The following is a 72,089-nucleotide window of genomic DNA, read 5'->3' as shown; positions in this document are numbered from 1 at the left end:
TTTGAAATTTATTCTTAATAATTTTGAAACGTAAAACACACTTGTCTATTATATTCATCATGTTATAAAATAAGTTTGAAAATAAAAACTTATTTGTTTTAAGACTTTGTGTCTGTTAACTATTATTTCTCTATTTCAATGCTTCCTTATAGCCTTTAACAAAGGTTCTACTTTCTGCATCTATGGACTAAGTTGTTTTGTGTCTCCAGTATAAATAACAACATGTGATATTTGGTTGTTGCTCATTCTGTTTAGCACACTTTTCTGCAATTTTACCCATGTTAACATAGCTGGCAGCATTTCTTAAGGCCATTATGCATATACAGCATAGTTTCCCTCTTTGCTTATCTGTTGGTGGTGGTTGACTTTATATTTTGGCTATTTTAATGGGTCTTCAATGACTACAGCATGAGTGCAGATACCTTTAAAAAAAAACTTATTTCTAATCTTTAGGTATACAAAAGTGGGATTGCCACATCGTATGGCAATCATGTTTTAAGTCTTTTAGGAACTAACACAGAATTTTCCACAATGAATCAATAATTTACATCCTCACCAAAAGTGCGTTTTCCATTTTCTCCATATTCTTATCAAATGCTTATCTTTTGTCTTTAATAATATCCTCTATGATATGTAACAGATGATGTTACACTGTTTTTTTAATTCTCCTTTTTCTAGAAATATGTGCAATTCTCTTGTCAGTTTGCTACTTGGGCTATTTTTTGTGACTGTGTTGTTTCAGCTCTTAATATATTTCATATATTAGCTCTTCATATTGTAATTATGTATTTACAAAAAAGTATGTATGTATGTATCTATATATGTAACAACAGTTAATGAAAGAAGAGGCCATGGATTGGAAGAATCAAGGAGGGATATTTGGGAGGGTTTGGATGAAGGAAAGGGTAATGGGGAAAATTGTATAATTATATTATAATCTCAAAAAATAAAAAATAATTAAAAACAAAAATATGTTCAATCTTTACAGTGTTTTTATCCTTTTAATTTTTCCTTTGCATAAGCATTTTAATCTTATGTTAACCAGTTTGACTATTTTTGCTGTTAGAAGGTTAATTAAAAAAACCTAAGGAATGAAGACCATCTACAGGAACAAAAGGAAACTATTGAGTTTATAAAATTATATTACGAGATTTTCAAAGGGATAAAGTGAAAATAGGGACAGAATGCTTAATTAAATGATTGGTGAACTTCCCCAGGAGAAGAGATGATCTGATCCTCTGGATCTGGAGTTACAGAGTTGTCACCCTTCATGTAGGTGCTAGAAACTGAAACCAAGTCCTCTGGAAGAGCAGGTGGTGCTCTTAACTACGGAGCCATCTGTGCCTCCCCCAAAGGGTTTTAACTTTGAGCCTCTCTAAACTAACAGACACAACAAACCAAAGTTATATACCTCCAATAGACAATGATGCAGAGTAAATATTCCAATTCCAAATGAAGGGGGTATAGCAATGAGAAATTTGACTAAAGCCAGAAAACATGAAGCCTTATTGTTTCCTGTATACCATCTTGGGCTTGAGGTAACATGATCTATTCTTTAACTTGTTTGGGTAGCCCTCTCCTCCATCTTTATTGCTTGCAGTATACATACACGCTCTCTCTTGGGTTGGCTCTGTCAATGCCTGCACTTTTCCTTGGCGCGTATATCTCACATTCCTAGTCTCTCTCCTCTCTCTCTCTCTCTCTCTCTCTCTTACAATTCAGGCCTCCACTTCACAGCTGTATGCACAACCCACTCAAGAGCCCCATGAAACAAATGTGACCTTATGACATATTCCCTGACATCAGAAGCTTTTGAGATTCTTGGTAGAAGCATCTATAACTCCATATCCCTTGCATTCTAGCCAACTACAACAACAGCACTATGTGGGGTACCCCAGGTTCTACTGTTTGCTCCAGATTTTTCCCCAGATCCATTGTCTATGGGTATAATCATAAGTATTTAGAAGGTAGCTTGACAGTTTGATCATTAACAAAATGATAGCACACTCTCCCCTAGCGTCTATGATCTCCCTAGTTATGAAATTGTCTCTTATGGAGTAGGTCTTATATTCAATGCTAGTTACCCTACAATAGTCATGCCACTATTACAGCAGTTACACTATTACATCTTGCCTGGGAAACTGGAACTATAGCAAGTAGGTGCCTGTGTTGGGTAAGACATGTCATGTTTTATTTCCTGCTAGCATTCATAGTACCCTCTAGCATTATGAAAGTAGCTAGTACAGAGAAATTTCCTCATAAGTTTGAGAATGATTTCCCTTTGTCCCTCAGTCAAATTGTGAAGTATCTTCACCATGTAGTTATAATGGGTGACCAAGGGCAATGGCAAGAGTGTATGTTATTTTGGAATTCTTTGGAGTTTCCATGACCAGTAACTTGTAAGGATGTTTTCAGTCACTCTCTATATATACTGATTAGATTATTTGTTTGTTTACTTGACAGAAGCTGTAGTTATCTGGGAAGAGCAAACTTAATTGAGGAATTGTCTCCATTAGATTTGCCTGTAGGCAGGTAAGTGGGGCTATTTTCTCAATTAATGAGTGATGTGGGAGAACCCAGTCTACTGTGGGTGGTGCTATGCTGGTCCTGAGTTAGATAAGAAAGCAAGTTAAGAGAACCAGGGAGAAAAAGCCAATAAGCAATATTCCTCCTTAACCTTTAGCTCTTGCCTTCAGTTTACTGCCTGGAGTTCATGACTGGACTTCCCTCAAGGATGAACAGTAACATGGAAGTATAGGCAAATTAACCTTTCATCCCCAAATTGCTTTTGGTCACAGTCTTTAATCAAGGCAATAAAAATCAAACCAACACATTCCATATCCCTTTTATCAGAGAGTCTAATCTACTGAGAGTCAAGGTAAGTTCTGACAGGTAAGGACCGAGTGTTGCCCTGTTGAAACTGTTTACTGCTTGTTTCGCAGCCATAGTGATTCTTTCACTCTCTCCTGCTACCTCCCTGTGTGGTTTGATGGTTGTCTCTATTGGTAGATTTGAGTCATTTCTCTTTTTGTTTTGCCTTTTTGATATCGATGTTTTTTGTGGTTATCACGAGGCTTACATTTACTGCAACCACCGTCAATTGGTGATAAGATTCTTTTCACACAGCTCTTCTCCATTTATCACCCTCTTCTGTGTTTTTTTTTAAATGTGAGAATTTACCCAATTGTGTATATTTTACAATTTTACCTGCTGTTTTACTTGCATTTTAATTTCTATTGTAGAGATGAAACTACCCAATCATTACAGTCCTAACATAGTCTTTGCTTTGCACTGCCGATACCAATGGGTTTTGTTATTTAATATATAATAGTATATATTTAAGTGGCCTTTATTTCTCATAGAATTAGAGACAAAGGCAACTACACTGATACTATATCTTCAGCTATTGCAAATTTGAGTAACTCTTTGGCAGCTTAAATTTTACTAGAGCTTCTTGAATTTTACAAACCCGAATATAAGCATCCATTCTCAGATTAATGAAGCTTATATATTTTATTTAAATAAATCAGCATTAGGCCTCATTTATCTCTTTTCTCAAATTTCTATTATTGGAAATTTGAACCATGATCTGTAATTTATTTAAATAAAAACCAACAAAAAAACTTATTGGTTCACCAAGTTGGACTTTGGTGGTATCTGAACTTTGGTTCCTTATCTAGGATGAGATGTATTACCTCTCCTCAGGAAAATTATGTCACTCAACACCTGAGCTATAGGGAGATATTGTCTCAAAACAGTCAACCAACCACTAACCAATCAACAAACTTACCAGCCAACCAGCAAACCAGCCTGCTGGTGCTCCATTTGTCTTGTAAACTTTCTTCATTCTCTTCCATTATTTGACCTTTCTGCTAATCTCCTGCTTCAGCATCCTTTGTGCTAGACTTATAGATCATGGTTCAAATTTCCAATAATAGAAATTTGAGAAAAGAGATAAATGAGGCTTAATGCTGGGAGACTTGGACACACTGCACAGCCCATAGGCAGCTCAACAGTTTGGAGAGTGTGTAGCAGGCTTTCTTTTGGTCCATCAACCAACTCCCAAATAATAACGTGGAGACTTATTATTGTGAATGCTCGTCCTTTTCTTATGCTTGTCCCACTAGCTCTTATAACCTAAATTAACCTGTTTCTCTTCATCTATGTTTTGCCTCGCGGATTTTTGCCTTTCTTTCATTCTGTATGTTCTACTCTGTGACTGTCTTGTTGACCATTGGCTGGATGCTGCCTGGTTGACTGACCTTGGGTGGCTCTCTCTTTTTCTCCCTCATTCTCTTCCCTCTTTTCCTCTTTCTCCTTGAGTCTAGATTCCTTCTCCTACTTATTCTTTCTGCCTGACAGCCCCACCTTTCCCTCTATTGCTTAGCTATGGATCGTTCAGCTTTTTATTAGACCAATCAGCTGCCTAAGGCAGGCAAGGAGAAACAGCAACATGTCTTCACATAATTAAACAAATGTAACACATCTATGTATTCCTAAACAAATGCAGCATAAACAAATGTAACACATTTTTGCTTAGTTAAAGTAATGTTCCACTACAAGAGTGTACTTTCTAAACAGTTGAAAGCCCTTCAAGCAATAGGTAGGTTTTTGCTTTTATCCTGACTGCTTGTCTAGTCTTTGCTTTTTTTTTCCCCAGATTGACTTGTCTGAGAGTCTTCTTTACAACTTTTCTCCTCTAAAAGTGAACCTTAGCAGTCTTTATTATTTATTCTGAGGAGGGAGTGATCTATTGGATCCCGTCAGTTTTAGTGAATTTCTGAGGCTCTTTAGAGTTGTTTGATTTTTGTCTTAAGAACTTGGCTGCAGGATAGAATGTTTCAGTCTCAGAGGAAACTGTTACCCAACTCCTGGTCACAAGATGTATTCTTTTATGTTGGAATCATTGTTCATAGCTTCCACAAAGTATCGGAAAACCCATGTAAATAAGTGAGGATTTTTTTTGTCTCAGTGTTTCAGAGATTTCAGTAGATGATTGCTTGACTCTGTTGTTCCTGGGTCCCTGTGTGATGACGCAGAACATCGTGGTGGAAAGCACGTGTGGGAACAAACTGGCTGAGCTCATACTGATAGAGCCCAGAGACTGGGAGAGAGGAAAGGAAGGGTGAACTAACATAGACATAAACAAGTAGAAACAAATGTTTCCACTTCACCCTGGTATTCCCACCTGTGTTACCTCAGATCTTCGCAGGCAAGGAAACTGAAGTGGGAATTCTGGGAAAGATTTGAGATTCCTAAAAATCTGACTGACTTCTCTGTTTTCCTTTTCTCTATTTTGAAACTATGGTTTCTGGTACATTCTCTGTCTCACGTTGTATTTTCTGGGGGTTTGGGGAGGTAAGGGAGTAAAGCGCGTCCATTCTTCTGACCATTGTGATCTGGTTTCCATAAGGTTATCTAGACGAAATGGAGACATTAAGTCTTTGCAAAGGCTTTCTGGTCACCGAGAACTTACTGTCACTGGGAGAGAAAATAGAAGCAAAGACTTTCATTTCTGTCACGTGGCCTACATGTCTCATGACTGTTTTAAGTTGTATGACAGTAGAAAAGATTCGAATTTTCTCCTTCACTTGGCGACAAAAAGTATTAAAAAGAACAAAATCAACTTTCATGTCAATTATCTGTGTGGTGGGCTGGTTTTGTCGAGATAATTTAAAACCCAATGTTACGCCCAATGTTTCCTTCACATATACTTATAGAAATAATTCAGTTTTATGTTCAGGTTATGTGAAAGTATGTATATGTGTGATTACATAGGTATGTGTGAGAGTTGAGTGAGGATAAACCTAAATTGATTATCACAGTGATAACTGCGGGAAGCTGCCATTAGAAAGTGAGGATTTTATTTAAATGTGCCATTTCTTTTTTTCTGGGGAACTCAATTAAGTTAGCACTGACTCCATCATCAGTTAACTTTCAAAATGAATTTTAAATTTGGCATTATGTAAAGAACTGTGTCTAAAGGCTGGGGAAACTTTCTGCCTGTATCATGTCCATCCATCCCTTAACTCTGGCCTTTTCCATTTATATACTAGACAATTCGGTCAGCATGATGTGGTTTTTAAAAGCATTAAACATTGACTATTGGCATGACATCAGTAAAGACCTGCTTGTTTTTCTAAAGTAAGCTTATTTATGGTAGCTGGCACTTTTATATCTAATAATATATTAATGATATTGCTCTGAAAAGTAAACCCAGATTCATATATAATTAAAAAGAACGAAGCAAAAGGACCCACAGACTTGTATTCTTTTTTTGTTTTTTGCTTTTTACATTTAAAAGTCAAAATGCTAGTTTATTTTGTGGTTTTCTCTGTGAAATCTGGATTTTTATTTTGCAATGATTTCAGTTTCAAAGAACATATTTTGGTTTGAGTAAAAATAGAACTCTCCACATCAAGAAATTAAATAAGAAAACAAGAAAAAGTACTCATTTAGAGCAAGATAAAAGTTTAACTTTTGTTAAAGTCCCATATGCTGGAGCCCTCAGCACTCCTCTGTACTTAGAAAGAGGTTTTCAGGATTTGGGAGGTGGCTTTACTGGGTGAAGAGCTTGCCTAGCAAGTATGAGTACTTGAGACTGGATCCCAACTCATCAAAAATGCAAGTGCTGTCTGAAAAAATATCACTATTGTTTTGTTTGATTTATTTTGGAAGTGATACGTTCTATTTTTATTTTATTTTATTTGTTTGAGAGAGGGTGTTTGTAGTACAGGCTGGCCTTGAACTCACTATGTAACAGGGATAGTCATGAACTCCTGATTTTCCTGCCTCCACCTCTTAAGTATTAGGCATGTGCCACCTATGTTCTATGTTTTTTTTTTTTTTTTAGAGTTTTTTTCGTTGTTACAACTTTTAATAGAATTGATATGAATTATCCCTTCCAAAGCACCAAAAACATCTAAAGATTTCATAATTTCCCAGTGGTCAGAAGCATATCACTTAAGCATATGTATTTCTTTTTCTTATTATTAAGTTTCATACCCCAGACAAATGGCTGAGGTGTCTATTTTAGCATATGAAAGCAGATCCGGGCCTCTCAGTCAGGTTCTCCCAGCATCCCTCAGTTCCTACCTGTTACAGGGTGTGGCTCGAATATCCTGCCCCCCATTTTCTGAACTTTTCCACCTAGGATCTGGGCTGCCCTTCTCCCAGAGGCTCTTCCCTATATAATACAGACAATTTGGTAACTGCCTTTTTTGTACCTTTGGTCTCTTGCCTGCTGCACCTAGTTCCTCTCTCTCACCTCCCCACATGGTCCAGCTCAGCCTAGCCAAGTCCACTCTGGATTCTCCCAGATGTCCTGTCCCTGCCTCTACCCATGCTCTCCCTTTTATCTACAATAAACTTTTTCTTTGCCCGTACTTAGGAGCAGCCATGACCATTCCTTTCCACTTTTCTTTTTTTTCTATCCAATTCTCTCTCTCTCTCTCTCTTTCTCCTTCCTTCCTTCCTCCCTCCCTTCCTTCCTTCCTTTCCTCTCTCTCTCTCTCTCTCTCTCTCTCTCTCTCTCTCTCTCTCTCTCTCTCTCTCTCTCTCTCTCTCTCTGTTTCTTGTTTTGTTTTGTTTTGTTTTTTTAAACAGGGTTTCACAGTACAGTCAAATCTGGACTGGAATTCACTTTGTAAACTGAAGTTGGCCTCAAACTCATGGCAATATTCCTAATCCAGTTCTACTAGATCACATTTAATCCCCATAATGTAAATTCCTTCACTGTGTTGCTTTTTATCCTCACAGCCGTTAATAAGTTCATCATTCACAAGTCAAGATTACTCCCCTCTTTGGAACCAGAAAAAGAGGACCCACCCTCCAGGAGATCCTGCCTTCTAGGAGTTGTGAACCTACAGAAGATTTAAAAGACCTCATTAGACCATAGAGAAGTGATTCTGTTTCCTGGACATCTTCTATGACAAGCTAAGTGGCCTCCATTCATGGCCTCTGTCTGCTTCCTGAGCTGACAGTAAGAGACTACTTGCTTGCTCATAATGCTCACTGTGCCTGTGCTGTGCCAGGTCCCCTGGAAGCTAATCACCTGGTTACCCCAAAATAAATGAAACTGAAAATTTAACAGATCAGCCTAAGTGTTGAATATGCTCTCCAGGAAATAAGCTAGAAGATATTTGTCTTTTGGCTTCCTAGTCTCCCTTAAAACCACGGCTGAAAGAAATATATGATATTCAGGCTTGTCATGTGCTTTTCACAATTAAACTAAAAAATCAGGGGTTTGGAAAGACTAATGTCCCATGGCTTGTCAACTTCCCAGTCCATAACCAGTACTGAATGTATTGTTCTGGCTGCTACCGAGGTCAGCCTTTCTTTTTTTTTTTTATTTTTTATACAGAAGGGATCTCTGTCATCTAGTTTATTTGAGGACTCTATTATCTAACTCAGTCAATCAAATATGGGAACCTTATGATGACTGTGACCCATTTGACACCAACAGAGTGAGCCACAGCTTATGGAAGGGCAATAATAAAAACCAGACAACAAAACTTTGAGAAAACCTACACCCTTAATAACTTTCTTTCTCAAGACACTCTAGGAATAGGCCTGGAGAGTGGAGTACCATGCAACCTAATTGACAACTTTACTACTTTCTCTTAAACATTTCTTCAAACACAGTTTATATTCTGATGTCACAGATGCAAATTTCTCCAAACCCAGACTTTATTTCTGAGAAATTTTATTCCTTAATGAACTGATGGTTATTTTTTAGGTCCCTTTGCTCTTGCTCTTAAATTTTGGTGTGCCTGGGGCCATTCAATACTCATAAAGTTTAGTGATCTTCCCACTAGCCACACTTCTATGAGGGTACTGCTTGTAGATCTCATATCTATGGACTGTGTTGTAGGGGACTGCTTGTTTGTCCAGGCCACCCAGAACCAAAATAACAACAGAGAAACTGTACTAATTAAATCACTGCATGGTCAGTTAGCTCTTACTTCTTATTGGCTAAATCTTACATCTAAATTTAACCCATCTCCATTAATCTGTGCATCACCACAAGGTTGTGGCCGGCTAGCAAAATTTCAGCACGTCTGTCTCCAGCGGCGGTGGCTCCACGGCTTCTTTCCGCCTCTGCCTCCTTTCTCCCAGAATTCAGTTTAGTCTTCCCCTCCTAGCTCTGTTCTACCCTATCAAGTCAAGCCAGTTTCTTTATTCATTAAACAATGAAAGCAACACATAGACAGAAGGACCTTCCACACCAGGACTGAATGATGTTTATCAGGAGGGTGGAAGGTCTATCTAAACCTCACTGCTCAGGAAGACAAATACACAGTGGGAGTCATTTTCCCAGGGGCTTATGTTATTGACTTAATTGCTCACCCATCCTCAGAGACTCCTTGATCTGAATTCTTTCTTCAGTTGCACACTTATACATCAGAAATAGAGATTGTGTTAATACTTGCAAATTTCACAATCTTGACTATAGATAACCCAATTCCAGGTCATAGCTTCAATATAGGTTTCTGGAACACTTTTTTTTTTTTTTAATTTTGATGGTTTGCAGGAATCCCACTACTAAAACGCAATACCACAAACCTTTCCTTGTGCTGAGTGTGAATGTTTACCTATAATTCTAGCAGTCAGAAGGGTGAGGAAAGAGGAATACCTCAAGCTTGAGCCATGGATTTTATAGAAACTTAGCCTAGAAAAAAGACTCTGTCTAAAAACAAACAGACAAACAAACAAACAAAACAAACAAATGCCTCGATGACAGCAGACACCTAGAAGTTTACTGTAGCCTCAACAGTCAGTGGTAAGTACTGGATTCCTTGACATAGTGGGTCTGCATCTAGTGCTGCGTGCTGCTTCTTCATGAATACCTCTGGGGCAGGGTTGGGAAAAAATTGTGTTAGAATAAAACTTATATTCACTATACTGAATAGGTCTACAAAGTAAGGGGGGTCAGGATTGTTCCTGGATCAGCTTCCCTTTATATTTTTTTAACTGATTATGTCCGTGGTTGGCTCTCCTTTCGGTATTAGGACTTCCTCTTTGACCCTGTGTCTTTGGCCCCTGTGGATACTTTCCAACTAAACTTGTTTTTTCTTGCTTTCAGCCTATGAACTAGGTACATCTTTTTTTCATTGCTAAGAAAAGATAATTTCCAAAATACATTTAAAAGTGAGGAGGTTTGCTTTGGCAAAAAAAGTTTTAGGGCAGAGTGTCCATTATTGTGTGGAAGCCTTTTTGGTAGTTTCATTCACAGTAATGAAAGCTTGAGTTGGAAGTCTTTACATCCTGACATTTCAGGAAACAGAGAGTTTAAGCCAGAACCAAAAGTGAATATCATCTCAGACCCTACCCTGACCCAGGTAGGCAACTTTGATAGAAGTCACAGTCTTCTATAACTTCACATAACTTCCCAGAACTGCCACCTGCTGGGGACTAAGTGTTCAAACACACGAACCTGAGAGGAACATTCCACATTTAAACTACAGGAACTATCAAACATTATCTACTCTTACAATGTCCCCTGGCCAGTATACTGCCTTACTATTTTCAGCGTTAGAAGAAACCAGACAATATTTCCCAGGTTTTCATTCCTTGTCTTACCAAATAGTGCAAAGTAGCTTGTTCCTGTTTCCTTGATCCTGCCCTGGACACTGGAGGTAAAAGGAAGAAGAATTGATCTGTAGAACAAAATCACCATCTTGTGTTGTTATTGTTTCAGAGTCCTGACTTCTAGAGAAGGAGGTTTAGAGTAGGTAGAAAGGCAGACACCACCAGTAGGGTGCCATGCGGATCTGCCCTTTTTACAGTTATATACATCCTGGTGGGTTAGTTATGGAGTTACATATGAGGTAACTATGTCCCTGAGTGATTAGGATGCCTCTTTGTAGTTAGGCTTTCTTGAAAGTACAGTTAGAATGTTCCCACTGTATCATAAAGTAAGCTCTAGGACAACCTCCCAACAGCTCTACATGTGTAATTGATGAAAATCCCAACAAGTGGAAAAGGGAACCCACAAAAGTGTCTTCATCTTGGTGCATGTATAGTAGTGAAATGAAGGTGATACCAAGATGCGGAGCTTAGAGGCAACATCCTAGTGCAACAGAGACTGTAAGAGATTTCTTAGCACTCTACCGTGCAAATGGGAGGCTACTCTCTGCCTTGAGTCGGTCTACTTCAAGACTCTGGGGTATTCTGCCACATTGCTGAATAAACTTCTGCATAAATGCTCTGTGTCTTGTCTAAATTCTTTATCTGAACTCTTTCTGTAATAGCATGACACTGAAAATGGAGACATATATACCTCTGACCTCATGTATTTAATTAGAACAAATATTGTGTATAATTATCTTCAGCCTATGACTATAAGGTATATATGAAAAGATGAATTTAAAGCTTAGGTTTGAGTTTCATTCAATATATCTCATCATATGGATGTAAATACTAAAAACACTAAAATACAAAGTAAAATCTAGAAACCTAAACATTTTAGATATAAAATATACTGTATAAATTATGGTGTAAAAGCTATAGAAGTAGATTAGTGTTGGGTCCCTAAGGGACAGGCCGTCGCACCCCCACTTGATCTATTTTGCACTCTTGCGGTTGGTTGAAAACAGGAACAAAACCAGGAACGATCTGTTGTTTTCAGCAGTGTTTCTAAGGATGTTTACCCCTAAGCCATTGAGTTAAGGTGGTGAGCTTCCTGCTTCTGCTCGCTTGGCCTCCCCTGCTGAGGGTTATATATACTGTGAGAGAAAGTGGAATAAAGGCTTGTCTGCAGAACCTGAAGTTGTGTTTGTGTTAATCCAGACGTCCCTCTCTCAGAAGAACGATAGATGCTGTGCTGTCGTGGCAAAGTGGAGGTTTCTACAGAGATCTGAGAATGAAGGGGTAGCAGATGGGGTCGTCTTAGGCCGGTAAGGACAGATTGGGGTATAAAAATGGGATCGACAAGCAGTAAGAGAGATATCTAAATTGTTAGAGCAACAAGGAACTGCAGTTAAATAGAAAACTATAAGGATTTTCTTAAGAATATAGCCGCAGCAAGCCCATGGATTTTGACAAGTGGAGGTTTGAACATCTCTGATTGGAAACATTTAAAAAGAGATTTGCAGAAACGGCTGCAAAAGGAGGGTGCCGATAGCATCTCTATATCTACCTTTTCGCTATAGAGCCTGGTTTGCGATGTCCTACTTACTGAAAAAGTGAAAGTGAGATCGAGGTCATGAGGTTAAAGAAATACTTGAAGAAATACAAGAGGAGGAGACTCGCTGGTCCATAGGATTGGCAGAGTCACATAGGGACCAAAAAGAAATGTCAGAGGTACCAGGGGGAACTTTGGAATCTGGCACAGGACTAAGCCTAGTGCCAAAGTCTGCCCGCTTTTGGGAGCAAAACCAGATAGCAATAACCTCTGAGTCAGAAAATAGGGAACACAGCCTCAGCTCTAGTGCAGAGAATAGTTTATCTGATGAGGAAGCACAGCTAACGCAGGAAATTAAGGTACTTCAGAAAAGGCTGAAGTGCTGTAAGGTGAAGGATTCCTTATGTGTGCCTTCAGCCCCACCTGCTTATAATGAGGATTGGGGAAGGAGGGAGTCCCGTTGGGGACTGACAGATGACAGGGAGGCCGAAGAGGGCTCAAGAAGAAGAGGAGGTGTCTGTTTTCAGCCCCGGCACACAGTTGCTCCAGTTATAGAGGTACCTGATCCTAACAATCCAGGACAGATACTGAGACAACATGTGGCCTTGAGCTTTAAGGAGATGAAGCAACTGAAAGAGGCCGTGGCGGTATACGGTTCTCAGGCCCCCTTTACTCTTGCCATGGTAGAGTCTTTTGCGGCATTGAATATTTCACCTAGCAATTGGCAGCAGCTATGCTGTGCTGTACTATTGGGAGGAGATTACTTATTGTGGAGGGGAGAATATCAAGAAAATTGTTTACGAATGGCTAAGTTAAATGCACAAACGCGACAGGCACAGTGCAGTCTAGACATGCTAACTGGAGCAGGAGCTTATGCTGACTTGGCCAATCAAATTGTGCTCCATCCTTCCGTATATCTCCAGATGGTGGCTGCGGCTACCAAAGCTTGGAAAGCCCTGCCAAACAAGGCCGTGGGGGATCAGCTGTCAAAAGTTTTATGCGGGCCTTCAGAGCCATTTCAGGACTATGTGGATAGGATATTGCAGTTGGCAGGGAGATTGTTTGGTGATGTGACCAAAGCTATGCCCATAGTTAAGCAGCTGGCATTTGAGAATGCAGATAAATACTATAAGGAAGCCTTGCGGCCATATAAGGCAAAAAACTTAAATGAATACATCCGGATCTGCTGGCATTTCATTCAGGGCCAGGTGTTTGCTGCTGCCATCAGGCCTGGGTGAGGATCCTGGACAACTGGGGATAAAACCTGCTTTAACTGTGGTGCCCCTGGACATTTTAAAAAGGAATGTCCACAGCTCACTTGGGGAACCACTGCCAGACCAGGAAAGTGCCCACGATGTAAAAGGGGGGCCCATTGGCCAAATGATTGCAGATCTAAGACAGATACAGATGGAAGGCCTCTGCCCATCCAAGGCCAACAGCAGGGAAAGTGGTAAAGGGCCTTTCTCTAGGGCCCGAGAACCTCAGTATATGGAGCAATGACACCAGGAGTCAGGGGGCCCCATCCCAGCAGTGGCCATACCCAGTTTGTTCCAAAAGGTTTGTGTTGCGGACCTTGCCTGTGCCACCCCAGGAGGTGCAGGACTAGACCTCAGTACCTCTGCCTGAGCAGTCTTGACAGTCCAAATGGGGGGTTCAAGCTTTACCCACTAATGTTTCTGGGCTGCTCCCTAGGCTCCCTAGAGGGACTTTGGGGTTTATCTTAGGAAGAAGCAGTACCATCTTGAGGGGAATTCAAATTCATCCTGGGATTGTTGATGCAGATTATCAAGGAGAAATAAAAATTATGACATCAGTTATTCAAGGAGTTACAGTAATTCCTCAGGGGGATCATAATGCCCAATTGGTCTTGGTACCCTTAGTTAACACCTCCAAACCTGTGGCCAGGTCTAGTCAGGGTGCTAAGGGTTTTGGGTCATCTGGCACTGCAGCTTTTTGGGTAGCTCAAATGAAAGAAAGGCCACGATTGTAATTGATTATTGATGGGAAGACATTTAATGGGATTTTAGACTCTGGAGCTGACGTCTCTGTCCTGTCCTTAGAATTCTGGCCTAAGAAGTGGCCATTAAAAAGTAGTACTACCACCCTACAAGGAATAGGTCAAGCAAGTCCCAAGAAGAGTGCAAAAATATTAAAATGGCAGGATAATGAAAGCCATGAGGGTTACTTTCAACCATGTGTCCTCCCAGGACTATCTGTTAATCTCTAGGGAAGAGATGTCCTGAGTGAGATGGGAGCTGTCTTGACCACTCAGCCTACACCACCACCACCAGTATCCCAAATTATGCAGCAACTGGGATGGAGACCAGGACAGGGGCTGGGAAAAAATCAGCAGGGCCAGATAAACAAATTACCAGACTGCTGGAGTCTGAAACGGTCTAGGACATTTTTAGTTAGGGTCACTGTTCCCAAGTCTGCCCCAGTTCCTATAATTTGGAAATCTGATGATCCAGTTTGGGTGATGCAGTGGCCCTTGACTCAAGAGAAATTGCAGGCTGCTCATGCCTTGGTCTAAGATCAGCTGCAGGCTGGGCACATTGTCCCCTCTACTTCCCCTTGGAATACACCCATATTTATCATTAAAAAGAAATCTGGAAAATGGAGATTATTACAGGATCTTAGGGCTTTCAATGAGGTGATGTGGCCTATGGGTCCTCTTCAGCAGGGATTGCCCTTCCGTTCAGCCATACCCTGGGGTTGGCATATAATTATAGTAGATTTCAAGAATTGCTTTTTTACTATTCCTCTAGCCAAACAGGATTGCCCTCATTTTGATTTTAGCCTCCCTTCAGTTAATTTTAAGGATTCCATTGGATTATACTCCCACAAGACATGGCAAATAGTCCTACCATATGTCAGACTTATGTTGCTGCTGCCTTGGAGCCTGTCCGCTGTTAAGTTTCCACAGTTATATATTGTTCATTATATGGATGATTTATTAATAGCAGGACCTGATCAAGATCAACTGCTTAAGGCTTATACTCAAATGCAACAGGATTTAGAAAAGGCAGGGCTGATCATAACTCCTGAGAAGCTCCAAATGCAAGCCCCATATTCCTACCTTGGGTATCAATTGGCCATGGATGGAATTAAACCAAAAAAAATTAACTATTGACACCTCTCATCTTAAAACCTTACATGATTGGCAGTAGTTACTGGGAGACGTAGAGTGGATACGCCCCTCCCTAGCAATCAAAATAGGTGACTTAAGACCATTGTATGATATGTTCTTGGGAGATCCCTACCCAACCTCTTCCTGAATATTGATGCCTACGGCAGGCCTTAGCAGATTAATTATGATCAATTATTAAATTTTGTAGTTCCTGCTTCCAATTTTGCCCCTATGGGAGTCTTTTGGCAGGATGGACCTATTTTATGGGTACACATGCCTGCCTCTCCAGCGAGGGTAATCACCTCATACTATAAAACTACATTACAATTACTTTGGAAATCTAAGAAGGTTGATGCCCAGGTGTTTGGGAAGTACCCTGACAAGATTATAACACCTTATACTAAAGACCAGCTAGTACATTTACAGCAGCACCATGATGGGTGGACCCTTTTTCTCACCTCCTTTTCCAGAAGGTTTGATTCTCATTATCCTCAGCATCCATTAATGGTTCTATTCAAGAGTCATCCCGTTATATTCCCCCAAGTGATTAGAGAATTTCCCATACCTTCAGATCGTGCTGTCTTTACAGATGCTTCCCCTAAAGGTAATGAAGTAGTGGTTTCTGGAGGAAAAGTATGGAAACGTCCTGTGGGGGATGTATCAGCCCAAGCTGCAGAGGTAACAGCCTGCCTCATTGCACTCCAGCTCTTCCCTGGGCTAGAACCTGTAAATTTGTATACTGATAGTGTGTATATGGCCCGCATCTTTAGGCCATTGGAGACATCTGCATATTTATCACCTACCTCTAAGGTCCATCATTTGCTCAGCTGCATTCAGCATTTGATTTGGCAGCCGACTGAGCCTTCGTTGGACATATCCACAGTCATACCCGACTGCCTGGGACATTGTCAGTAAGTAATGATTTAGCTGATAAAAATACATGTGTTTGCTTTACTTCTGACCGCACCCAAGAAATACATGATAAATTTCACCTTAATGTGCTCTCCCTTCGGCATCATACTCGATGCACGTGAGAAGTAGCACGAGCCATTACATCATCTTGTCCTCAGTGTGCTCCTTTCCTAAGCAGCCCCAATTTAGGCGTTAACCCATGAGGGTTACGACCAAATCAGGTATGGTAGATGGATGTTACACACCTGCCTGCCGCAGGAAAACTTAAGTTTGTTCATGTATTAGTAGACACCTTTTTAGGAGTAATTTTTGTATCCTTGCATTCAGGAGAATGAGCAAAAGATGCCATTGTACACTGCCTATCTGCTTTTGCCTATATGGGCAAACCTCAGGTTATTAAGACAGATAATGTCCCAATATATATCAGCAATTTTTTTTATCCTTTTGTTCATTCTATGAAATTTCCCATAAAACAGACATCACTTATAACCCAAGGGATCAAGCAATTGTGGAAAGAGCCAACCAGACCCTCAAGCAATATTTTCAAAAAATAAAAAGGGGGAGTTCATATTCTCCTCAGCAACTCAATTATCCACCATTCTCTTTATTTTAAAGTTTTTGACTGTGGATGCTGAAGGGCACTCACCTATGGAGTGCCATACACAAGTTAGAGCTCAGAGCCTAGGAAAGATTTGCAAAGATTTGCAAACAGGAAGATGGATGGAACCAACCTGTTGGCAAAGGTGAGGGGGGCTGTATGTGTTTTTCTTCCAGGAGTTAATAAACCAATTTGTGTGCCAGAGCAATGCGTAAGGCCGGTGACCCAGGATGAAGACCGCGATGCTCCTTCTGCTTCATGTGATGACTCTGGTAACAGTAACATGAATGATGGGGAGTCTGGTGAGAAACCTCCCGCTTTTAATGCCAGTTAGTATTGCATAATACCTATGGTCCCAATCCTGCTCCTCAGTGTTGGGATGCTGTTAGAGACTTTAATCTCCACCCCACAGTTATGTGGGGAGGATGTATCACTCAGGAGCCTGATTTGTTATACTGCTGGATGCAATATGACTATTCGATTTTCTGCTTGTGTTCCTGCCCCATTTTTCTTTGTATTGTGGAATGGCATTTTGGAGACTGATATTCTTAATTGTTCTTCCAGGATCTGCAAGTTGAGTAATTGCTGGGACGGTTCTCATGGAGCTTCGATTGTTTGAGTGCCTGCTGTGATTCCTCTGCTGGTGCTGGTGTCTCAAGAACATCAGGAGATTGTCCTTTGTCAACAGCAGGTGAACAGCTGCAATTGTTGCTGTTATTGCTGTCACTGCCACTGCAGCTATAGTTGCTGGAGTTGCCATTTCGCAGACAGCTGTGACTATAGAGACTGTGGATCAGCTTTCTGGAAGGGTTAACGAGTCCCTGCCGACATGGAATACTCTGGACTCTCATATTGGACTTGGAATTTTAAATTTAAATCAACAAACTGTGCTTTTACAAGAACAGGTAGATTCCCCTTGACTCCTGCAACAAGTGTCTTGTACGTTACACCTGCTAATGTTGTAAATGCTTCTGATGTGGTTGAACAGTTGAATGCATGTTTGGATGGCCCTTGGAATTCCTCCTTTTTGAATTTCACCCTGCAGACAGTTCATCATATTGTTAGTATTAATAGTACGTGAGTCCCTGTTGTGTCTGGATCCAGTCAGTAGAATGCCATGGCCCAGCTGGGTCCAGCGATTGTCTGGAATGCTCACTTGTACTGATATTGCTATTGGGGTTACCTGTTTTTGGATTCTCTGCTGCTTTATGCCCCAATCTTTCATACAGCACACTGTCACTCGATAAGTGTTGCAAGGGGTATCTTTAAGTAATCAGGAAATGCCCCAAGTTTGGTTGCAGATGCTGCAGAAATCGTGAGGGATCCTTATGATGGGCAACTGTTCTGGTATAGCTTACCTAAGACAGGGATTAAGGCCTCTTGTAGACGTGTAAGAGTCTCTATCTGGGGGAGTCCTAAGACAGGGGCTCTCATGCTTTTAAAATAAAAAGGGGGGAATTGTTGGGTCCCTAGAGGACAGGCCTTCACACCCCTACTTGATCTGTTTTACACTCTTGTGGTTGGTTGAAAGCAGGAACAAAATCAGGAACAATCTGTTGTTTTCAGCAATGTTTCTAAGGATGTTTACCCCTAAGCCATTGAGTTACGGTGATGAGCTTCCTGCTTTACTGACTTGGCCTCCCCTGCTGAGGGCTATATATACTGTGTGAGAAAGTGGAATAAAGGCTTGTCTGTAGAACCTGAAGTTGTGTTGTGTGTTAATCCTGACGTCCCTCACTCAGAAGAAAGACAGCTGCCATGCTGGTGTGGCAGATTAGGAATTGGAGCAGTTGAAAAATAATTGCAATAAGATAGAAACATCAGAATCAGAAGGTAAGATTTAATGAACTGGGAACTAATGGATATTAGATATTGTCTTTGATGTTGGGAGTCTAAATTTGGTTGTACAGATTATGGCAAAAGTGATTTTTAAGGCAGAATATAGAGAAAAAAAACAAAATCTAAATTAAAGCAGGTAGAGAACCCCCAGTGTATACCAAAACACTTAAAGCAGAGAAGTAAAAACCAGGCCAAAGAAGGAAGAAGACAGAAGTTGAGAGGCTATGGATCAGCAAGAACCTAGGCAGAGCAGCAATAAGGTTTGGGTGTCAAAAATTTATGGGAAATCCACAGCATCATTTCTATGTGAGAAAGTAAGGCATTCGAGGTACTAGCTGCTTTAAATAGGCATAAGGCAATCTTTCTATCATTTCTTAAATTTTCTAGGTTTAGGAACATGGAAAGGGAAAACTCGAGAGGGGAAACAATCTCTGTTCCCTCTGTAATTATACTCTGTTGAGTCTCAGTGTTCATCAGAGCTACAATGGATTACAGATAATGACAATATCAGACACAGTTTCTTGGGCACAGCCTGGTTTCAGCCAAATATTTTGGTTCTGTTCCCTGGTTCCAGTCTTCACATCTCCATTTTTTCACATTCTGTCCTTCGACTCTTTCCAGATTCCTCTCCCTCAGAGTTTTAAGCTTTGTTCTAAAACTTGAAGCTAGCCAGAAACAGTTCATGTATCATTCAAGATGGTTCATTTGTTTGGAATTTTTATAGTCAAATTGCATGGCCCTACCTGTCTTAGAACTCACCTTGTAGACCAGACTGGCCTATGATTTGTAATCAGCCTCTTCCTCTGCTTCCCAAGTACTGGGATTATAGGTTTGTACCACCATGCCTGGCTCAAGCTCACACTTTTAAGATGGAACAGATCAAGTGAGGACCAACCTGTTTTGGCTCTGTTTGGCTTAGCTTCCTCACCTGAATCACTGACCTAAGCTTTTTAGGGATTCAGTATTGGAAGAGACATGATTCTGATATTTAGAGCCAAAGAATGAGACAGATTTGCTTGCCCTGGTAAAAAGTGGAAAGTTATCTATAGATTATGAATAACCCTTGTCTCTACTTTATGAGGTATAGAGTGTATTGCATGAATACTTGCCAAAATTGGGGAGAAAGTGTGAGAGAAACTTTAAAAAGCTTCTGATTACTCAATGAGGTCAGTCTTACGCTAAGGGCCTTTATCCTGTACCCTCATGGGTTTTGCATCATACAAATGTTTGGGCCATTCTAATTTTTCATTGACTTTATCTAAGAAAGTTATATAGGAAGACAATATTCAATCAATCATTGTGAGCCACAGTGATCAGAAGACAAAGAAAAATCCTTCGAAACTGAATGAAAGTTTTCTGTGAGTCAGGTCAAGTGTTCATCTGAATTTAAAGGCTCCTTTCTGGTTCTTCAGTCCCACTGAGATAAAGCATTAGCAAGTATGAATTCAGCTCTCCTCTTTACTCACCACAAATGGATGAGTTGAAATATGAAATATAACTTACTTGTACCAAGAGCCCTTGACCCTTGGAGCTACATGATCAGAACATGGCAAAATGAAAATTAGGAATTGAATCAGTAACTTTGTTGAAGTTATAAATTCAAAATGATCAGATGGTTTAAAGAAAGAGCATTATCCGGGAGTCTGACTAAATGGATATTTCTTATCTAGACTACCAACGTTAGTTGTCTTTTACCCCCAAGCAAAGTATGACGGTTATCATCTAAACAGAATGATTTCCGTCATCCACACACTATACAAGAAAGACTAATCAGTATAAAATGTCCTTTGTTGGTGGTTTTTTTGTTTATTTTTTTTTTTTTTTGTTTTTACATCCAGACCAATGTTGCCCCTCCTTTTTCTCCTCCCAATATTCTCCCACTTCTCCCCCATCCAAGGTCTTTCTAGCTGCAGTGAGACTAAGCACTCTTCTTCTATTAAGGCTGGAAGACACAACCCAGTAGGAGGAAAGGGTCCCCCAAACAGGCAACAGAATCATACACAGCCCTTGCTCCCACTGTTAGGAGTCTCAAGAGAAGACCAGGTTACACAATTGTAACATCCACACAGGCTTCCTGATTGTCGGTTCAGGCTTTTTGAGCCCCTTTGAGCCCAGGCTATTTAGTTCTGAGGGTTTTCTTGTGGTGTTTTTGATGCCATCGGCTCCTACAATCTTTCCTCTTCAGCTCTTCCATTGGATACCCCAAGTTCTGCCTAATGTTTGATTGTGGGTCTCTGTATCTGTTTCCATCAGTTACTTGATGAAGCCTCATTGATGACAACTGGGCTAAGCACGAATCTATAGCAGTATATCATTATGAATCTTTTTATTTTTTATTTATTTTTTTATTTTGCTGGTTTCGTTTGGTTAATTTCCGGTCTCTGCCTCTGGGTCCCAGCCCTCAGGGATGAGCTCCGTCTCATGGTATGAGTCTCAAGTTGAAGCAGCCATTGGTTGGCCACTCTCAGAATTTCTGTGCCACCCTTATCCCCAGCACATCTTATAAGAAGGATAAATTTTAGGTCAAAGGTTATATACATGCCCAGGAGTGGTATAACTGGGTCTTGAGGTAGACTGATTCCCAATTTTCTGAGAAACTGCCATATTGGTTTCCAAGGTGGCTGTGCAGGTTTGCCCTCCCACCAGAAGTGGAGTAGTGTTTCCTTTGCTCCACATCCTTGCTATCATGAATTGTCACACGTGTTTTTGATCTTAACAATTCCGACAGGTGTAAGATAGAATCTCAGTGTTGTTTTGATTTGCATTTCCCTAACGGCTAAGGATGCTAAACATTTCCTTAGGTGTTTCTTGGCCACTTGAGAGTCCTATGTTAAAAATTCTCTGTTTATCCCAGACATAGAAAGACAATTATCACATGTACTCACTCATAGGTGGTTTTTAAACATAAAGCAAAGAAAACCAGCCTACAAACCACAATCCCAGAGAACTTAGACAACAAGGAGGACACTGAGAGAGATTTACATAGATCTGATATATAAGGGAAGTAGAAAAAGACAAGATCTCCTGAGTAAATTGGGAGCATGGGGACCTTGGGGGAGGGTTGAAGCGGAGGGGAGAGGCAGGGAGGGGAGCAGAGAAAAATGTAGAGCTCAATAAAAATCAATAAAAAAAGAAAAAGTATTCTCTGTTTATATCTGTGTCCCATTTTTTAATTGGATTATTTAGTTTTGCATTTTTATTGATATCTGAATTTTCTAGTTTGGGGTTGGTAGGCAAACTGAATCATTTTTAGTAGTTAATTCCTCATTTGGAAAATTAAAATGATTAATTTTATCCCTGTTTTATTGGAAATCCTTAAATGATTTAAAAATATGATGTCAATTGTCGTGTTTTCAGATTTAGTAAAACAACTTCCTTTTTAACAAATGTTTTGAAGAAACTGCGAAAAAAAGAACAACTATATATATCTACTACTTAACATTATAGAAAGGATCACAATTTGGTAAAATAGTAAGAGTGTAAGCTTGGATTTTAATGTAGTTTTTATATGCTAAGATTTGAAATAATACATTAATCATTCATAACTAAATAACCACAATGTATTTTCTGCCATTCTTCAGTCTTTTAAAGGATAAATTGCAAGTTAGATGCAACTTCTGGATTGCTGACTGCCCTGCAACTGTGTTCACAATTGAGTTTGTGCCTTTTAAAGACTTTGCTGTTGTCGTTGGTTTGCTTGCTTGTGTTAAACTCTCTGATGCTGCCTCGATACCTGCTTTTTAAAAAATATACATTTTATTTTCGTGTGCATATTTTGAAGAAAAGGACTAAATACTATAAATTTCTTGTCTCTAACTCATACTTGCTTCAAATTCTCCCAATATCCAAGCTTAATCAACCTCCCTACTCTGCTCAAAGTTATTTCCTTTTCTATGACACTCATTTGGTGAGTGTCAGGGACATGCGGTCCAACCCTGCCATTACCTCGATTCTCACCTGTTGTTCCATTGCTGAGTTCCTTTTGTTTTTGAGTCAGGGGAGGATACTTGCAGACTCCTGCTCTGCCCTCTTCCTGCTGAGGAGAAAACCAAAACAAAATCTTGCTTAGTCTTCTGACCCATAAGAAGCAGGGTCATTAGATTTTTATACAGTAGAACGCGCACATGCATACACACACACACACACACAGAGAGAGATGAATTTCAAAATATCCTTAAAACAGCATTGTGAGGTTGAAGTTGAGGTTCATTTTTCTTCTTACATATGTTACATATAGTTATGATTTATGCTAGAAGAACAGTACTGGGTATTGGTGACATGGTGATAGCTTATATCTTTTTTTTTCTTTTCTGTTTTTATTTATTACTTTTTTTTTTTGAGATGAGTTTCTCTGAGTAACAGTCCTAGCTGTCCTGGAACTCACTTTGTAGACCAGGTTGGCCTTGAACTCACAGAGATCCATGTGCCTCTGCCTCCAGAATGCTGGGATTAAAAGAATGTACCACCACTGCCCTGCTGAATAGCTTATATCTTATAGATTTAAAAAAATCATGCCAATATCCAAAGCATATTGGTTCACTTTCCTGCTAAGGAGCAATGCTGATGATAGTTTTTACAATTTTTGTTAACTGATCTCTCTCTTCTTTTGTTAAACAGAAGCACATTCAGCTTGTATATCCTCACTTTGCTCATTTTTCTTCTGTAACCAATTACCTGACAAGAAACAATTTATGGGGTGAAAGGTTTATTCCAGTTTACAGTTTTATGAGGTTGTGGTCGCATTGTACCCAGAGTCGGGAGAAGGTGATGAATACTGACACTATGCTCACTCTCTTTTTGGACTCAATCAAGGACCACAACATATGACACAGTACTGCTCACCTGCAGGGTGGGTCTTTCCATTGCAACTAACCCAACGTAGAAACTACCGCGTACACATGACCGGACCTTTATCTCCTAGATGTTTCAAGAATCTGTCATGCTTACAGTAAATCTTAGCTACCACAAATTTACCCTTTATCAGTGTAACACTCTATAGGGCTTGGGTCAGCCCATTTCTCTAGTTTTGCCCCTTGATTTACATATAGCCTTTCTCGGCATGGCTTAGTCCAATGCCTACATGTTTCCTCTGTGGACATCCCATGGTCTTAGAAACTCTGCTTATTTTAAATACTGCCTTCCTCTACATAGCTTTATACAATGGCATTTCTGGTCAGCTTTATAGTGATTATATTCCTGGTACATATTGCCTGGTCTTAGAGGCCTTTGGGAACCTTTGGTACAAACATCCACAAGCCCTTTGCTCCTGCTTATTCCATGCTTGTAAACCAAGTTCTATTGACAGCTTAGTAAGTAGCCTGGCATCCCATGATAGTAATTGCACCAGACTCTGGTACTGATCCTAGGAACATATTTCCCTAGGTGGTTATTTTTTGACCCCTTAGGAATCATTTTCAAGTTAGGTGGTTTCTCTTCAAATGTTCTGCATTATTTCAAGATAGAACCTTTAATGGGTGGAGGTCTTCAGTTGTCTTTTCTATTTTTTCAACACAGAGCTAGATGATTCTTGTAATAGTATTAATCTCTTCAAAGATTATAGCTCTCTTTTTCCCAAGTTTGACCTTACTGTTTTATATTTTTTATTGATTTTATTGAGATATACATTTTTTCTCTGCTCTCCCCTGCTCCCCTCTCCTTTTATCTTTTAGTTTATCTTTGAAAATTTTGTAGAATTCTGAGCTAAAACTATCTGGTCCTGGACTTTTTTTTGGTTGGGAAATTTTCATGACTCTTTCTATTTCTTTAACAGTTATAGGTCTGTTTAATTTGCTTATATGGTCTTGATTTAAGTTTGGTAAGTGATATTTATCCAGAAAACTGTCCATTTACTTTAAGTTTTCCAATTTTGTGGAGTACAGGTTTTCAAAATATGACCTGATGATTCCCTGAATTTCCTCCATCTCTGTTGTTATGTTCCTGTTTTTATTTCTGAATTTGTTAATTTGGATATTCTCTCTCTGCCTTTTGGTTCGTTTGGATAAAGGTTTGTCTATTTTGCTGATTTTCTCAAGGAATCGACTTTGTCTCATTGATTCTTTGTATTGTTTTCTTTGTTTCTATTTTGTTGATTTTAGCTCTCAATTTGATTATTTCCTGCCATCTAGTTTTCTTGGGTGAATTTGACTTTTTTTGTTCTAAAGTGTTCAAGTATTCTGTTAATTCACTAGTATGGGATTTTTCCAGCCTCTTTATGTAGGCATTTAGTGCTATGAGCTTTTCTTTTAACACTGCTTTCATTGTATCCCATAAATTTGGGTATTTTGTGTGGCCATTTTCATTGAATTTAGGAAGTCTTTAATTTTTCCCTTTATTTCTTCCTTGAACCATTGACACTTCAGATGAGCATTGATTAATTTCCATGTGCTTGTGGGCTTTCTGTTGAATTCTAATTTTAAGTCACCAATTTAAGTGATCAGATAAGATACATGGAGTTATTCCGTTTTATTTGTATCTGTTGAGATTTGTTTTGTTAATGAGTATGTGATCAAATTTGAGAAGGTTCCATGAACTGCTGAGAGGAAGGTTTATTCTTTTATGTTTGGATGGAATGTTCTATAGATGTCTGTTAAGTCCATTTGAGTCATCACATCAGTTAGTTTCTTTATTTCTCTGTTAATTTTTTGTGTGACTGACCTATCCAGTGGTGAGATTGGAGTATTGAAGTCTCCCACTATTAGTGTGTGGTGTTTAATGTATTATTTAAGCTTTAGAAGTGTTTCTTTTACATATGAGGGTGCTCTTATACTTGGGGCATAGATGTTCAGTACTGAGATTTCCTCTTGATGGATTTTTCCTGTGACTAATATGAAATGTTCTTTTTTTGTTTCTTTTGATTGATTTTGGTTTGAAGTCTATTTTGTTAAATATTAGGATAGCTACAACAGCTTGTTTCTTAGATCCATTTGATTGGAAATTTTTTCCCAACTCTTTATTCTGAGGTGATGTATGTTTTTGAGGTTGAGGTGTGTTTCTTTTTTTTTTTTTTTTTTTTTTGGTTTTTCGAGACAGGGTTTCTCTGTGGTTTTGGAGCCTGTCCTGGAACTAGCTCTGTAGACCAGGCTGGTCTCGAACTCACAGAGATCCGCCTGCCTCTGCCTCCCAAGTGCTGGGATTAAAGGCGTGCGCCACCACTGCCCGGCGAGGTGTGTTTCTTGTATCCAGCAGAAGGATGGATTCTGTTTTTGTATCCAATCTGTTAGCCTGTGTCTTTTTATAAGTGAGTGGAGACCATTTTTATTAAGGGATATTAATGACCAGTGATTGCTATCTCCTATAATTTAGTTTTCATTGTTGGTGATGTTATATTGTGTGCTCCCCCCCCCCCCTTGTTTTTTTGGATTTGCTGTTGTGAAATCATCAATTGTCTGTGGGTTTTTTTGTTTTTTTTTTTTTTTTTGTAGCCAACTTCCTTGGGTTGGAGTTTTCCTTCTAGTACTTTGTGTAGGGTTGAATTTGTGGCTAGATATTCATTAAATCTGGTTTTGTCATGGAATAATTTGTTTTGTCCTTCTATGCTGATTGTAAGTTTTGCTGGGTATAATAGTCTGGGCTGGCATTTGTTATCTCTTAATGTCAGCATAATGCTTGACCAGGACCTTCTGGCTTTCATTGTTTCCATTGAGAAGTCAGGTATAATTCTGATAGGTCTGCCTTTATATACTACTTGGCCTTTTCCCTTTGCAACTCTTAATATTCTTCCTTTATTCTGTATGTTCAGTATTTTGATTATTATGTGGTGATTTTTTTTTTTTTTTTTTTGATCACTGGATCTATTCGGTGTTCTGTAAGCTTCTTGTATCTTCATAGGCATAACTTTCTTTAGGTTGGGAAAGTTTTCTTCTACGATTTTGTTAAATACATTTTCTGTGCTTTTGAATTGCCTTCTTCTCCTTCTATACCTTTTATTCTTAGGTTTGGTCTTTTCATGGTGTCTCATATTTCCTGGATATTTTGTGTTAAGCTTTTGTTAGATTTAATGTTTTTCTTTGACTGATGAGTTTATTTCCTCTATTGTATCTTCAGGGCTTGAGATTGTCTCGTCCATCTCTTGAATTCTGCCTTTTATGCTTGCATTTGTGGTTTCTGATAATTTTCTCATGATTTCTGTTTCTATAATTCCCTCGGCTTGTGTTTTCTTTATTATCTTTATTTCAGTTTTCAAGTCTTGTGTAGTTTCTTTCATATGTTTAATTGTTTTTTCTTGGTTTTCTTTAAGGGATTTGTTGATGTCTTCCAATTTTTTGTTTGTCTTTCCCTCCATTTCTTTGACGAAATTTTTCATTTCCTCTTTAAGGGCCTCAAGCATTCTCCTAAAGTTATTTTTTAGGTCATTTTCTTCTGCTTCATCCATATTTGATTGTTCAACCTTTGCTGTTGTAGGGTCACTAGTTTTTTTTTTTTTTAAGATTTATTTATTATGTATACAGCATTCTGTCTGCATGTATGCCTGCACACCAGAAGAGAGCACCAGATTTTATCATAGACGGTTGTGAGCCACCATGTGGTTGCTGGGCATTGAACTCAGGACCTCTGGAAGAGCAGCCAGTGCTCTTAACCTCTGAGTCATCTCTCCCACCCCACGGGTTACTAGTTTTTACTGGTGTTATGTTGCTGTTTGTGGTGTTGCATGTGTTCTTACCTTGTCTGCCCATTTTTCCTCTGACTGGTGTAGTTGGGGCTGTCTGTGATCAATCTTCCAGTTGCCAGTGGATCCAAGGCTCTGATGGTTGCTCCTTGTGGTGCAATCAGTGCCATGGTTCCAGTCATTCTGTTGGTCACTCAGTGTTCCTGGAGATCGCTCGGCATTCCCGGGGTTAGCTCTGCTCTTGTGCAGTTCACTCTCTCAGTTCTTCTCAGGTCTAGTTTGCTGGTTCGGTCCTGTTTGGATTCCTGGTCTGGATCCACTCCTGCAGAGGTTCCTGGCTTGGGCTTGGTCCTGTGAAGGTCTGTGGTTCCAATATATTCCCTTGTAAGTCCCAGACTCAGGTGCACCCGACTTGCAGAAGACCTGGCTCAGGCCTACTCACTCCGACATCCCAGACTCACGTCCGGACCCAAGGAGGTCTCTGGTTTCTGCCTTCTCCCTCAGTGGTTACTCCCTTGTGCCTGCTCCTGTGGAGTTCGCTGTTTCAGGTCTACTCTGGCCTAAATAGCTGGCTCATTCCTGTTTCCGCAAATGTCCCTGATCTGGATCAGCTCCTACTCCTGTGAAGTTTCCTCTCTCACACCTGCTCCAGCCTAGGTCCCTAGATAAGAACTGCTCCTGCGGGCTCTGGCCTAGGTTACTGGCTCAGTCCTGTTCTTGGAGAGCTCACCGCCTCAGGTCTGCTCCAGCCTAAGTTTCTGATTCAGTCCGGTTTCTGCAAAAGGCCCTGGTCTGGATCCGCTCCTGTGTAAGTTGCCCTCTCAGGCCTGCTCCAACCTAAGTGCTTTATTGAAGAACAAGAACAATAAGAATTAGAGGAGAATATATTCACACTTTCATAAAACTTTCAGCATTCATATAACATCAATTGCTATACAAAATACAAAATTGCTTCAGAAGAAAAACCTATTGACAATAATTGCAATTTGACCATCTAGGTGTTTGGGTTTTTTTTTGTTTTTGGTTTTTTTTTTTCCTGAGACAGGGTTTCTCTGTGGCTTTGAAGTCTGTCCTGGAACTAGCTCTTGTAGGCCAGGCTGGCCTCAAACTCACAGAGATCCGCCTGCCTCTGCCTCCTGAGTGCTGGGATTAAAGGCGTGTGCCACCATTGCCCAGCTTTACCATCATTTTTAAAGTACTGAAATATCGCTGACTTTTGGGAACTGAAACCAGAATTCCTGAATTTATATCCACTATTTCAGTTGCAGAGAATATTTTCTAATGCAAAAATATCTACTCCAAATGATTATATTTTTCTGTACTTTCTAGGTTTTTTATTACCTTCATGATGTTTTACTACAAGTGGCCATCCTGTATAGCTTTTTTTTAAGTACACATTTTGCTTGCAACTTCAAATTCTTTGCTTTTTCTACTCAACTGAGATTTTTATATCTTCCTGGTTTGATTTTCTTTCTTCTCACTGTAGGCTTGAATAAGCACATTTCAAAGGCAGACAGAATCACCCATTATTTTTTAATTCAGCATCACTCAAATTCTCAGGATATGTGTAGAATTCTGAATTCTGTCAGTCTTTACCAAATCCCTGTTTGAGACCCGTTTATCTTCTGAAACTCCATGACCTGCATTTTTTTTTCCTCACCATTTTTGTCTTCTAGGCTCTGACTGGAATGGGTCACTAATCTCGGTTTGTAACATACTAAGGCTATTATTTTTTTAGTTCAGCGTTTCAAAATCTTCCACATTCCTGTCACAAACGAGTTCCATGAATCAAAGCAACAATGCCCAATTCTTGACACTAATTTTATGTTTTAATTAAACTATTTCTATGACAAAACCCCTGACTTACGCAGCTTAAAGGAGAGTTCATTTTGGCCTACAGTTTGAGGGTAGAGTCTATCATGGCAGGGAAGTCATGGCAGGATTCCGAGATGCTGGACCTGTAAAAGGACAAGAGAGTGTCTGAAGCTGCTGTTCAGAACTGCTGCTTCATCCAGTCTCCAACTCTGCCCACACAAGAATGCTACTCACATCTAGGGCAGGTCTTTCCATCTCAGTTAGCCCACTCTAGAAACTCCATCACAAACTTGCCCAGAGATTTCTCTCCTAGGTGACTCTAGATACTATCAGAATTATTAATCACCATGGCACTTGTTTGGCTAGGCTAACCTAAAAACACCTAACATAAAAGTATCTGAATTCTACATCAACAATATTTTGCTACTATTTGTCTTAAATGTCATCTATTTGAACCTACTTATTCTAGTAAGCCTTTTAAAAAGAATAGAAAATTTTTTCAATAAGTTACATTTTACAGAACAGAGGCCATTTCAGTTTGGTTGAGGGAAAGAAGGCAACTTATAGCACAACCTTGAAGAGGATGCTTTTTTAGCATGTTCCCTCTCAAACTTGCTGAGCAGGTAAATGAATGCAATCCATACAAAGGTTGAGCCAGCCTGATGTGCTGAGAATCCCAACCCATGAAGATCTTCCTTGCGCAGGTTGCCTTTTAGGATCACAAAGTTTGGTTCTGAGAATGACAGTGTTCAGTTTCTTCAGATCTGTTCTCCTGCAGCTAGAATTTCTCGGGGTTGTTCATTTCCATCAAAACAAATTCTTAATGGTTTAAGTATGAAGAACGCTAACTTTAAAAAAATATTCCCGAGGAAGCACTATTTTTATTTATTTATGTTTATTTACATAGTAAAATATTTTACATAATATATTCTAGTATCACACTTTCTCTCTTCCCAATTCCTCAAATTGTTCTCACACACCCAACTCGATATGGTTTCTTTCTCTCTTTCTCTCTTTAAGGAACAGAAGCAAGAAAAAAACAAATGAAACAAAAACACCAGAAAATCCTCAAACTAACAACAGAAACAAGAACCACACATCCACACACAAAAGAAGAAAAAAAAAACCCACTAAAACAGAATCTAAAATATATAAGCAAAAGACCAATATGATGAAAAAATGCCCAAAGTAGTTTGAGACAAAAAGTCTACACAAATACTATTGAGTTTGTTTTATGTTGGCATCTACTGCTGGGCATGCAGCCTACCCTGAAGTGTCTTAAATGTACCCACTGAGATTCCATTGGAGAAGAGGAAGTTTTCCTTTTGAGCATCAGAGATAGCTTCTCAATTAGGGGTGGGAGTCTATTTGCATTTCCTCTTCTGAGAACCTGGATCCTGTCTGTCTGGTTTTTTAATTTTTTTATTTTTATTGAGCTCTACATTTTCTTTGCTCCCCTCCCTGCCTCTCCCCTCCCTCTTCAACCCTCCTCCCAAGGTCCCTATGTTCCCAATTTACTCAGGAGATCTTGTCTTTTTCTACTTCCCATGTAGATTAGATCTATGTACGTCTCTCTTAGTGTCGTCATTGTTGTCTAAGTTCTCTGGGATTGTGGTTTGTAGACTGGTTTTCTTTACTTTATGTTTAAAAACCACCTATGAGTGAGTACATGTGATAATTGTCTTTCTGTGTCTGGGGTACCTGACTTAAAATGATGTTTTCTAGCTCCATCCATTTGTCTGCAAAATCAAGATGTCATTATTTTTTCTGCTGTGTAGTACTCCATTGTGTAAATATACCACATTTTCCTTATCCATTCTTCGGTGGAGGGGCATTTAGGTTGTTTCCAGGTTCTTGCTATGACAAACAAAGCTGCTATGAACATAGTTGAGCACATGTCCTTGTGGCACGATTAAGCGTCCTTTGGATAAATACCCAAAAGTGGTATTACTGGGTTTTAAAGGAAATTGTTTCCTAATTTTCTTAGAAATTGCCACACTGACATCCAAAGGGCCCTGTCTGTTTTTAACACGTGTGGGCATGTGTGGGCCCTATGCATGCTGCCAGTGCTTGTGAATTTGTACGTGTGTCAGTTTTGTATCTGGAGGACACTGTTTGAAGTCAACCATCCCCTCAGGCTCCATTTCCTCTTCCTCATAGTTCCTTGACCCTTGAGGGAAGAAATTTTTGATGGAGACATCCCATTTAGGACTGAGTGTTCCATAACCTCTTCCTCTCTATGTAGAGCTCAGTTGTGGCTCTTCCCGTCTTCTGATGATGACGGAGCGAGGAACGGCTCCTCTACCAGCTGTGTAATTAGTTGGTAAAGATTTTATTCCCATTCTGTATTCTGCCACTTTGCTAGAATGATGGCGTCCTTTGTCATCCAGAAGAGGATGGTTATTTTTCATCCATGGTACTGTCTTATACACAGAAGAGGTTGGGGATGGGGATACTATTGCTAACAATAGAAACAACTTAGATTGACTGGGCACTTTCTGTGTGTCAGGTCTAAGAGAGAAAAAACAAATATCTAGACTCTTTTTAGGCTCCATGTCTAGGAATTGACAGGAGACGGATTAAGAGGAGAAAAACAGGTAAGATGAGCTATTTCTCTGGCTAACTCCAGAGTTCTGATCTTCTAATGGAAATATTTTAGAAATGGGTGACTTTGTCAGGGAAATAGCTAAGCAATCCCAAGTTATATGAGTCTCTTGATGTTCCTGTTTATTTGGCAAGAAAAATGTAATAAATGCATGTTAGAAAAACTTTATCAGGAATTTGAGGTACAGGCTGTGAAACCAACCACAGGGTTATAATTGCAATATTGTCCTACTTTATAGTTATATTCAATAAAATAGAAAAATGACTTTCCGTGTCATCTTCTGATCAAGGAACAGACTTGAGCTCTACTGGAGATTTTCCTAGGCATGAAGATTTCACCCAGAGAAACGGTAGGGAGGAGTTACTCTGTGGGCACAAATGGTACCCAGTTTCAATAAACCCTTTCAACAGTAGTTCTACTAGATATTCACATTGGAAGGGATAAAAGCTGATTACATAATTGTCCATGCTACCTTCATGCTGAATTCAATATCAGAATGGTTTGTTAATATGACATGGGCTTGTGTTGTGTGATTTTGTGCACATGTCTGAAAGATGAATAGATTGAGAAAAAATAGTTACTGGTCAGGCTTCCAAGGAAAGGAGAAAAGTCAGAAACTTTTGTTTAAAAATAATTTAGTCCTCTAAAGAATGGAGGAATTGGAAATAGGAGAAAAGAGGCAGAAATAAGTATCTTGGTCTGTGATCTTGGGAGAATCTGCCTACTTTGTGATGTCATCTGCTTCTAGGACTTTGGAATTAGCTGTGAAGGTCCGACTATGATGTCACTTATAGGGACAGCGTTTCCATTGCTCTGACTCAGGAGTTCTGGTCGTGTTTAGGACGGCCATGATTTACATGAATTAAGAGTTTTTAAAATTACGACGGAGAAGCAGCTGGCAGACAGGTGCCTCTAAGTGTCTTTGCAGCAAGGTAACAGTACCTGATTATTTTTGGTTGAAGTGGTGAAGAGAATTGCCCCTTAGGGAAGGATGCACTGCTTGTAAACATGGTATTCCACTAGTATAGTACTTAGTTACTCTAAGTTGCAAGTGGTACCATCAAATTTTCCTTTCAATCCTCTTTAAAGTTCATTTAATTTTGGAACTCAAGGTTTAGAGACACTGCTAATTATAAGGTTTCCTGAAACTAACCCAGAAGTTTTTAGTTATACATCAGAATTGAAGTACGGTTTTATAATGTAAAACATTAACAATGTAATATTTTTGGACATTTGAGTCCAACTTGTTGATTGAGTTTTAAATTTAAACTTACTTTTATATTTAGATGCTATGTTCTTCTTGTTTCAAATATTGATATTGTTAGAGAACAGAAAACTCATATGAGTGCCACAGCGCTTATGGAACAAGTAGTTTACCCATGTTGAAAATGAGTCCTTTAGATAAAAATCACTCAATAAAGAATATGAAAGTGAAGAATGATCACAGTTACTAAAACCTTTTCACTGTCATAGCGTCAGCATGCTTATTTGAATATGTGTTTAGTCTGTCCACCAAACATGCAGACAGTGAACAAAGAGTGGGAACTGCTAAGGGCAACAGGTATAAAATCAAGTGGAGTGTCTTCAGGGCAGTGTGAGACTTGGGGTATTCCCTTAGGTTGGTGGTGACCTCCAGAAACATAGTTACATGACAGTCAGTGAATGCTGAAAAAATTTGGTCAGAATGTGAATGCTAGGGCAGAATCGATTGCCTCTCATATGTTAGCCCGATATTATTTGCAACACCATAGCAATTATATGTCCATTTATGATTGAACTCTCAGAAGAGGTGGAACATTCATAGGTTTTCAGATACTATTATCAGCATGCAGACTCTAGAAGCAGAGATGAGCACGGGGGGCAGTTTCCTCTTCATCAAGTGTGCCTACTCCAGTAACAACTTTTTTAATTATCCAGACTCTACAGAGTTCTGGGAGGCAGATATAAGAAAAACATCTTGCCTTGTGATGACTCTCCTGTCTCCAAAATGTCAGTCATAGTCTGTGGAGTAAGCCTTGTATCTTAAGCAATGGTAATCCATTCTGCTAGGACCCAAACAAAACAAAGCAAAACAAAACAACAAAACAACAACAACAGCAACAGTAACAACAAACAATCCTTATCTTGAGCCTGAAGTTCTGTATTTGGGGATTATGATTTGAACTGGCAGATAAATAGAAGCAAAGCAAAAATATTATTCAGTATTTTTTTACATACATAGCAAACATCATAGGAAAAATAATAAAACCTGTATTAGTTAGGGTTTTCTATTGCTGTGAAGAGATACCATGAACACAACAACTCTCATGAAGAAAACATTTAATTGAGGTGATGGCTTATAGTTTCAGAGGTTCAGCCCATTATCATCAGGATGGGGAGTGTGATAGCATGCAGGCAGATGTGGTGCTGGAGCTGAAAGTTCTACATCTTGACTCAGAGGCAACAGGAAGTCAACTTTCTAACACAGTGAGGGAAACTTGAGGAAACAGACCCCACAGCCTGCCCCCACAGTGACGAACTTCCTCCAAGAAGGTCATACCTCCTAATGGTGCCACTCCCTTTAAGGGTCATTTTCTTTCAAACAGCCCCAAACCCTACAGCAGTAGTTTTCAACCTTCCTGCTGCTGTGACCCTTTAATACAGTTTCCTATGCTGTGGTGACCCCTAACCATAAAACTGTTTTCATTGCTATTACATAATTGTAAGTTTGTTACTGTTATGAATCATAATGTAAATAATTTTTTTTTGCAGATAGAAGTTTGCCAAAGTGATTCAGAGTATTGCGCTAAAGAAATATCTACAACCAACATCCTAATAAGCTTTTAAGGAAATAAATAAGTATGTAGATTAAGCGAGATCAGTGAAAACTTCTAGAGGAAGTAATATGTGGGGACATAAGCGGGAGACATCTGTAGAAACCAGATGACAATATGGGGTATGCAGTCGTTTTGACAGTCACCCAGTGTCCAGTTATGAGATAGTGTTCTTAGAATAAGGAAGGATACCTTCAATACAAGGGATATTTTGCTCAGGGGAGGATCAGAAAGTCCTTCTTTCTTATATATTTGATTAATTCTCATTAGCTTAAAATGCCATATCACTGTGTTTTAGGGTGGTGTATTATGAATTTTTCACAGTCATTATCCCAAGAGCTTTACATACATTATTAGAACATCATAAGGGACCCATGAATATAGTTCTTTTTAATCCATATTTTGTAGTTAAAGATGTAAGAGGGAAATTTCTAAAATAAGGCAAAGTTATACTTCTAGCTGACTTTGAGACTAAGTCAAACTGTATGCCTGTTGATTCTATCTAGAAAATTCAGTTGCTTAGTGCAATTATGGACATTAGTTAAGGAATACTCAGACAGGTAGGAATTATTTTCTGGTTGTTGAAGAGATTAAGTTGGAGACAATAAATTACTGTCTCTGAACAATTAATTAGAGTGTGGTCTTTTTTTAAAAAAAAGATTTATTTATTTATTATATATACAGTGTTCTGCCTCCATGTATGCATGCATGCCAGAGGAGTGCACCAGTTCTCATTATAAATGGTAGTAAGACACCATCAATTGCTGGGATTGAACTCAGGACCTCTAGAAGAGCAGCCAGTGCTCTTAACCTCTGAGCCATCTCTCTAGCCCACGAGTGGCTTTTTAAAGGCCTGAAATCCAAATATTTCAGGTTCCAAAAATTTTGCATATCAAACTAGTTTATACAATTTGATGTATGTCTATCAAGGTGATTTATATCACTGTACTCAGTATATAAACAAATCAATATGTAACTATGATATTGTTGTACATAAGTTGCAATTTCCATCCTGCATTTCTGGTTAACTTTCCCCCCGTGTAGTAGAAGAATTTTTCCTTCTCCAGCCAGGACAGAAACAACTTTTTTTGGATATTGCTTTTGAATGTAACATAGTCTCTGAATACCCTTCTTTCATAGAGAAACCTAAGATTCCTTTTCCCAAAGGAACTGCTCCTTACCAAGTATGATGACAGTGGTTCCACAGACAGCAAGGGGAATTACAGGCCTTGACACCAGTTTATGGTCATTAGCTCTTTTCTCTCTTGTCTAATCTGATCTTATATAGTTATCAATGCTTCCATCATGCCTACACAATAAGTCATTATAAAGAGTAGCAAGCACAGAATTTGGGAGTTCTTAGATCACAGACCATGGGGAGATTCCTGGATGGAGTTTCACCTGGGGAAGGCATGCAGCTTTGTCCTGCTTTTCACATTTGACCCCATGTATCCCTCCACGCTTGTCATCTATTATGACAATTCACCAAACCTGCTATGCTTAAGGAAATTAAGGAAATTCAAACAAGGGGCTGTGGGAAACTAGCTAGTTGATCAAAATCACCTGTACTTTGGGACTACCTCCTGATGTGGGGAAGAGGAATGCTGTCCTGAGCTGTCAGCTCATGGCTCTATCTCCATAGAGAGGGGGTCAGAGTTAGTCTGGATCTGAGGATGCCCAGTTGGTGTCTTTTGTAGAATTCATTGTTTGTAGATAAAAAGACACCTCCACACGTCTTAAGGTTACTGAAATCTTCCGTTCTGGATATGGTGTGAGAACTGAGAGTAATAGATATTTTTTTCCTAACACAGAATAACACATAAGTGCACCCTTATTATTTACCTTGCCACTATGACTCTTTATTTCTACCGCATTCTACTATAGCTTATCCAGACTCTACTCAATCGACTTCAGGTATTATTGTTTCTTTATACATGCCCATTACAGCTCTATGCCCATTACAGCTCTGAAACTGAAACTGTGGCAGGCAGATAATTGATAGCTGTGGCTTCCGGATTGGAAAAGAGTGCAAGATGTAGGCCATGGCGTTCTTAGATCACCATGTATCTAATTAGTCTTCATTGTGCCTTCATAATATTTAAGCTGTACTCATAAGGGCTTTCTAGTTAGATTCATCCAGAAGTGTTCTTAGGTTCAGGGCCTGATTAAATATGCCTATCAGAGAAGTCACTTCATGTCCTAATGTTTGTCAACAACATATGATATTTGTTAAGAACAAAACAACAGCAATTGAGTAATATCTTGTTGGCAAGTTTAAGGAATATTTAATTAATCCAAAGATTTCTTCATTTTAAAAGTCTGGTTCTTACCTCAGACCATCTCATTGCTGTTACACTTCAGTTTGTCATTGATTAGAATGACAATACAGTCTTGCTGCTGAAACAATACTTAAAGATCAGAATTCCCATCTTATTTTTATTAACAAGACTAGAGGCAATCGATATTTAGTAGTGTTTTAATTTTAATAGTGAGAGGACATCACTGTAAACTTTGATTCAGTAATGTACTAAGGAGATTTAATTAATACCTGTGGAAAAATGATTTTTCCTTTCTTTCATACTGCCCTCTACAGGAAAAACACAAATAAAGTAGGAGGAAAGACCAAGTTGCAAGCAGGGATGGTTGTACACAAATAACCCCAGGTATTTTGGAGGCTGAGGCAGAAGGATCATGAGTTCCAGTATCCAAGTATCCAAGGAAACTTAATGATAGCATGACCCAGTAAATACGTCAACAAGCAATCAAACAAACAAACTACTGGAGATATAACACATTTCAGTGCTTGCATAGCATATGCAATGCCTTAGGTTCAGTTCCCAAGACTACACTTACATTTACACACACACACAGACACACACAGACACACACACACACACAAATTACAAAAATGAAAAATATTTCAATTTCTGTGGCATGTGTTTTGAAAATTTGGTAGATCATGACAGAGTGGTTTTTCACAACCAATACATACAAATTTATATACATCAAACTGGTATTTTTTTTTAAAGTATTCATAGATATAGCATCTTACATACCTGGGAATGATGTAAGAAGAAATAGTTACATTCAATTCTTTTTGGGATTAGGAATGATTTTTAAAGATTAACTAAATGCTGACTGTTACAGAATTTGCTATCAAACGTAAGAGAGAAAAATCTTATTGATTTAAAAACTTTAAATAAAGTCTTCCATATTTTGATATTGATTTAAATTCTGTCTATAAAATTGGACTTGGTAAAGCTCTTATTATGGCTACAGTGAATTCCATATTTGTCTTTTTTCAGTTCTGGATGATTTGCCAAATATTTCTGAAGTGTGACACAAGAAGAATAATCTTCAACGTAAAGCAGTCATCATACTAAGGGTGTCATCCCTCAGGGTGACCTCATTTCCTTTCATTATCTTTCTCACCTTTTATATCAAATACTGGACAGACCCAACTGTAAGAAGAAATAAGTGTCTACGTAGTAATTACTCTCTGCAATGGGAGGATTACAATTTAAATACCTTCTTTGGGGGTGCTTCGCTGAGTCTAGGGGAACATTCCAGGCAGTGCTAATAATCTCCTTTTTGATTCCATGTTCCTTGAGTATGGATTATAGGGCAGGACCAATTATTCCAAATGAGACTTTAATCTGGGTCTGGAATGTCCCAACTGAAGCTTGTATTGGAAAATTTAATCACTCACTAGATCTGAGCCTCTTCCCTTTAATCGGAAGTCCCCGGAAAACTGCCACAGGGCAGCCTGTTACACTATTTTATGTTGATCGACTTGGCCTCTATCCTCACATAGATTCAAATCTAGCCGAACATCATGGAGGAATACCTCAATTAGGGAATTTACAAGATCATCTGCTTAAAGCTAAGACTGACATAGAGCATTACATTCCAACAGACCGATTAGGCTTAGCTGTCATTGACTGGGAAGAATGGAGACCCACCTGGCTGAGAAACTGGAAACCAAAGGATATCTACAGGAATAAGTCTGTTGACTTGGTCCAGACAAATAATGCAGGAATTAGTATCGCAGATGCCACCAAAAAAGCCAAAGATGAATTTGAAGCTGCAGGAAGGAAGTTCATGGAAGGGACTTTAAAACTAGGGAAATCAATTCGACCAAAACACTTATGGGGTTATTATCTCTTTCCTGATTGCTATAACAATAAATTTCAAGACCCAAAATATGATGGGAAGTGCCCTCTCGTGGAAAAGCAAAGAAATGATGCTCTTAGCTGGATGTGGCAAGAAAGCACCGGCCTTTACCCATCTGTTTATTTGAAGAGAGACTTGAAATCTAATCGACAAGCTGCACTCTATGTCCGCTACAGAGTAGTGGAATCTATCCGAGTGTCCAAAGTTCGGAATGAAAAAGATCCTGTCCCGATTTTTGTCTACATACGTCTTGTTTTTACTGATAACATTTCTGAGTACCTTAAGGAGGTAAATAAATGGTGCACAACATCTTTGACCTAGTGTTGCCGAATAGTTTTTACTGGAAAGCAATGTTATTTTTAAAGGACAAGTAATTCAGCTTTATATATCACTTAAGAATAGACACAAGGCTAGTTATATGTTCCCTCAAAGAGATAAAATTACTACAATTTTAGTGCTTATTGTAGTCATATGGCCTGCTAGCAACCATGGCGAATCATAAAATATAGACAAATTTTTAACTGTTTTATTTTTATTTTATGGATACTTCCAGCGGAAGTAATTACAACAATAGCCTTTTTTAAATAGTAAAGAAGTGCCATAGTAAATTATTTAAATAGTGTAGAAATAGATTGTTATCGTTAAGTCAGCATGCTTAGCTTGTTGATGTTGCCCTGTGTACGCTCCATTTATCCCTCCCTGCTAACTTTTTGTATCACCTTTGTCAGGTTGACCTTGTGAATACAATCGGTGAAATTGTTGCTTTGGGTCCCGCTGGAATTATAATTTGGGATGCTATGACTTTAGCACAACGTGCGGTAAGTTGAATTGGTACGAAATAGAAAATAATTCTATCCTTAATGTTTTTGAAGACTTGGTGTTACAGAAATTAGTACTACGCTAGGCAAGTAGCATATGCTCAGTATTTGCTGCATCTTTCATTATGAAGTAGAAAATGTCGTACCTCTCTTCCAGCGAGGAATCAGATATTCAGTGAATTAATTCAATTTCTCTGGCTCCGTGGCTTGTAAGCAGAACTAGGACCACCATTTCAGTTTTCTGATATGATGGTTAGAGTCAGACAACAGATATCTATGATTTATTGATTTCCCCATATCAAATATTTGTTCCTATTTCCACAATACTACTGAGTAAAAGAGTTGGTGTGTGTGTGTATGAATATAAACATCGTTAACATGTAGCTACATATGCCGTGAATATTAGCATTTAAACAGAATAGCAAAACACTTCATTTAAAACAGATGTATTTCAAGGTTCTCTGACCCTCCCTGTCTATTTTGTGTGACTTTATTATTTTGATAAATTATTTGATAAATAGATCTAGTTTGATCAATAGAAAGTAACTAACAGAAAATGCAAGTTAAGAACGAGTGTGTGTCTCTTGGTAAAACTTTGAGTCTCAGAAAATTATCTTAAAATTATAATCTTCCAAGGTTATATTTTAAATTCTTGCTGTTGCTCCTCCAGAATTATAAGTACATTTCTCAAGGGTATTAATTCAGTGATGGGCCCATTTATGACTTATATATACTATCTCCTTAAACACATAAAAGAACTGAGAACTTCACCCTTCTTCAAAGGAGGATTCAATCAGGCATCAACAATGAGTAGAATGGGGGGCACTTTTTAGCTGTCACATTTGTTTTTAATGTCACTTTAATCTTAGCTGTCCATGCTTTACCATTCCTCCCAAAGATCTGCAGTATAATTCATTCGGGGATAGATTTCAGTATCACTTTTCCATTTTACGTACTGTCTTGACATTGTTCACTTTTCCTATGTATTTCTGCTTCTTCCCCCAACTCATAAACATTTGACTGTTATCATCGCCCCTCTTTCATTTGCTGTCATTTGTGATCAATGAGGATATGGATCCTTTGTTCTAGTTCCTCAGGTTCACTGAGAAAATGATAAATGCAAAGATAGTGGTGTGTGTATGTGTGTGTGGTGTGTGTAGAAACAGAGGCAGGATCTCATCTTCCATAATTGTTCTCTAACTTTATCCTTAGAGACAGAGAGTTACACAGAACCTGGAATTCAACAGTTGATCTAGACTGTCCGGCCAGTAAACCTTGAGGATTCTCTTGTTTCTACCCCACCAGCGAGGGGCCTAAACACAAATAACACTGTATCTGACTTTTTGAAGTAGATTTAAAGATGAAATTCAGATAATTAGATTTACACAGAAAGCATTTTACAAAGTCATTTCCCTCGCCAGTTCCTGTTCCATTGTCTCAATAATCAGTTATTTTCTTTTTTAGTTGCTACAACTTTCCACAAAAAAGTGTCAAGGAAGCCGTTTCCTATCATCCCACCTTATCCACCTGGTGGTGTGAAGAAGCCAGCTCTACCAGTCCTACGCTATGAAACTTGACTCTTTAGTATTCAGGAAATTTGTGAGCCAGTTGTAAATCACAGTCATTATGAAAATTAAAGGATAGAAAGGCACAATAAGATAAATTGTGTTTAAAACCCCCAAATAACTGAAGCTCAAAAGTATGCCAGCTGTTTCATTTCATGTGCACCTGCATGCCTCAGGTTGTGTATCATCTGTTGTATCTGCACGGATGGAACCATTCACATGCTCATGCTATATGATTGTGTGCTCTGTTTCCAAATCTGCGTTTAGTTTTATTGATTGATAATATGAAGTTGGCCATTGTAGGTGTAATTATTATACAGCATCTCTTAGAGTTCCAGTTTAAATCTTTTCCTAAAAAGCAAATAAAATATTTAACAAATTATCCTTCTATCTCTTAACCTTAATTTTTGCCTACCCCCAATTTTTGTCTTCATCTGTCTTATTGATTGAGGATCATTTCTATCTTCTAGAAGTTTTGTGCCTTTAAAGGTCCTATATCTTTTCTTCTGTTATAGAGTTAGTGGTAGTGATTTGTTTTATTTTTATTACTTATTTATATTATAATTATATAATTCCCTGTCCTCCCTCTAAATCCTCCAAAATATACCTCCTTACTCTTCTTCAAATTAATGAGCTCTTTCCATTACTTATTACATATTTATGTGTATATACATATCTCCTTCTATATATAATCTACTCAGTCCATATTATGTTACTTGTATGTATGTTTTCAGAGTTCCATGTATCATATGCTGGTTGACTACTCATTTGCTATGTAGCTGAATATAACCTTGAACTCCTGATCCTTTGAATTCTCTTGGGGTGTGTCACCATACTCTACTGCAAAGATACATGTTTTTATACTTCTATCTCAAAGCCTCATGTTATCTATGAACAAAGTTGGAAAAGTTAATATACTTACAAGATCTTGTTTCATTATATGGAACCCTCTTAGACAACTCAAGAAAATCTTCCCTTGTAAACCAACATTTTCCAATCACATCTACATACTCTTTACTGTGAACTCCCACAGTCTCCAGAGACTATAGGGCAGATATTTTTGCCAGGCAATTACTGACTCAACAATGAAGAATTTCAACACAAGGAAAATATTAAGTGTAGATTCAAGTAGAGCTGCCCAGATTCCCTGCCATTTTTGCCAGTGTGCTTCCACAGTCTGATCATTCAGTAGAACCGTTAATCATGAGAGACCAGGACTGCCTTCAACATGTTTTAAGGGCCACTGTCGAAGGTTTAGAACACTGTTTTCATTTTAGTACTGTTAAGATGGATCACTTATGCTCCTTATCACCCTAGTCTACAGTTTGTCTAAGGACTGTCATTATATATGGTTGAATATATATCATTTGAGCCATCAGGTTTGGAACCATATTTAATGATGTTTAAACTTACCTGACAAATGGAATTCTTGTTACATTTTTTTTGTGATTTTTTGAGCATTAATTGAGGAAATGGTAGGTCCCATATATAGCTTATCATTTGTTTTCACAATAAGCCTATGAGGCAAGGATAAAAAAAAATAATTCCTAATTTAAAATTAATGAAGCAGAAGCACAACCAAGATAACTAATTTTCATGATGTGGGCCACATATTAAACTAAGATTTAGAAAGCCGGAGATATCTTAGGTTGACAGATATGGTCATTAATGAAGGTGGTACTCCTATCACGCAAGTTAGCCTTAAAGCCCATTGTCTAGCAGCTATAACATTACATTCTCTTGATTAATTTATGAATTAATGAGGATAACTAGTTATCCTCATTAATGAAGATGAAGGCTAAGGTAAGTTAAGCCTCAACTAAACAATTCTTCAGTGACCTGATAAACCTACAGATGACAAAACTAGTTAGAATAACCTTGCTTGTTAAAGTGAAAAAGTTTATTTCCTACTGCTTGTTCAATCTGATGTTTCTTTCTTCCTTAAGAGTTACTTACTATAGTCTATCTGTTCACAAAGGAACTTGTGCCTTGTTATACTGACTGCCTTATTATTTTTACAGCCAGGTTGCCCGATCCTTCATAATTACATGAAGAGAACCCTGAACCCGTACATAATCAACACCACCCTAGCTGCCAAAATGTGCAGCCAAGCACTGTGTAAGGAAAAAGGCGTGTGCGCAAAGAAAAATGAAAGTTCAGATGTTTATCTTCACTTGAACCCAAGTCATTTTAATATTGAATTAACAAGAAGTGGAAAGTATTTAATCCATGGCAGCCCCAGAGTTGGAGACCTGAAGTACTTTTATGAACATTTTCAATGCAGCTGTTTTACCAACATGGACTGTACGGAGAGATCTGATATAGAATCCGTAGAAAGCGTTAATGTGTGCACAGGTGACAATGTTTGTATAAAGGCTCCTGTAGAGCCCAACCTAGCACCCTGCCTTCTACCTGGCAAAGGCATTCTCCTTCTGACAGTACTCACGCATGTACTGCTCCATCTGCTAGAAGATAATCTTGCTTTCCTGGGGAAGATGCTAGTTGGTGCTCCTTAATTCTCTCTACCCATAACATTTTTCATATTTTTTTTAAAAAAACAGTCTTCAGGAATTTGAAAATGTGAAATGGGATTCTAGTTTGCAAAAGTAATTCTATTTTAATAATCAAGATTCTATTTTTGACTTTCAGAAAAAGCGTCTATTTTTCTACCAAGACTAATTGCAAACAAGGCTGTTTCATTTGGAGACTAGATTTGGTTTAAAGAGAATGAAGGCTGAATAAAATAAAATTACTATAAAACAATGTCTTTTTAGTAGTCGGTCATTGTTTAAAAACGATCAAGAAAAGATTAAGATGAAAACTGCTGTTTAAGATGGAATGCCTTGTGTGCTAGTCTGTTCATTTGTAGAACTATGGTTTTTAGGCACTTCATGTTGAAAAAAATTTATAACTTTTGCAGAAAGCTCAACTTTAAAAATGATAATTCTGCCTTTGTATATAATTTAGTGTATTTTCAGAATTTACTTTTTTAAAGTACTCTAATTTTCTTCTCATTCCCGATTGTCAAGCTTAATTTGCAAACCTGAATAACTTATTTCATCAATCATTCACCTGCTTTCTGAAGTATTTAGAGAGTGGTATCACTCAGAACTTCTGGAATGATAATAGTGAATTACCTTCCAAACACTGCATTTCAGTTAATGACTACACTAATAACCCTTTGAGTTCTGTGCTCCTGGAGGCAGACTCACCAGCCCTACACTGCCTGGATGACCAACAGAAGAGGCTGGCTAGCCCAGAAATCCAGGGTAGAACCAAACAGTGTCTGAGTTCCCTGAAGGAGATGATGTCAAAGTATGTTAGAAGGCTAATAGTTACTGGATCAGAGAGAAACAGCTTCAGAAAGAGGAGGCATGGGATGTATTGTTAAGTGTGCTGAAAAGCAAATGACTAAATAATAATGAAACTTTCGTGACCCACCCTGAGAATTTGGGACTTTATTTTTTTCTTGCCAATGTGGATATATTTTATTTATTATTTTATTTTTGCATAAGTTTTTAAAATTTATTTATTTATTAAAGATTTCTGCCTCCTCCCCGCCACTGCCTCCCATTTCCCTTCCCTCCCCCAATCAAGTCCCCCTCCCTCATCAGCTCTATGAGCAGTCAGGGTTCCCTGCCCTGTGGGAAGTCCAAGGACCTCCTTACCTCCTTCCAGGTCTAGTAAGGTGAGCATCCAAACAGCCTAGGCTTCCACAAAGCCAGTACGTGCAGTAGGATCAAAACCCAATGCCATTGTTCTTGACTTGTCAGCAGTCCTCATTGTCTGCTATGTTCAGCGAGTCCGGTTTTATCCCATGCTTATTCAGACCCAGTCCAGCTGGCCTTGGTGAGTTCCCGATAGATCATCCCTATTGTCTCAGTATGTGGGTGCACCCCTCGTGGTCCTGAGTTCCTTGCTCGTGCTCTCTCTCCTTCTGCTCCTGATTTGGACCTTGGGATTTCAGTCCGGTGCTCCAATGTGGGTCTCTGTCTCTGTCTCCTTTCATCGCCTGATGAAGGTTAATATCCAGGAGGATGACTATATGTTTTTCTTTGGGTTCACCTTCTTATTTAGCGAGAATTTGGGACTTTAAAAGGAAGGTACTGCCAGTTTTTTAGGTGTGTTCCATTCCCTCTGACTCACACACAGCGTCCATGACATACTATTTAGGTGTGTTCCATTCCCCTGACTCACGCACAGCATCCATGACATAGTATTTTTACTCCCAGCACTGTCCTATAATATAAGCACCCCAAAGATGGGATATGAACTACTTGTTGCAGCTGTATCTCTCTTGTGACAGACAGCACCTGGGACTTCAGAATAGCCCATTGAATACTGAGTGAATAAATGCTAACAATGGAGACTTAGCACAAGATTTTTTTATTTGGGATTAGTTGCGGTCAGTTTGCATGACTTGAAGTTGTAGCTTCTGCTGCTGTTATGATTCGGTTTTTAAACTATGTCTTTATCAATTAGTTATTGAAATGAAAGGAGTTGATAAAGACTGAGAATGGACAGGATATATGAACTGATTTATCAGAATGTGAAGTAGGATGGAGTTGCAGAAGCAATAGAAATGATCCAACTTAATATGTTCATGATCTTTTTTTTTACAAAATTGAAAATAGATTCTCTCCTAAAATGCATCACATCCACAGTTCCTCCTCCCTCCACTACTCCTAGCTCCCATTTCTCTCATGTCCACATGCCTTCTGGTTATTTTCCAGAAAAGAGAAGGCCTCCAAGGGACAGCAGTCAAACAGAGCAAAACAAGTTACATTAACACAAGGCAAAAGCCCTCATATGGAGGCTGGACAAGGCAGCCCAATGGGAAGAAAATAGTTGCAAGAGTAGGCAAAAAAGTCAGAGATACACCTGGTCCCACTGCTAGGAATCCCAAGCCAAAAGCCCTAGCAAAGACAGAAAGAACTGGTCTGGACCCTTGCAGGCCCTGTAATTGTCGTTTTAGTCTATGTAAACCCGTGTGATTCCATGGACCATGTTCTCCTGGTGTCCTCCAAGCCCTCAGTCTCTCCTCCCCCTCTTCCATGGAGTTCCTCTTATCTCTGAGGGGAGGGGCCTGATGGAAGCCTCCAATGTGACTGACTCTGAGTAATGCCTGGCTGTAGGTCTCTGCATCTGTTCCCATCTGTTGCTGGGAAGTCTCTCTGATGATAATTGGGCAAGGCACCCATCTATCATATACCAGAATATCATTAAGAATAATTTTATTGCTTTTCTTTTTCTTTTAAAGATCAGTCATTTTTGGTTCTACCTTGGGTTTCTGGGCTAGCCAGCCTCTTCTTTTGGTTAGCCCGGCAGTATAGAGCATGTACTACTGCCTGGGGAGTCTGCTTCCAGCAGTGCAGGACTCAAAGGAATCCATAGATTCTGCTCTCTCTCTCTCTCTCTCTCTCTCTCTCTCTCTAATATATATATATATATATATATATATATATATATATATATATATATGGTGGTTAAGGGAAAAGATACTCTCTTCATGGTTTCCTTGTTTATTCTTTTGTTGTATACTTCTTTTGTACAGCTTATATACCCCAGCAAATTTTTCAAGCAATATTGGAATTGCAATGTGGTTATATTCTATTTTTCAAGTGAATATTATAATGAATACAGATAAAAACATGTTTTTCATCTCCCTTACATGATTAAAACAAAGTCTCCCAAGAACCAATACACATTTACATTTAAGCAACTTGTTACAGATTAACAGAATATGAGCAAGCCAAGAATATTTTTTTCTCAGCCAGCTCTTTTGTTGGCAGGCTGCATACTGCACTTACAAAAAAGAATCAATCACTTTATTACTTATCTTGAAAGGTAATCTTATAACAAATCTTAAAGGAATCACAAACCTAAACTTTTATATATTAAAAGAATCAGTCAGCTCTACTCTAAATCTTTAGGGTACATGAGTTCAATTCTCAACAACTACATGGAGGCTCACAACCAGCTATAGCAGGATTTGGTGTTCTCTTCTGTTGTACAGTCTTGCATGTAAGGCAGACTACTGAAAACATAAAAAAATTATCTTTTTTAAAAAAGAAAATTTGATAGTCCATTGGAGAAAAGACAATCAAATGAGATTACTCAAAATATAAACAAAAAGCATAATTATTTTATTTTATCTGCAAAGGTAAATTTATACTTTATTTGCAAAGATAAATTCATACTTTTGACTTGCTCCCATATTAGTGTTGATTGCAAGCATTCCCTAGAGTTCTTTTATGGTTCTTTTTCACCTTGATTCAGTGTAACCTAAAGGCAAATAATACCATGTTAATATGATTCCCTGGGACCTCAGTTTTGTTTTTGTTTTTTTTTCTATCTGAACTTCAAGAGAAATTCATCAAGCAGTATATCTGGAGACATAAAAATCAAACTTCTGCTAATATAGCATTAAAAGAAATCATTTTCAAACTCTAAAAAAAAAAAAAGAAGATTGAGGGCAGAAATGGGTATAAGGAATTAATCATCTCTTTTGGTCGTCAATCAAATCTAGCAGGAAAGGTACATCAGCTAATGGTAGACAAGACAAAGGGTTCTTGTCCCCCGACCTTAAAGAGTTTCTCACTCAACTGTATATCTTTCTAAATCTTTAGGTTATCTTCTTGGGTCTTTTCATCTCAGAGCTATTTAACAAAAACATCTTAGTCTTACTTGCTATTTTCAAAGCTTTGTTTCCGTTATGCTGTACTCCAAAACCTGTGAACACATCTCCCAACATTAGCATTAAAAGAATCTAAGCTAGCACTTGGGAGGCAGAGGCAGGCGGATCTCTGTGAGTTTGAGACCAGCTTGGTCTACAAGAGCTAGTTCCAGGACAGGCTCCAAAACCACAGAGAAACCCTGTCTCGAAAAACCAAAAAAAAAAAAAAAAATATTAATAATAAAAGAAAAGAATTTAAGCTAGCTGGGCTACTAGGACTCAGTTGTTTTCCTTAATCACTAACCTAAGCCACAGTCTATATGGCTTCTCAATAGAACTCATGTGTTCTAGCTGTGTGACACTTCCTTGTTTATCCTTCTAGTCTCAAAAACTCTATTTAAAGTGACATTATTATGAATTATACAGTACAATTTAGGAAGAAATCATCGTCATAACAATCCCATAGGCAAAAATGCCCAGTAGATCAGAATGTATTCATGAGTGAAATACACCGCATCCAGGCAGTGGGAATCTCCCCACACCCATTCACACCATGACAGACACCGGAGAAAGATGGCAGTGGCAAACATACAAAGGCACTTCAGTAACAGAGGATATTCTGGAATCTGTGGTCTTGGGGCCTTGACTATCCAAGATTCACCCATCAGAGAGTCTTCTCTGGGTGGGCAGACACCTCGAACTTCAGTTGCCACTAATGCTGCTCCACCGACTTGGCCACCAGCAGGCATGGGCTCCCTCTTGTGGATTGCGCCTAGAAGTAAAGTCAGACATATTGGTTGTCCACTTCCAAAAGTTATGGGCCACCGTTGTCCCAGCACATTTCGCAGGCAGGACTGATTGATACCATGTGTATGTGTGTGAGGCATGCGGTGTGTGTGTATGTATGTGTGTGTATGTGTGAGTGTGTTTATGTGTGTGTGTGTGTGTGTGTGGTAAGAACACTTAATACCTATCTTGCTCATAAATTTCAAGTATATCATCTAAAATAGAATTTGTTACACTCATACTGTCATGATTAGATTTCCTAATTTTTACTCATTTTCCATGACTGAAACTTCGTGCCTTTGGCCAATATCTTTTCTTTTTCCTCTACCATTGATCCTCAGCCCTCAGCAACCATCTTTTCCCTCCTGGTGTCAATGGATTTTATTCCAGATATCATTTATAAGGGAGATCATGAAGGATGTACATTTATGTATCAGGTTGATTGCACATGGCAACTTGTCCTTCAGGTGCCTCTCATGCCACTAGGAAAGGCAAGATTTCTCTACTATTTTATCTCTTTTTTTTTTTACCATTGGTCATTTAGTCCTTTTCATATTGGCTACTGAGAAAATTAATGCCCTGCACATCAGAGAACAGATATCTGCGATGCTGAACTCATGCCACATTTGAAATCCTGAGGATCCATCCCACAAAATTGCATTGTTTGTGGACTAACGGTTTAAGTTCTTATGTTTCTTCCCCTTCTTAACTTTCTGACAAATAGTATGTTACATTTTCTTAGTCTGTTTTGAAGTACTATAGCAAAATACTATCACTGGGTACTATTTAAATAGAAAGGAGGTTTCCATATTTCTGGAACAGTAGATTTAGTCTCTGGGTCTAATTTCTGCTTATGGAAACATCTGCCTGTGTCCCCACATGGAGAACAGACAATTCTCTAAGACCTTCTTTATAAAACTACTAACGCATGTGTGAGTGTGTGTATGTGTGTATGTGTGTGTGCATGCATGTGTGTGTGTTTGTGTGTGTGTGTGGTAAGAACACTTAATATCTATCTTGCTCATAAGATCTTCTTTATAAAACCACTAAGTCATTAAGATTCTGCCCTCATAATCTAACGACATAAAAGGCTTACTTGGTGACACTGCCCTCAGGGTTACGACCACAGATAGGAATTGCATGGAAACACGAGCACTCAGATATTCCATGGGAAAATGAGACTTTACAAAGTTCCAGTCTATTAGATATCTGAGCTATGAAGCATTTTCATGACTGGAACAAACTACATTCTATTACTTCTCATGGAAGTTTTAAAATACCAGTACAAACCCACTCAAGTGTGAAAGTTCAGTCAACTGCTCAGGTTTAGTTTCTGCTGAAACAAATTTAATGAAAAGGAAGAAGGAAGGAAACACAGGTGCAGACTGGAGCTGCCCCAACAGTGGAGTAGCAAGACTCCAGTGCATTGAAGCAACCAAAGCCAGAGCCAGCTTCCCAACTCAGCTGCCTGGGCAACTTGCTGGGGTCCCACCAAGTCAACTTTGACTGGCTCAGGAACACAACCTGGTTGACGTCAAGGTTGAGATCTGGGATCACAGTCCCTTTGGCATCATCACAAACTCCTGATTAAGAAGTTTCTGCAAATTTGAGGGTAGGCTGGGGGGGGGCCTTTGGGCATGGGAACAGGAGGGATCAGGTCAGAGTGGGAAGAAAGGACTGGGAGAAATGACTGGAATGGGCGGGCCTTTAGTGGACTATATGGAAGCTTATTGCAGTGGAAGCTTTCTGGAACCTGTGAGGTTGACACCAACCCAGGCATAGTATCTATGACCGACAACCTGACCTGCCTGCAAGATGTGCTGGGGCAATGGTAGCTCAGAGCACATGGGTATCTTTATGATCTAATGTACGATGGTCAGCAAAGTGAGATGGGCAAGAGCTGTAAAGTGAGCACTCAAGGGCCCGAATAGGAAGATTCCAATAATGCTGAGGCCAACATTAGCTACCTAATGAGTATCAGGCTAGTCAGATCTATTACAAAACCCAGTCTCACAACACACACACACACACACACACACACACACACACACACACACACACGGGGTGGGGAGATGTCAGACCACCAGCATTCATTAGTTTCTGCTTCCTGATATGGTTGCAGGGTATCCAGCTGTCTCATATGCCTTTCCCATCCTAGTAAACGTCCCTGTAACTGTAAGCCATGGTAAATCATTCATTAAGATTTGGTCAGGTGCTTTTTGATGGTTATGAGGAAAATAACTACTACGCATAATAACAGATGATCTCTGCAACCTAAAATGTTTGTAGTTATGCTAGCTAGGTAAATAATTCATCTGCAATTTAATGATTAATTTATACCATCACACCGCGTAGCACTCTTGGATCACAATCAGTGATGATGATTTTTGCTATCATATATATCTAGTCTTCTCACTGACAAAGTGTATCAGTCACACATCTATAGTTCAAATCATTTTCACACTGAGTTTTGATGAAGATCTAGGACCTCATCAAAGTCGTTATTATTTGACTCTATCTTTCTACATGTGTTTTACTGCTCTGCAAATGTGTTTATATAAAATTATATTGTACTGTTTTGGACCTGCTTTCTCTTCTCAGCATAATTTTTGTGAGATTTCACTTACATTGTTTTGGTAAAAGTTTGTTAATTTTAAAATTGTATAATATTTAATATATGTATGTTGATTTACATAACAAGCAACTCCAAGTTCATCTAGAGACTTGTAGAACCAGTTGAAGAATACCTGTAAGCAGTCAGTGCTGGTCCAATCCAGATTCATCAAGAATTTTCCCTGAGTCCGGAAGCTTTCTTTTCTCTTGGCATGTGTGAAGAACAGATGAGATGCCCTCTTAACTTCTCCATTCTTCCCTTCTTATTTTTTGGTTCTTCTAGTGGTTGAACAAAGGAATTCATATATAATAAGGTAAGTACATACTCTTACCCTATCCCAGAAGTCCATAATTTCAATATAGCTTTATTGATGAGGTTTTCTTTTTTTCCTCTGTAATGTTTGTGTGTTTTGTCCTACTTAAAAATCTTTGCTTGTACCAGTCGCTCATGTGATCTAGATGGCACCATAGTTAGCTTCATTAGCTTTGCTGTTTTACATCTCGTGTTTAGAACTATAGTCTTCCTAGAATTTATTTCCCTCAGATGAAGGGTAAGGGATCTCTCCGAGTCTATAATTTAATTAGCTTCTTTTAGTAACAGCATTGGTACTCTTCAGTGTCATTTTCCATTTTAAACAACACTGTTTTTATTGACATACTGTTTATTTAGACTTTCCCTCTGTGTGTGTGTGTGTGTTTGATGGTGAAAATCAAGCACCAGGCCTTGTGCTTACACATAATGCTCTATTTTCAACTTGTACTTCCATCTGGTTGTTAAAGGCTTAAATATAACAACATTAGGCAAATGCAGAAAAAGGTGAGAAAAGGTCCACGTCCGTCATATATATATCACTTATTTATACAGTATTTAAATTCTATAATGAAATATTTCTCTGACATTTTTTCTGGAAATGTAGAATTATCTTTTTAGGTACGTTTAAATAATTCTTAACCAAAACTATTACAAGATTTTTGGATTTCTGCCATGGTTTTGGGAAAAAAACTTAAATTGCATATTGTTTTTACTTTTATTTCTCTTTGAATAATTGTCAGGGAGAAAAATGGAAATGCTTGAGGTCAAATGTCTTTCCAAAGTCAAATAAATTTTGCTGAAAAGTCTGGACTTCTATTAAAAGAAAATAAAAACTCAGACTTATGATTTGAAATGGAATTTGTATATGAAGAACTTAAGGTTCCTACTTTATCAAAATAAATTCTTTTAAAAGCTTTCACTTTCAAACTACAAGGAAATTGTTCCCTCTGTGTTGATGTCAGGCTTTCCGCTGAACAGTGATGCAGTCAAAAAACACTGGATTTAGAACCGTGAATGCCTCCTTCATGGTCTTCCACTAATTGATTTGCAAGTCTTATTATTTCTTATGTAGATAATTGGTTCAGATCAGAATTTACAGTATTTGAGGGGGTCTTTGTAGGTGTCAGGTAGGGAAGCAAGCCTTGAGAAGAGATCAAAACTGGGCGCAGATTGACTTCATCAATCAGGATCATACTCTGCGGAGTCTAATACTAGACAGTTTGTTGTCAGCACATTTAAAATACAGTAATTTGGGAAAAGGTTTCCAGACAACAAGCAGTCGAGTCAGTCCAATTCCAGGTGCACAGTAAAGCTCAAGGTGTGACTACAGAGAAACTCTTGTACAAAGTATATATGGCCATGAGACTGGGTTTTAGAGCTACAAGGCCTAGAATTTAATATGATCTCTTGCCAATAGCAAAGAGATCAGCAGGTCATAAGGCACTTGTGACATCTCCCCTAAGGGTGGGTAATGGAGGGAAGAATCTGGAATATCTGTATAGGAAAAAGGTGGGTGGCGTTTGCCTCCACAGATAGAAAAAAAGGTCACCAGGTATTTAATAATATCTACTCTCAGCCTTTTGGCTGGAATGTAGGTATTTGATTTTATCTCCTCCACTGAGGAGACACCCTTGCATGACTAACATTACTGGCTCTCTTAGTGTTTCTCTGTGAGTACAAGGACCTCTGGCCCCCAACAAGTTTTAGAGGTAACTAACTAAGGCATCTGTGTTTCACAGTTCAGTCTGCTCCTACAGGGATCACCATCACATTTCTGTTTAGTCAGCGCATTTCTGGCTTTACCTCCTACCAAAAGGAAGCTTTCCCTACAGCAGGAAAACAAAATGCTATTGTGTGGTAGTAAGCTTTCCTTCTCATTGAGAGAGTTCTCTGATTATTATAGCAATAGAATAATGATATGATCTAATCTAACAAAATATAATCTCTGTTGTGACCACATTGAGCAGAGAATGTAGGAAATCCTGTACTTACAGTTATTTCAGTCTAAATGTCTATCACTAAATCATCTTGGTTCCTGTGGAGCCTCCGTGAAAACTGTTAAGTTTTGATTCTCCCTGTAGTCCAGAGGAGAGGCATAGCTACACTAAGGTGTTCTTGGATAAGTCTTCCTTATGACCAAAGCTCATGTTTGCTTACCATTTTTTAAAGATTAAAGATAATTTTGTTAAAAAATAAATAAAGCAGCTCATTTCTTTGCAACTCACACCAACCAAATATCTATGACTCTAATTGCCACCAATTTAAGAGGCACCATAATTTTAAACATCATGAGAAATACCAGTGACAAATACTCCCAACTGAACCAAGAAAAACTATCCATTGTAAGGGACATAATATAAGAAAACAATTAAAACACACATTTTCTGGAATCTATGAAATATAGTAGTCACTATTTCTCATTCTGAATGACTCAGAATCCCTCAAAAAGAAGAAAATTATGGGCTTCAAGTGTCTCACATGACTTTGGGCTCTTTTGTGTTATTTGGATGGAAATCATGGTTTGGTAAGAAGCAGCTCCCTTAGGAAGATAGGCTTGAATACTTGGAGCAGCATCTTTGAATATACAGGATGACTTTTAAAGACTTCCAGTTTTCTTAGAGTATACACAACCAAGGTTGAACCACATAGCTCATGTTATGTAAGCCGACTGAATAGATCCCATTTGAAATGTATGTATTCATTCTATCTGTTCAGTTGCTGTAGAGAACTCGAGTAAAACAGTGTGCACACTGTTATTTGGAAGCAATAAGGCTATTTGATCACCCCAGAATTCTCCAATTTTGTATGGATTTTAGGTTTTGACCCTCAAAGGCTGTCTGACTGTTGAAAGAGGTGCAAGTAGGTCACCGAAGAAAATTTTATGGAGGTTATAGGAGAGTAGACAAAAACTCTCAGCTAAACCCACAGATCCATTCACTGGAGTCCACAGTCTCATCTTGCTTTGGGGATGACAAGAAATAGGACATCAAAAAATGGATATACAGGCCAGATGTGGTGAACCATGCCTTTAATCCTAGCACTTAAGAGGCAGAGTCAGGAGGATTGATGTGAGTTCCAGATAAGCTTTGTTGCCAAGTCATTTGCTTATAAATAGCTATCTAAAGGCTTGGTGGAGATTATAGCTTCCAAAACGACAAGAATTACTGAAGAGTTAATCTTTCACTGACTTACAGCATACTGATCTTCTGGCTTTAAGTATAGTGTGAGTGTGTGTGTGTGTGTGTGTGTGTGTGTGTGTATGTTCCTGTGTGTAGAAATCAGAGTGTCACTGCCTGCTTTTCACAGTGTTATAGACAAGGACATTTGTTTGTTGCTCTTCACACCAAGTTAACTGGCTTACAAATTTTTCATATTCTCCTGTCTCCATCCAGAACTTAGATCCAGTACTGGGATTGTCAGTATACGCCAGCATGTCTGTCTTTTCATGCATTCAGGGATTGGAAACCAGGTCCTCACACTTACATGGAAAAAGTGCTTTGCGTTCTGAGAGAAAGTTTTTAGGCACCCATGCACTTTCACACTGAGATTCTCTGATCACCAGTTAAGGCCATAGGGGGTACCTACCCTGTACTAAATGAATTGATTTAATCAAGTGAATTGTTGGCAAAGCTAATTTTTGTTTTTTCCCAAGCAAAAGGTTCCAGGAAATTTCTAGGAGTCATAGAACTTTGCTAATATATAAACACCCACATTGTAAAGGCAGTAAATCAAATTTGGGAGCCTTATCATGCTTCTGAATCATTTTATGTGTACAGAATAACATCTTATAGTGGGGCTATAATGAAAATCAGCAACCAAAAATTGCTTTTAATATATCTACCCCTTCAATAACTATCTTTCTTAGGTGATATAAGGTTCACAGACTGGAATGATGCATAATTTAAATGATAGCTTTACTTTCTGATTTCAATCAATGTGCTGCACATAGATCATAAGCAAATATCTTGCAAATCTATAATTAATCTCTAAATTTTTGGCTATTCATTTATGTATTGACTATTATTATTTTGATACATGTGCATCTTTAAACCTTCGGACTCCTGGAATGTGAGATTTCAATGGTAGCCCTAACAGCACCTGGCTCCAATAGCCAACAAAGACTTTCTTTCAAAGATTTGATATTTTCTGGCTGTTAAGAAGTATTGTCTAAGATCTAAAATTCATAGGTGGTCACTATTTTCCTTGGTGTTCTTATTGATTTCACTAATCTATCCTCCCCAGAAAATATCCTCATTCTGGATTCTTTTCTCAGACCCTAAAGCATCAAAATTGATATTATTCTACTTAAAATTACAAATTTTGGAATTTTGACTATAGATAGTCCACACAGATAAATGATCACAGACCATAGATCCTGAAACAACATTCGTTGTAGTGCTCCCCCCATCTCCCCTCCCCTCTCTCTCATTGTAGGGACTCCACTATGAAAGCATAGCACTGAAAAGTTGTCTTTTAGAGATTGGGTATAAAAGCTGACTCTTGCAATACAAGCCCTCAGAATACTGAGTTAAGACAATCACTGCAACACTCTTTCCTTGAATGATTTTGGAGTTCAAAACTTTTGGGGGAGAAGACTTATAGTAGGTGTATAGGCATAAAAATTGGTCTGCCATCATATAAATCTACCCTTTTACAGCTAGGTACACCCCAGGGGGTTAGCTGGTGAGTTATACATGAGGTAAACCAGGAAATAACTATTTATAGCAGCTGTACCTCCAGGTCAGTGGTTCTTGATCTGGGGGTCACAACCCCTTTGGGGTCACATATCAGATATTTATATTATGATTTCTAATAGCGTTAAAATTATAGGTATGAAATAGCAATGAAATATGGTTGGGAATCACCACAATATGAGGAACTGGATTAAAGGGTTTCGGTATTAAGAAGGATGATAACTACTGCCCTAGGTGGTAAAAATGTCTTTTTGTAATTAGATGTCCTTAAAGGCATAGTTAAATTGTTCCAACTACATTAGAAATAAATGCTATGTGGCAGTGTTAGCACATGCCTCTAATCTAATCCCAGTATTTGGGAGGCAGAGGCAGGAGGATCTCTCAGTTAAAGGCCAGTCTGGTCTATAGAGAGAATTCCAGGATGGCTAGGGCTACACGGAAAAGTCCTGTCTTGAATACCCCACTCCTCTCCCTACCTACGAAAAAACAAAAAGAAAAAGAAAAAGAAAGAAATGAGTAAATAAATTAATCTTCTAGGATTCTTTCCCAGTGGCCATACATACAGTGAATATTCTGATAGGGCAGAAAGAAAACATGCAAATCCATCTGGGTCTTGAAGGACCTGTGCTACTGTGGGACAGAATATATTCAATCACAATCATTTTCAGTGGTTTGTCTTCTAGATGGTTCCAGATCTTATAAAGCTAAAAGTCAATTATTAAACATCTCACACTTTGTTTGGTTAGTTTAATATGTAACGATCTAACACTGTAACATACATGGATTTTACATCTGTACTACTTTGTTTTTGTTTGTTGTTTATTAAATTGTAGCTTATTCCAATAATATATTTAAAACGAAAACAAATTTTTGATATCAGTTGCATTTTACCAGCTTTAAATTCATTTCAGTTGGGTTGAAAGAAGGCAGTTAAATTCTATCTTTGAATGCGGTGCTTTCTTTTTTTTTTCTTAAAGTTTTTTTTAGTTTATTTATTATGTATATAGTGTTCTAGGCACCAGATCTCATTACAGATGGCTGTGAGCCACCATGTGGTTGCTGGGAATTGAACTCAGGACCTCCGGAACAGCAGTCAGTTCTCTTAACCTCTGAGCCATCTCTCCAGCCCGAATGCGGTGCTTTCTTAGCAGGCTCTTTCTCATAGATGTTTAGAGGTAGCCAAATGGGAGCAATCCACCCAGAAGTTGAGTTATTTGGCTATGTTGATAGAATCCTGGTTCATGAAGATTTCTTCATACAGGTTCCTCTCAGGATCACACAGTTTGTTTCCTGAGAACCATCACGTGGGCTAAGCAAGCATCATGACCTGATCTGTTCTCTTGTGGCCTGACTTCCTTGAAGTGTTGTGTTCCCATAAAAACAAATTTTTTGGTTCACCATAGATAGCTCAATTTAAAACATCCTAAAGTAAAATTTGCTTTTCATGCATGCTACCATCTTACATATAGAGGAGAGTGGGGACAAGGAAAATATTGTTGGTAAAAACAATCTGGAACAATGTAGATTAATTAAGTGCATTCTGTGTACTAAATATAAAAAAGAAACAAGTTCTGTTTCTGTGAACTAAACTGACAACTGACAGATTAACAGAAGAAAACTGGGGAAATTGAGCCATCTCCCTGGTCTGGTACAGTCCAGATTTTTGGTCTACCAATGTTAGAAGTACTTAAGAATTTTATCAAGAAGATTGGGTAGTCCTATGAAGCCAATCACATGGTTTTAATTGCAACATTAAATTAAAAATATACTATCATGATCACGTTTATATTAACAAAAGAAAAATATGCTCCCACTGCCTCTGATCAAGGAATAGCCCTTGAGCTTTCAGAGAGTTTTCCCAAGGCATGAAGAGAACTCACGAGAAAGAAATCTAGAGGGATGTTGTTCTATGCCATCTAGTTTTTTTATTATTATTATTTTTGGTATTCTATGATACATCTACCATATGTTCACCTTCAAAGATCCAAAAACTAGTTCACATTTTTCCATAGTAGTTAAAATTACTATCAAGTTGATAAATTAATAGGACTTGAGTTTTGGAAACTGATGCAATTTTATCAATTTCATGCTTGACTTAGGGAAAAATAAAGTTAATTGGAAAGTCACATGTCTGAAAGTGAGCCCATAGTGGAAGAACACATGCAAAGCTGAGAAGATTCAAATGGGTAATTATCTGTCAGGTTTGCATCAAACGTGAAAAAATATAGAATTTTTATTTAAAAAAATTTCTTCCATAAGTATGGGAGAATTGAATGTAGGGGGAAAGAGGTGGAAATAAAGTATCTTGGGAGTATCTCTCTGCTTTGTGATGTCATCTGCTTCTAGGACCTTAGAATTTGCTGTGAAATCTAAACTATGAGGTCACTTGTAGGTATGGTCTTCTCATTACCTGTTTTAGGAGTGCTGTAGATTTAGGTTAGCTATGGTTCACATGAATGAAGAAGAGTTTCCTTTGTGAGGTAGGAGATGCAGATGGTGAGCAGGTCTTTATAAGGTTCTTTCCAGCAAGGTAACAGTGCATGATTTCTTTTTATAAACTTCTTGATATTTACTTGTCTTTTGGTTGAAAGTGATTAAAAGAATTATCATTCAACAAAGTCTATATTTTCCACTATACTACTAAGAAGTTATTATCTCTCTTTCTCTTTCTCTGTCTCTCTTTCACACACACACACACACACACACACTTACACACGCATCCACACACGCACACATGCACAATAGCTTCTTAAGTCACAGTATCAAATCTACCCAACTTCCTGCAAATTCCTCTTAATTTAGGAATGGCAGATATTGTCAATATAGTTAAAAGCCAGTACAGTAGTGTTTATGCCTCATAATTGAAGCCAAAAATTTTATAAAAGCTAAGGTAATATTTTAAGTTTTTAAGTCTAATTTCTTGTTTTTTTTTAATACCTAAAATTTCTATTTTTCTGTTCTGCTTGTCCTGGCTACTCATGTTGTTACAAGATATAAAATTAATAAGAGTGCTACAGTGCTTTTGGAACAAATGGTTTACCCGTGTTGAAAATTAGTCCTTTAGATAAAATCACTCCATAAAGAATATGAAAGTGAAGAATGGTCACAGTTACTAAAACCTTTTCACTGTCATAGCATCAGCATGCTTATTTGAATATGTATTTAGTCTGTCCACCAAACATGCAGACAGTGAACAAAGAGTGGGATTTGCCAAGGGTAGAAGGTAGGTTTATAAAATCAAGTGCAGTGTCTTCAGGGCAGTGTGAGACTTGGGGTATTCCCTTAGGTCGGTGGTGACCTCTGGAAATGTAGTTATAAGGCAGTGAATGTTGAAAGAATTTGGTCAGAATATGAATGCTAGGGCAGAATCAATTGTTTTTCATCCCTCAACCCAACATGATTTGAATATTCATAGAAATTTTATGTTCATTTGTGATTGGACTATCAGAGGAGATTAAAAATCCACAGGTTTCCAGGTATGATTAGCAGACTCCATGGTTGCAAGTAGGATAGAACAAATACATGAATTTTCTCTTGAGCAAGTGCGCATGCTCCAGTAACAACTTTGCTTTAATTGCCAATACTCTCCAGAGCTCTGGGAGGCAGATGTAGTAATAGTATCTTGCTTTTTTGCTGACTCTGGTGTCTCCAAAATGTCAGCTGCCGTCTGTAGAGTAAACCTTGTATCTCAAGCGATGGTAACCCATTCTGCTAGAACCAAAGCAAAATAAACAAGCCTTATGTTGTGTCTGAAGTTCTGTATCGGGAGATCCTGATGAAGTGAACTGATAAATATGTACATAGGAGCAAAGCAAAACCTTTATTTAATGTGTTTTTTCCATGTACATGGGAACCTTCATGAAGTTCCAAAGAAATGTCCATGACCAAGATCCTAGTATGTTTTCTAAGCAAAAAATAATTATGAGGAAACAGATGAGAGCAGTGAAACTTGTAGAGGAAGCAAAGTGTGGGGGCACGACCAGGAGACATAGAGAAACCAGTTGATAGTAAGGACTGTGCAGTAAGTTTTTCGGTATTGACTTACCAGTCATTCCTAGTCCGGTTATGAAATGTGTTCTTAGAACAGGGAGTTTAGCATCTACATAATGGATATTTGGCCCTGAGGTATACCAGAGAATTTTCTGTCATATGCTTTTGCTCAATAATCTTTAGTTCATTGTGGTTTAGGGTAGTGCGTTCTGAACCTTTGACAGGTAGAAGGCTGAATGCGTTATGTACATTATTTTAACACAATAAACCTATGAATTGTTATTTTGCTATACATTTTATTTTTATTTTAAAATTATGTTCATGTAAGTCTTTTTGGTCTCTATCTAAATATTAGTGTGTGTCTATGCAGGCTAGAAGAAAGGTGTTGTATCCCTTGGAGTTGGAGCTACAGGGTACACGCTTTTTAACTACTGAACATCTTATTAACCCCAGATGCCCAGTTATTGCTGTATTTTGAAGTTAAGAAAGTAAGCATTAAGCATACTGAAATTTAGTAGTTTGGGTAAGCTAACACTGAGACTAAGTCCGGTGGTCCTATCAGAAACGCTTGTTTAGTTTAGTATAGTAGTTCAGATATTTTCATCATAGAATTCTTTGAATGATTTTTTTTTTTTTGGTTGTTGAAAAGATTAAGCGGCTTGTTTTTGACTAAGTAAGTAGCTTTTAGGATTCAGATTTAAATGTATCAGCCTCCAAAATTTTGGTAACCAGAGTGATTTGTTTGATTCAACAGTATAAATATGTATTTTGTATTTTTACTCAGTGCATGTAAATGAATACCTCAGCGCAATACAGATGTGTACATAACTATGACATTATAAGACATAAATTTTGGTTTTCATTGTTAGCTCCCACTTCACAGCTTCCTTCCCGCTGCAAGTCATAGACTTTCTAATTGTCCCTGGGCTTTGCTTTTGAACTGGTATTATTCTCTGATTTCCCTTTATCTAATTAGAGATCACAAGGCTAACCCCTTTTTGGAAGTGTCCTGTTCCACATTACATTTGGGAGAAGATTCCATAAAAAGGCCACGGAGAATGGCAATCCTTGCCTATCTTCCTCCTCCCTGTTTATAGGCATTTAATCATTTCTGTCTTGTACAATCTCATTTTGGCATATTTACTGATGCTTGCATTATAACTATTCAAAAATAAAGTCACTATAAAAACCTGAAAAAACAGAGTTTGGGAGCTTTCAGGACTCAGGTCAATAGAGAATCCTGGGTGTAAAAAGCATGAAGCTTTTTCCTGCCTCTCCCAATTGGATCTTACGTATCTCTTCATCCATCTTTTGTAACGTCTGTTACGACAGATCCTTAAACCTGTTTTCTTGAGTTCTGAGTCACTTTAAAAGGGAAGCACAAGGAGAGGGGCTGTAAAGCCTTCTGTGTAGCTGGTTGATCAAAATTGCCTGTTGTGACTGTCATCTGAAGTAGAGGATCCCTACTGGTAACTGAGATGCCAGTTTGTGGGCTCTACCTATTGTTAACTAGTGTCAAATTCATTACATGAGAAGACACTCAGTTGGTGGCCCCTTCAGAATCCATAACTTTCTTCCTAGAGGTCACTGTGCAAGAGATGAGGAAAAACCAGAAAGTTTGTATTGCCACCACGGGATAACTAATAAAAAGCATCCACAGAATAGCACCCTTATCATTTACCTTCACACTTTGGTGCCCCCTACTGTAGCCCATTCCATCACAATTTATTCCACCTTAGTATACATCAGTTATTACTTTTATTATCATTATTGAAATGACCATTGCGACTATTCAATTGAATTTGTGGCAGGTATGTCCCTGACAGGAAAGATCTTCAATTTGAAAAAGCGCCATAAATAGACTTGGGTCATCATATTTGCCATTAGCTCCGTCTTATCTGCAATGACTGGGTGCAGAAGTGATATTTAGTGAGCTTTGAAGTATTCTTTCTAGTTAGATTTGTCTAAAGATGTTCTCAACGTGGAAAGTCTGGTTAAACCATCTGTGACGGGGACACTTCACTCTCCTGTTTTCTGTCAACAAAATAACACGGATCTCTTTTGAGGTTAAAGCAGCAGCATAGCAATCTCTTGAGTATTACTAGTGTGTGATTTATTGTAAATACAGATGCTCCACCCTTATTTTGTGGTGATAACTTCCACAAATATTTGATAACCCAGAGTCTACTGATTACTTTTTAATTGTCCAACTAACATATCTAGATTATTATATCTGAAAGTATGAGGACCTAAACCAGTGATAAGTGTGTGTGTGTGTGTGGCAACTGTATGGGTTTCCCCTAAATTTCTACAAATTGGAATGATTTCTGCTAAAGAAGTTTCTCCTCTTCTTTTATTTTTTAATCTCAGTCTTTGATGAAGACTTTGCTTATTGATATTATCCCCAAATACCTCTGCATTATCTAGATCAAGACTCCTGGTAAGTATTTCTTTGGTATTATTGTGCTAGTAATGCATAATCTCTAATTTTTATAGATTTTTAATTAAAATGATGACATTACTTTTCTCTTCACTTTTTTACTTTCAGTCTCTACCAAATACTCTCCCACAACTGCTTCCGTGTGTCCCCTCATTCTCAAATTGATAGCCTCTTTTGCTTTGATCATTATGCTATACTCATAAGTACAACTTCTTGGGTGCATTTTTGTTGTGTGTCTATGTTTTCATGACTGACTTCAAGAGACTCCCTCAATCTAAGTGAATGCATTGAGTTTTATGATTTCCAAAGTTAAAAATAATTTTTTTTCATACCTGAAAGAAATTTAAATCTGTGAAAGGTTGTTTTCAAAATTTAGTTGATCATTACAGAGTGGTCATTTAAGACCAATAAATAAGAATTTATCTTTATGCAACTTGTTTTTGCTAAAACATTGCTAGATACAATATTTTATATACATAATAAAAGAGAAAATAGTTACATTCAGTTCTGTGTGGAATCAGGGATGATTTTTGAAGACTAATGTTGACTGTTACAGATTTTGTATCATACAGAAGAGAAAAAATATATTACTTTAAACACAATAGTAGACCTTCTTTCTTTTGAAATTAAGTTCTCTTCATAAAACATTGAGGATTTGCTAAAGCTCTTATCCCTGCTACAGTGAAGTCCATATTTGTCTTTTTTTTTTTTTTTCAGTTCTGGATGATTGAACGTGCTACAAAAATATTCCTGAAATGTGACTCAGGAAGTATAATCTTTAACATAAAGCAATCATCATACTGTTATTCCTCATGGTGACTTCATCTCTATCTTTCTTACCTTTTGCATCAAATACTGTACAAACCTAATTGTGTAAGAAGAAATAAGTGTTTGCACAGTAATTAGTCTCGACGATGGGAGGGTTGAGATTTAAGCAACTCTTTAGGGAGAGTTTCGCTGAGTCTGAGGATACATTCCAGGTAGTGGTAATAATCTTCCTTTTGAGTCCATGTTCCTTGGCTGTAGATTATAGGGCTGCACCACTTATGCCAAATGAGACTTTCCTTTGGGCTTGGAATGTTCCAGCTGAAGCTTGTATTGGAAGTGTTAATCACTCATTGGATTTGAGTTTCTTCTCTTTAACTGGAAGTCCCCGAAAAACTGCCACAGGGCAGGCTGTCACAATATTCTATATTGACCGACTTGGAAAGTATCCACATATAGATGAGAAACAAACGGAAGTGTTTGGAGGAGTACCTCAGGCAGGGAATTTACAGGAGCATTTGGACAAAGCTAAGACTGACATCGAGCATTACATTCCAGTAGACCAACTGGGCCTAGCTGTCATTGACTGGGAAGAATGGAGGCCCACCTGGGAACGAAACTGGACACCAAAGGACATTTATAAGAATAAGTCTATTCAGTTGATACAGACCCAAAATCCAGGTACGAACATTGTACAGGCCACCATAAAAGCCAAAGAACAATTTGAATTGGCAGGAAGAAAGTACATGGAAGAGACATTAAAATTGGGGAAAAAACTTCGACCCCAATACTTCTGGGGTTTTTTTCTTTTTCCTGATTGCTATAATTATCAAGATTACCTAGATCCAGGATACAGAGGAAAATGTCCTAATATAGAAATAGAGAGAAATAATAATCTTGGCTGGATATGGAAAGAAAGCACAGCCCTTTACCCAGCAACCTATCTGAAGAGAGAATTGAAATCATCTCCAAATGCAAAACTCTACAACCGCTACCGTGTAGTGGAAGGCATCAGGATGTCTAAAGTGCGTGAGGAAAATAATCCACTTCCTGTTTTTCTGTACACACGTGTTGTTTTCTCTGATCGGATATGGGAGTTCCTTTCTCTTGTGAGTAAATCAAAGAATTATAGTTATGTGCTATTGTGCAGAAATAGTGTCAACAGGAATGCAATGTTATTCAAAAGTGTAATTCAGCTCTATGTATCATTTAGGAATATAGATATCAGTAGTTCTATGTTCTCTGAAGAAGGCAAAATTAGTACATTTTTAGCGTTTAATATAGTCATATGGTCTGTCAGCAGCCATGAAAGTACTGCAAAATGTAGAAAATATTTTAATCATTCTCCTCCTTTTTCTCCTCCTCTTCTTGAAATCTGGGTCTTTTTCTAGCAGAAAGCATTAAATATATATAGTAAAGAAATGCCAGAGTAAAAGATTTAAAGACTGTATTAGTTTTTAAAGCATTATTGCTAGGTCAGCATGCTTTGCTTGGTGAATATGTCCTGTGTAAATGCCTGCACTGGTTACTCCCTGCTAACTCTTTGTATCACCTTTATCAGAATGACCTTGTGAACACTATTGGTGAAGCTGTTGCTCTGGGGACCAGTGGAGTTGTAATATGGGATTCTATATCTGTAGCACAACGTGCACAGGTAAGGTATTGGTATATGAAATAGAAAATAATTCTATCCTTAATGATTTTTGAGGACTTTGTCTTAAGGAATTTAGCATTATGCTTGGCCATAAGTAAATGCTTGCTATTTGTCAAATTAAGATATACTGCACTTTTTTTTTTATTATGAAGTAGAAAACATTATACCTGTCTTCAGGAATCAGATGTTCAAAGAGATTAACTGACGTTCTCTAGGCTCCGTGTTGTAAGTAGCAAAACCAGGACTGCAATTTCAGTTTTCTGACATGATGCTTTAATGTCAGACAATAGGTCTCTAGAATTTAATTCCCCATATTAAGAATTATCATCATTTTTACAAATTTCTTGAATAAAAGAAAGTTTCAGTGCAAATATACTTGTGTGTATATGTGTATGTGTCAATAAATGTGAATTTAACATTGCTAAGTCGAGGCTGATTGTGTGTGTGTGGACAGAGAAGCAGTGTTGATTGCTGTCCACCTTATCTTTTTTTTTTTTATGGTGAAAAAGTGTATATTTAGAATTAGCCGGCTGGGCTCAGTTTAGATGATTCCAATTTTGTTGGCAACATCCAGAGCATCATAATCAGGAGCCAACCGAACATATGCCTTCTTCTCTCCGTTGGGCCTTATGAGGGTGTTGACTTTGGCCACATCGATGTCATAGAGTTTCTTCACAGCCTGTTTGATCTGGTGCTTGTTAGCCTTGACATCCACAATGAACACAAGCGTGTTGTCTTCTATCTTCTTCATGGCTGACTCGGTGGTCAGGGGGAATTTGATGATGGCATAGTGGTCAAGCTTGTTCCTCCTGGGTGCGCTCTTCCAGGGGTATTTAGGCTGCCTTCGAAGCCGCAGGGCCTTGGGCCGCCGAAAGGTGGGCGATGTGCGGATCTTCTTCTTTTTGTGGCTGTGGACGCCTTTCAGCACTGCCTTCTTGGCTTTCAAGGCCTTCGCTTTAGCTTCGGCTTTGGGAGGGGCAGGAGCTTCCTTCTTCGCTTTCGGCGCCATCTTGACGAAAAGGGTTTAAGAGAGAGTCGGCCACTTAACCCAGAGTTTAGCAATTTGGCTCTATTGGCTGGCCAAAAAGCCCCAAATATTTACTTGTCTCTGCCTTTCTATTGATGAGCATATAATCACCTGATATTCTACTTGGCTTTGGGAAGTTGGTTATGAGAATAAATCCCGGGTACGTTTACTTTCACATGAAGGGTCTTCTTAGCCTCTCTAACAGCCAGTCCATACCCTTTTCCTAGCTGTTAAAATTGACACACAAAAAGTATCAAGTAAGCCATCTCCTTCCACTCCACTTATCTGATCCTGTGGTGTGATGAAACCAGTTCTACCAGTCCTACCTTATGAGACGTGTTTTTTTTTTGTTTTTTTTTTATATTTGGGATTCTTGTGAGGCAATTATTAAACATGGTCATTATTAAAAATCAAACGATAAATAAATTTCACTAAGTACAAAAATAACTAATGCGTACAATACACCAATTATTTTGCTTCATGTTCATCCCAGTACCTGAGATTATGTATATCTGTTGTATCTGCATTGGTGGAATACTCTAGAATGGATGCTTTTCACATCATACTCCCATACTAGCTGCGGGGCTGCGTCCCCGGCACCCGGCTGCCCACATGGCTTAGCTTATGCCCCGAAATAATTACACGGAAACTGTATTCTTTTGAACACTGCCTAGCCCATTAGTTCCAGCCTCTTATTGGCTAGCTCTTACATATTGATCTAACCCATTTCTAATATTCTGTGTAGCACCATGAGCTGGCTTACCAGGGAAGATCTTAACCTGCATCTGTCTGGAGTGGGAGAATCATGGCGACTCCCTCACTCGGCTTCTTTCTCCCAACATTCTGTCTGTTTACTCCACCCACATAAGGGCTGGCCTATCCAATGGACCTAGGCAGTTTCTTTATTATTTAACCAATGACCTTCCTCCATCACAACTCTGCATTCAGTGTTATTGGTTGGCAACTTGAAGTTGGCTAGTGTGGGTTTAGTTATATAGCACCTCTTAGGTTGCCAGTTTCAATCTTTCCATAGAGAAGATGAAAGACGACTTTCAAATAATCTTCATTCCCACAATCTACCTTTTGTCTCATCCTTATCTCTGAAAATAGCTCCAATACTCCTTGAACTTGGTATAACTTTTAAATGTATCATTAGCACTGAGAATATAATATTTAAGAATATTAGCATAGACCATAAACTCTTAGAATATAATAGTGTTTAGGAAAAACTACACAAAAATTAAAATATTGGCCGGGCGGTGGTGGCGCACGCCTTTAATCCCAGCACTCAGGAGACAGAGGCAGGCGGATCTCTGTGAGTTCGAGACCAGCCTGGTCTACAAGAGCTAGTTCCAGGATAGGCTCCAAAACCACAGAGAAACCCTGTCTCGAAAAACCAAAAAAAAAAAAAAAATTAAAATATTGGTGCTTTATAAGCAGCTAACACAGAGATTTGAGTCTACAAAGAAAGTATAGTTACTTTCTAATTATGTAAAACCAGAATGATAAAAAGTCAATCACATGTAAAATGCAAATATACATCATTCCACACAAATGGAATATTAGAAGAGCTTCATATGAACCTGTTATGCTAGTTTTCTTAGTTTGGTTTTTATTGTGAGAAAACACTCTGACCAGAACTTACAGGATAAAGGATTTGCTTGGTTTATGCATCCTGATCATAGTCCATTGTTGAGGGACTACAGGGAAGAAACTCAAGGTAGGAACTTGGAAGTTGTAACTGAAACAGAACTATGGTGGAATGTTTCAGTAGCTGGCTCTCCAGGCTCGATTTCAGCTACTTCCCTTTTTGGCTTCTAACCATATCCACAGTCTCCTCCATTGTAAGCTCACACAGTCACAGGCTCTGGGGACAGGAGGGCAGATATCTTTTCCAGATCATTACTGAAGCAAAAATAGAGTCTCAATGCAAAGAAAATAGCCAATAGATTCAAGTCAGGGGCAAAGAGCTTTTGCTTTTCCTGTCAGTGTGCTACCACAGTTGCCTCATCCAGTAGAACTGTAGATCACGACAGATCATAATCAACAATGTTTTTGTAATGACCTCTGACCAAGTTTAAGGGATCGAGATAGAGACAGAGACTCAATTTGGAGCAGCGGTTTGAGGTCTTAAGGTCCAAATGAGGAGCAGAAGGAGGGAGAACATGAGCAAGGAAGTCAGGACCATGAGGGGTGCACCCACCCACTGTGACAGTGGAACTGATCTATTGGGAGCCCACCAAGGCCAGCTGGACTGGGACTGAATAAGCATGGGTTGAAACTGGACTCTCTGAACATGGCGGACAATGAAGGCTGATGAGAAGCCAAGGACAATGGCACTAGGTTTCGATCCTAATACGTGAACTGGCTTTGTGGAAGCTTAGCCTGTTTAGACGCTCACCTTCCTGGACCTAGATAGAAGTGGGAGGAACTTGGTCTTCCTGCAGGGCAGGGAATATGGATTGCTCTTCAGTATCGAGAGGGAGGGGGAATGGAGTGGGGGGAGGAGAAGAGGAGTGGGGATAGGGGGAGGGGAGTGGGGGGAGGGGGCAATATTTGGGAGGACAGGGAGGGAAATGGGAAACGGGGACAGGTGGAAATTTTAATTAAAAAATAATAATAATAAAAAAGAACAGCGATGTTAAGATGGACCACTCTGCCCTTCATCTCTCTTACATACACAATTTGTTAAAGAACTGTCATGCACACCTTTGACTGTGTAACATTTAGCTACAAGGTACAAAGTTGAACATATTTTATCATTTTGAGACATCAGTTTTGAATCTGTTTAATTATGTTTAACTCATTTGTAAAATTAATTATGACCTATTGAGGGTTAGCTGAAGAAATGTTAGGTCTCATATGCATACATCTTATCAGTTGTCTTCACAATAACCCTATGAGGCAGCCTGCAAAATCATTCCTACTTTACAAGGGATAAAACTGAAGCACAACCAAGTTAGCTAATTTTCCTCACGTGATCCAGAGAGCAACCTAAGATCTACAAAACTTGAGGCATGCTAGGTTGGCAGACATGGTTATTAATGAAGGTGATACTACTGTTGGGCAAGCAAACCTCAAAGTCCGAGTCTAACAGTTGCAAAATCCATACTCTTGATTAATTCATGAATTATCAGGAAAGATGAAGTCTGGGGTACGTTAAGCTTCAACTAACCAATACTTCTGCAGCACTAAATAAATGACCTACAGAACTTGCAGATGTTAAAATATAGTTGGAATAACCTTCCTTGTCTGAGTGAAAATGGGTATTTGTGTCACTTGTTCAGTCAGATGCTTCATTCGATTTTAAGAGTTACTATAAGATATCTGTTTACACAGGAATGTGAGCCTTTCTGTACTCACTGACGGCCTTATTATTTTACAGACAGGTTGTCCAGCCCTACACAAATACGCGAACTCTATCCTGTATCCATACATAATCAACGTCACCCTAGCAGCCAAAATGTGCAGCCAAACACTTTGCAGCCATCAAGGAATCTGTACAAGAAAAGACAAGAATTCAAATCACTATATTCAGTTGAATCCGAAGAACTTAGAAATTATTTCGAAAAATGAGAAGTTTGAAGTCGTTGGTAACCCTAGAGTTGGAGACCTGAAGTACTTTTCTGAGCATTTTAAATGCACCTGTTATACCAACATGAACTGTAAGGAGAGACCTGATATTGAACGTGTGGAAAATGTTAATGTGTGCACTCGCAACAATATTTGTATAAAGACCCACGTAGATCCTGACCGAGCGTTCTATCTCCTACCTGGAAAAAACCTTCTCTTTTTCATAACTATCGCTCACATACTCTATCCTCTGCTCTAGGGGCCTCTGACTCTCCTAGGGCAGGTATCAGTGGGTGTCCCTTAGTTATATCTGCTCCCAGCATTTGAAATATTTGTTATAGTCTTGTGCTAACTCAGAAATGCAAAATGGGATTCTATTTTAATAGCTGAGATTCTATTTTGATATTTAAACAAAAAATATCTATTCTTCTAATAAAGACTGGTAACAACCAAGGAAGCCATACTTGGATGATGGCTTTTGCCTCAGGAGGAGAATTGAATAAAATCAAATTACTATAAATGAGTGCTTTTATTAGTAGTTTGTCACAGTTTCAAAAATGATCAAGTAAGTATTAAGATAAAAAATTCTTTATGTAAAAAGGTATGTTTGGAGTGTGCTAGTCAACCCAATTACAGAGGTAGGAATTTTATAACTTTGAAAATAAAATTTGTATATCTTTATTTTATAGTAAAACAAACTTAACAAATGACAATCTTCCTTATTTTTGTACTTATGTCTTCAGAAACCAAGTTAATACAGTAATATAGCTATATTTTCATTCCTAATTGTCTTTTAATTTGTGTTCCCCAAATGACCAATTTCATCCAATCATTCACATGATCATTTATTTATTCATAGCACATTTATTGACTATTATTTCCCTCAAGTTTGGTATTCATTATTACCAAATGTTTCTTGTTTGTTTGAAGGTGAAAGAAACAGAGAGAAAATGGATCTGGGGGAGAGGGGAAAAGATTGCTGGGAGGAATAGAGGGAGAGGAAACTGGTCAGGTTGTATTGTATGAAAAACAATCTATTTTCAATAAAAAAGAAAATGACAACATAGTGTGTTTTAAATGCTATGGTAGGTTTAGAGTGCTCTGGCATGCAGATAAAATTTTGAGGGCATCAGAGATTTCTGAGAGAGATGAGGTAAAAGTTTTTATTTATTTTAATTGTTGTTGTTTAATTAAATTAAAATACAATTGCATAGTTTTCTTCCTTCTTTTTCCTTCCTCCAAGCCTATCCATGCTCTCCTTGCCTCCTCTTCAGTTGAAGGCCTCTTTTTATTTAACTGTTATTGTTACATAAATATGTAAACAGATAAATATATAAATACCAGTTGATTTATCTTTTATTGTTATTTATTTACATTTGCATATATATAGTCCTGAGTACCTGATATTGGATAACCAATTAGGAGGTTCATCTCCAGGGAAGACAATTCTCCCACTCCTAGCATTCCTTAGCTGCCTGTAGTCATTTGTCTAGGGTTTCGGTTTTCCCTTATATGTGACTTATGTTTTTTCTCTTTCTGCTTTCGGTATGCTTCTTTGCCCTTCATACTTAGTGATTTAATTGCAATATTCCAGGAGGAGTTTCTTTTCTGGTTTTGTTCATTTGGTGCTCTATGAGCTTCTTTGATCTGCATGGCTTTGTTTTACTTTGGTGAAGTTTTCTTCTTCTATGATTTTTGTTGAATATATGGTATATGCCATTAACATGATGTTGAAATAACCAGGCTAGCTAAGGATAAAACAATCATATTTTATTTATTATAAGGGGAAAACTCACGAAACAGGAAAAGAGAAATCCAAGCACAACGATGTCCCACAGGAAAAGGCTCAGAGAGCGAGTACCTGGAGGTGCACATGTTTTACCATCGTCCCAGTAAAGCAATATCTTAACTGAGACCCACATCTTTTTTTTCTTCCATTATCTTCTTTTTTGTAATTGATTTATATTGAGCTCTACATTTTTCTCTGATTCTCTCCCTGCCTCTCCCCTTCCCCCTTGATCCCTCCTCCAAGGTCCCCATCCTCCAAATTTACTAAGGAGAGCTTGTCTTTTTCTACTTCCCATGTAGACTAGATCCATCTATGTCTCTCTTAGGGTCTCATTGTTGTCTAAATTCTCTGGGATTGTGGTTTGTAGGGTGGTTTTCTTTGTTTTATGTTTAAAAACCACCAATGAGTGAGTACATGTGATAATTGTCTTTCTGTGTCTGAGTTACCTCACTCAAAATAATGATTTTTAGCTTCATCCATTTTCCCGCAAAATTCAAGATATCTTTTTTTCTTCTGTGTAGTACTCCATTGTAAATGTACTACATTTTCCTTATCCATTCTTCGGTCAAGGAGCATTTAGGTTGTTTCCAGGTTCTGGCTATGACAAACAATGTTGCTATGAACATAGTTGAGCACATGTCCTTATGGCATGATTGAGCATTCTTTGGATATATACCCAAAAGTGGTATTACTGTGTCTCGAGGAAGGTTGTTTCCTAATTTTCTGAGAAATTGCCACATTGAAATCCAAAGGGGCTGTACTGTCTTGCTCT

The 72,089-nt window shown here is 38.4% G+C and overlaps 3 protein-coding genes across 3 annotated transcripts; 2 read left to right on the top strand and 1 right to left on the bottom strand.

Moving 5' to 3' along the window:
• Positions 1-37,945: 37,945 nt before the first annotated feature.
• On the top strand, positions 37,946-43,513 carry LOC130862729 (hyaluronidase PH-20-like). Its single transcript, XM_057752540.1, has 3 exons — positions 37,946-38,902; positions 39,343-39,432; positions 43,019-43,513. Exons 1-3 carry the CDS (start codon positions 37,946-37,948, stop codon positions 43,511-43,513), a joined length of 1,542 nt encoding a protein of 513 aa, XP_057608523.1.
• A 19,910-nt stretch (positions 43,514-63,423) lies between these two features.
• Positions 63,424-69,787, top strand: LOC130862659 (hyaluronidase PH-20-like). The gene is made up of 3 exons (XM_057752415.1): positions 63,424-64,383; positions 64,836-64,928; positions 69,341-69,787. The coding sequence occupies exons 1-3, from the start codon at positions 63,424-63,426 to the stop codon at positions 69,785-69,787; spliced, it is 1,500 nt and encodes a 499-aa protein (XP_057608398.1).
• LOC130882423 (60S ribosomal protein L23a-like) lies at positions 65,432-65,937 on the bottom strand. Its single transcript, XM_057782463.1, has one exon. The coding sequence runs from the start codon at positions 65,935-65,937 to the stop codon at positions 65,470-65,472; it is 468 nt and encodes a 155-aa protein (XP_057638446.1). The 3' UTR covers positions 65,432-65,469.
• Positions 69,788-72,089: the final 2,302 nt, after the last annotated feature.

Source organism: Chionomys nivalis, chromosome 1 (assembly GCF_950005125.1).
Source record: "Chionomys nivalis chromosome 1, mChiNiv1.1, whole genome shotgun sequence".
NCBI classification, from domain to species: Eukaryota; Metazoa; Chordata; class Mammalia; order Rodentia; family Cricetidae; genus Chionomys; species Chionomys nivalis.
Note: the sequence above shows the minus strand (reverse complement) of the source record. Positions and strands in the feature narration are given on the sequence as shown.

Coding starts and splice junctions, on each gene's coding strand:
- LOC130862659 (XM_057752415.1), top strand. CDS start 63,424: ATGGGAGGGTTGAGATTTAAGCAACTCTTTAGGGAGAGTTTCGCTGAG. Junction 64,384..64,835: donor TATGGGAGTTCCTTTCTCTT/GTGAGTAAATCA, acceptor CACCTTTATCAG/AATGACCTTGTGAACACTAT. Junction 64,929..69,340: donor CTGTAGCACAACGTGCACAG/GTAAGGTATTGG, acceptor ATTATTTTACAG/ACAGGTTGTCCAGCCCTACA.
- LOC130862729 (XM_057752540.1), top strand. CDS start 37,946: ATGGGAGGATTACAATTTAAATACCTTCTTTGGGGGTGCTTCGCTGAG. Junction 38,903..39,342: donor TTTCTGAGTACCTTAAGGAG/GTAAATAAATGG, acceptor CACCTTTGTCAG/GTTGACCTTGTGAATACAAT. Junction 39,433..43,018: donor TGACTTTAGCACAACGTGCG/GTAAGTTGAATT, acceptor TTATTTTTACAG/CCAGGTTGCCCGATCCTTCA.
- LOC130882423 (XM_057782463.1), bottom strand. CDS start 65,937: ATGGCGCCGAAAGCGAAGAAGGAAGCTCCTGCCCCTCCCAAAGCCGAA.